At 35.8% G+C, this 72,089-nt stretch overlaps 1 long non-coding RNA gene across 1 annotated transcript; it reads right to left on the reverse strand.

Annotated features, from left to right (window-relative positions):
• Positions 1–26,338: 26,338 nt before the first annotated feature.
• On the reverse strand, positions 26,339–50,425 carry LOC309644422. Its single transcript, XR_014254417.1, has 3 exons — positions 49,133–50,425; positions 37,766–48,813; positions 26,339–32,292 (listed from the first exon to the last, which is right to left on the reverse strand). It is a non-coding gene; the product is annotated as an uncharacterized lncRNA (long non-coding RNA).
• Positions 50,426–72,089: the final 21,664 nt, after the last annotated feature.

The following is a 72,089-nucleotide window of genomic DNA, read 5'->3' on the forward strand; positions in this document are numbered from 1 at the left end:
CTTCCCAAGGTGTGGGAATATTTCCTCCTTCACAGCTCCCTGGCCAGGGTGCAGGCCTCATCCTGATTCCTTCTTTTTCTTTTTCCTTCTGTCCTAACCAGTTATGTGGAGGTTTTCTTGTCTTTTCGGACATCTGAGGTCTTCTGTTGGCACTCAGTAATTGTTCTGTGTGAATCGTTCCACCTGTAGATGTATTTTCAATGTTTCTGTGGACTGGGGTGAACTCTGCTTCTCACTCCTCTGCCATCTTGATCCCAACTCAAAAAAAAAAAAAAAAAGTTTTAAAGTTGATTTTATGGTATGTATTTTCCTTGTACAAATGAGTTAATTCAATCATTTAAAAAATAACATATACACTAATATGTATAAAATGGATAACTAATAAGAACCTGCTTATAAAAAATTAAATAAAATTCTAAAATTCAAAATAAAATAAAATAAAATAAAAACATATTTAAACTTTGTATTTCTCTGAGTCTTTAATATGGTGACAAGTTTTGTGTATCTTCCCTGGGAAAGATATCTCAAGCTTATTTGATTACAGAAAATTTTGTTTGGGGAGCATTGATTATTTCCTGAAACAAGGTAAGAAACATTGCTATTTCAGGTAAGTCTTAGCAGTATATAAGTATACAGCTACATCAAGTACTTTCCCAGAAAAGCAGTATATAAGAATAGAGATACAACAAGTACTTTCCAGGAAGTAAAAATGACTTGGAATTAGGAAATTTGTTAATATTATTTAACCCACCAATTGATAAAAATTGGTAGTAGGAGAATGTTGGTTGTCTTGATAGATGTCAGAAAGAAATTTGATATAATTCAACATCACTGCTCTCAAAATTTTCCTTAGCATAACAAAAGTATTTATCTCAAAGAGATAGCTTACTTTATAATTAGGCTAAAATAATTAGAAGACACATGAAAGTGAGAATCAAGACCACTCTAAATGGAAGAACCCATCTTCCAATTAGTGCTCCCATTCCCAGAAGAGACCTGCTTTAGAATCTGATCTAGCCCAAACTAAAGAAAATCTGTTATTTCACTCTTTTGGCAGTACTTTGCATTGCTAATAGTAGAGAAACTGGAATATGGCCCTTTAACAAAATTTACTTCTTAATGAATACACAAACTCTTTTGTACATGCAAAATTATTCTAGTAACCTAAATTATTTTTGATAAAATGAAACATGTATTTGAAGTCTCCCCATACTTGGGGAGAGTGGTGATTTATGTAAGAGTTTTGAGTGCACTTGAGTGTAGATTAAAAGGGACTATGGGAGGAACTCTCTATAGAGTAGAATAAGAGGTGCAGCAACTTGGTTACAGATAGCAATCTAGGGAGAGAGAGATGACCTAGGAGATATTGCTTGTGGGAAGTTAAAGAAAATTGACAGCTAACAGTGAATTTTAAGTTGTTTTTAGATGTGTACTTTAAACTCCCTTCTGCTCTCTGTGTCTACTGCACACTAGTGTTGTACTAGCACTACTTTAGGATATAGAAGAGGAGCAGTAGTCACAGAAGCGGAGAATACATGGTGTATTTAGACTACATCAGGTGCTGAAGTTTAGAATGAGATGAAGTCACTAGGAAAATGTAAGCCCCACAATCCTCAGAAATAGTAAAGTATGAGCTGGAATTCTCACAGAACTTGGAATGGGAGCCTTAGTTGTTTAATTTGGAAATTAAAGAAAACTGTAGCCTGGAGACATAGGGTTTCACAAAGATACCTATATAACCAATATTGTTTAACTCTGCTTTCATATTTTTGTTCAATGCAATCATACAAGGAAAAGAACTGCAACATTTGAATATTAGAAGAGAAAGGCAAAAATATCATTACTTGCCAAAGGTAGGGCAACAGGAAAACCCAAAGAACTAATGAGATAATACAATAAGATAGCTTGGTTGATATGCACAATACCAATGTTTTCTTCTACTAGCAATAACTAGTCTGGGGGTGTGATGATAGAAAGATACTATTTACTGTAGCAACCAGACTAGGATTGCTATATTTAGCAAGTAAAAATCTATAATGCCCAGTTAAATTTGAATTTCAGATAAACAATATCTTTTTAGTGAAAGTATGTCCCGAATATTACATGGGGCATACATATACTTAAAAAAAATTACTCTTTATCTGAAATTCAAGTTTAACTGGGCATTCTGAATTGTATCTCACTATTCTAGACTGTAAGTATAAAATGCCACTTGAAAAAGCAGGGTCCAGGTCATAGAGATGATTACACTCCTCCTGGGTAGGTGTATTTACTGGCTCTACCATTCAATGGTAATTTTCACTATAGTCTTGAGACAGGAGATAAATGGCCCCCAGGTTAGACATTTACAACTATGCTGAGACAAATTTCATAACAGGAAGAGGTTAAGCAGTTGGACTTTGTCTCCTGTGGACACTTCAAGATAAGGGTAATGGCAGGAGCAGAGAGAGACTAAGCCCTGCTTCGGTAAAAGATAAGGAGACCACATATTTCTCATTCTTGGGGTCAAGGAGACCTCCCAGACTACACATGCACAGAAAGGTTCCTCAGGGAAAGGGAAACTAGCCCATAATATGTCCTGTCAAGCCCCTAGAGACCCTTGTGCTAGAATCCATCTTGGCTAAAAGATGTGCTTGCACACAGGGGAGAGTCCTAAGTCAGACCAAATGTAGACCTGGAGCCAGATGATACAAGATGATTGGCCAGAGGAAACCCAGAAAACTGCCCCCCATATAAATGGTTTAAACCCTCAGAGCATGCGACTCTCTCTCTGAGTCTTCCCGTGTGACTAGCCACACGTACTTTTCTCCTAATAAACATTTTACCTGTTTCACTATTTTCTCTGTGTTGAAATTCTTTTTCCAAAGAAGACAAGTGCCAGAGCCCTGTTTCTAGCCACTAGTCCTTGGTGGTCTAGTGGTTAGGATTTGGCACTTTCACTGCCATTGCCCAGGTTCGATTCCTTGTCAGGGAATTAAGATCCTGTTTCAAGCTTCCATACACTGCAGCCACCCTAGATCAGTGTGCATTTTAAACCTTTATAGTCCTTTTTAAATTACAGCTAACTTGTGCAATATAACTCTTAGTAGGAAAGTAAGTTTTAATTCTGTGTGGAAAAATTGGTTCCCATAGCTTTGGCCCAGTGAGACCTTTTTGCATCTGGTTGGATTTCCCAGGCCTCCCATTTTAAAAGGTCAAAGTTTATCAGCATTTTCCTCCTCTTCAAATATCCACCTGCCTTGCTCACACATTTGTGGCTGCTGTGTGCCTGCTCCTCTGCAAAGCCCATCTGCTCACATAGACAGCACATCCCTCTCTCCCATATGGACTTGAAGGGCCCTGAGGGGGGAGATCAGGCCACACTTTAGAGAAATCTCTGCAGTACACTAAACGTCGGCCATGGCACAGGATGAGGAAACAGCTGTCAAGCTGGAACGTCCCAGAATGTGAGTTTGCAAAGTCTTAAAAAGAGCACATTTCCCCAAAGGGAGCCGTGTCCTTGGGAGGTGGCTATTTCAGTATTTCAAAGATTAAGTTATAACTGAGCAATATTTGAGGATGTATAAAAAGTAATTTACCATTTTATAATTACTTTTAATTAACCATTTTATAATTATTTCTTCCTCTGGGCCCTATTGTGAAAACAATTATGGGCTGGGAATTTGCATATCAGTAATAGGCCTTAACATAAATGCCATAAATGTAGCTATTTCTTGGTACTTATTTGGCATATCATGAAATCACAGCTCTAATTATATATTATTCACCCTCAGCCTTCTTCTAAATTGGATGGAAAAATAAAAAGTAGAATATAACTCTTTTAGAAACCTGCTTGAAATATTACAGATTATTTTATTCTACAGCCACTTAAACGTTCCAAGACTATCTATTTATTAAAATAAAAAACCAAATGTTCTCTCCTTGGACTTCAAGTGTTCTCCAGGCACCACCCTTACCCAGAAACATTTTGTTCTCCCCAACATCAATGCAGTGTCATCACATAGGAAATGTCTACATTTAAAAACTACAGTATGCTGTTGGCCTTCTTTTGTAACTGATGATTAATATCACAAATTGTCAATTAAATAAATTGTACTGCTTAAAACAGTAACAATACATTTTAAAATATCAAAATATAGACCAGTAGAATCATATAGGGATTCACAATAAAACCTGTTTAAAAGAGAAAAGAATAAGGAAGTGGAATACCCTTAATTGCTTTGAGTCTAGCTTTCTTTTTCTCATTAGCTTCAACATTGATTATGATCCAATATTTATTTTCTCACTTGTATTAGGAGAATTAAATGAAGAGTGTATGACCCTTGTCTGCATGTGCCAGCCATGAACTAACACGTTATTGTTTCTTGGAAGAGACTAATGAAAAACTTATTAATAACTAAGGGAAGTTTATTGTTCTCTATTAGTCAGGCACTGATGTAGTAGACCTGACCTAAAGACAAAATAAATATAATAGGAAAAGAGTCAGGGGCTTTGGTCAAGCAAGCCTGGCATACAAAGTGTCCTTCCCAATCTGGTCCCCAATGCACTTTGCTCTTACTAAGTGTGAATAAAGGAAGAGCCATTACCTACAAAATGCCTGCATTTTTAAATTGTTCTCAAGGCCATTACTCATTAAGTTACTCAATGTTCTTATGACAAATTCTTCTAGGGGTGAAGGAAAGGAAAAGGTGTTTGTCATTTTAACAGTAAAATATACCTTAACATTTGTGGTTTCCCTATTTTTCTTAGGTTCCAGGAAGCTCTGAGCTCAATTCTTTTCCGTAAACAGAACTCTTTGGGGCAGAAATTCCACCTCTTTTTCTCTTTTAAATTTGGATTTTTGTCTTTTAGTTTGTTAATAAGTGTTTGTATCTCATAATATCTGAGCAATTGAGAGTCGCTTTTGGGTTAAATAGATAAGATTGCTTAAGTATAAACTTAAATATTTTTATTTCACGTGATGATTCATATCTTTCCAACCTCTACCCAAGCCCCAGTAAGACATTGGGATAACCTGCTATACACTTGTTTGCCTTCTGATTTTGCCCATGGTAATCCCTTCACCACCATACCCTCAAATCTCATCCTGTATTTATCCTTTTTTGGTCCTTTGAAGCTCAGCACTTATTTCCTCTCAGCCTTTGAGGCTTTACTGACTGTTCCAGCAGCAAATGATTTTCTGACTACTAAAGCTCTTAGCATAGATGCTTCTAGGTTCTTTGATTTTTTTCTTTTAAGTCAGTGTTAAGTTTTGTCTCTTCAAAGAGATGATAAGGTTTATGAAACCACTATCCAAATTTTTTCATATAAGTAGAGGTTTGAGAAATTTTTGTTGTTGACAAGTTTTATTCATTAAAAAAAAACTTTCCTCAGATTAAACATTATTAATAACACATTATTGCTAGGCTAACCACACAAAACTAATTCAGCCAAATTTTATCTAGTGTTTTTAAAATTCTCTTTACCAGTTGTTTGACCAAAGCACCTGGCTCTCTCCTTATTATATTTATTTTTATTTTATGTCAGGGCTGCTGCCCGCATTCCTATTAAAGAAAACTATTGTTCCCATGTTTATTAATAATCTCCTTATTAGTCTTGAGGACTAAGAATGCCACCTGTCATATCAGTAAACAAAGGATGTTGCGGCCATCAAGCCAACAGCCACTACAGCCTCCCCCATTGATGAGCCTTGAGGGGACTCAGGATGGAAACAGGATGCCTGCCATCAAGCCATCAGCTACAGCAGTTGCCCCTAGTGGTGCACAGTGAGCGGGCTCACTATGGGAAAGAACAGGATACTGGCCCTATAGAGCTAAGGTGCATATCAAAGGAATGATTTCAATGAGCCCAGACTCTTACATCTCCCAATACATAGAAAATCACTAAATTCATAAACTTGATGTCTAGTTTTCCTTAATTAATAACAATCTTTTTGAAGTTCCGACTACTTGGTTTGTGTTACAAACACTCCTATATACCCTGGCTCCTCAGAGCTATCTGAGAGGCTGCCTCCTGGGCTTGAAGACCTCAGAAAGTCTGCTGAATAAAACATAATTCTCAACTTTTAGGTTGTGCAATTTTTTTTTGGTGGACAGTCTCTTCCAAGGACCCATAATGTGCAGGCTACTGTGCAGGATATAAAGATAAGGCTCACATACTCTTTAGATAATTTATCTGATAAAGATGTGAAAGTAACAAATGTCTCCTAAGCCATGTTGAGGCTAATGAGCAAGAGAAAGCTAAGCGCAAAGCAATTAAGGGAATGCTACTTCTTTGTTCTTTCCCCTTTTAAACTTTTTCCTTTTTAAAAAATTGTGAATCCTCTAAAGATTCTACTGGTTTGACACTTTTTAAATTCAATGTTTTTATTTCAAGTAGCACAATTGCTCTGATTGATAGTATTGTGATTTTAATCAACCGCTACAAAAGAATGCAAAATACTACATTAGAAAAATAGTATCCAAGGTTACTTATAGTAGGTACACCATAAATGCTTGTTGATTATTAAATAAAGCTGAATTCATACAGGATGTAACATAAGTGGAAGAAATTATGAAGTTCTAAGATGATCTGGTATAACAGGTTAATATCAAACAACAGAAACAATTCTATCAAAACAAAAACCGGACATCATAAAATAAGTAGTTGGGGGAAAAGGGCAATTGAGTTATCTCAAAAACAAAAAAAAGAAAACAAGAAAAAGGAAAAACCATCATGCAGTAATATGGCCTATTTAATTTGTCCCTAGGAGCTTCAAGTAAAAAAGAAAGTGAGAATTTGAAATCAGTTTTTGTTCAAGTGTAACATGCATTGGAATTACTTGTAGACTGTTGTGTGGAATATGCGAGTGAATTTCAAAAGCTATAAATCAGTTAACTGGGACCTGGAAAATATTGAATATTCATGTAAAATGACAATTTTAGAGTAGTGATCTCTCTATGAGAACTCAGTGGTTCCAATTCTCTGCAGGTTGGGACATCCTAGTCCAAGGAGATTAGTATTGGGTTTTTCATGATGCAGGGAAGTAAAGCCCCTCTGAGAAACACTTGCATTAGGGCCGCAGTAGATCTTACCAACAAATTGAAAGTAAGAAGTACTTGATTCTGTTAAGAATAAAAAGAATAAAAGAAAAACTACTAATATGTACATAGGAACAATGTCTTTGTTTTGCAAAATGTCCTGTTCTGAAATTTTTGTTGTAATTGGTCTCTGATTTACCATCATCTGCATTTAGATTTTTCCCTTTTATAAAAGTGACAAGTGTTAATGTTTAAAAATTTGGGGGTTTTAAAAATATTAAAGTAAAAATCATGCATAATTCCATCTCCCAGAAAAACTAATTGTAATATTTTGTCATAAATCCTTGGAGGATTAATAGTCTATTCATAACATGAACACAAAAATATTTAAGCTGAACCATATGTGTATGATGTTTTGCTATTTTACATTTTCCCCCAAATAATAAAATATTGTGAATATTTTAAAATACTCATTGTGGTAGGGAGTATAATGACCAGAATAATGCTCCTCCTCCCCAAGATGTTCACATCCCAATCCCTTCAAACCTCTGAATATGTTAGGTTACATGGCAAAGAGGAATTGGGGTTGCTAATCAGTTGACCTTGACATGGGGAGAGTGTTCTGGATTACCTAGATGGGCCCAATGATATCACTCAGGTCCTTGTAAGTGAAAGAAGGCAGAAAAGAGAAACCAGAGGGGTTGGTGGCATAAGGAAGACTAGACTCACTGTTGCTATATGTCTCCATTGTAACTACTCAACTCTGCCGTTGGAGTACAAAAGCAGCCAGAGACAATATGTAAACAAATGGACTTGCTTGTGTTCCAATAAAATTTATTTACAAAAAAAGGCTGCAGGGCTTCCCTGGTGGCGCAGTGGTTGGGAATCTGCCTGCCAATGCGGGGCGCACGGGTTCGGGCCCTGGTCTGGGAGGATCCTGCGTGCCGCGGAGCAGCTGGGTCCGTGAGCCACGGTTACTGGGCCTGCGCGTCTGGTGCCTGTGCTCCGCAACGGGGGAGGCCGCGATGGTGGGAGGCCCACGCACCGCGAGGAAGACTGGCCCCCGCTTGCCGCAACTGGGGGAAGCCCTCGCACAGAAACGAAGACCCAACGCAGACAAATAAATAAATAAATAAATAAATAATAATTTAAAGGTGCTAATAATTAAAAAAAAAAAAAAAAGGCTGCAATCTCCTGACCCCTGAACCAATCCCCAACTGATGGCTGTTTAGTTATTTCCAAGGAAACAGGTAGCCTTTATAATTTTCTAATTAATATATAACAAAAGAAAAACAGCATGAAGTAATATTTCTCACTCTGACATACTTTCTTAAGTATTCTCAACCTTTAAATTTAGTTTTAAAATTTAGAACAAATTAAAAGCACCTATTTACTTGTTCTCAAAAGGAAAATTTTGTATGTAAAATGTTGGATTTTTCTTAGTCAATTATATTTTTAAAGAAAAATGAATCTTTAATACAATAAATTAAATTTCTGAGCCTTAAGCAGAGATGACAAAAGTGGTATTGATCCATATAGCCACTTCCACTTAAACAGGAATTTTTAAATGTACAATATACCTGACAAGAACCATGAAAGCCAAAAGATAAGAAATAAAGGGCACAGATTCCAAAGCAAATTTCCCATGGCCCCCATCCCACACAACCTCCCAGGTCAGGTCAGATCTTAATGTAAGAAGAGGTAGAGAAAAATCTATGATTTTGACTTTTCCAATGCATGAAATCATAGTTGCTTTTGAGGATTTGGGGGGATTTATGAGGCCAAAACAGGAAAAAAAAAAAAAGCTCTAAACTTACCACGGAGATTAAGGATAAATGAAAGCTTTTGGGGGGTAATGTTGGCAAATATATAAGAAGACAAACAATCCTGTGATTACTCTCCTCATAAAACCCAAAGGAAGTTAACAAGTGCTGATGAGTGGGTTTGACAAATGTGTCTCATCTTCCTTCCAATGTAGTGTTGGCATCTGAGATTCATGCATGCTCATCTCCTAACTATGTAGTGACCCAAACTGAAGTGAAGATACAGGTGGCAGAGAGAATCAGAGCAACAGATATTTTATTGTTTGCATCCATGATTTCCAAAAGAAGAATTCAACAGACTTGCTGCATTGTGTGAAAGCACATATTTCATTGTAGTGCTGTAAATTCATCACCTTGCATTTTCATTTAATGTTTCCTGTTTCTTGGTGATGATTAAATCAGAGTGCATCATGTGCTTTCCACTAGTGACTTCCTATTTTGTGTACAGACTCTCTAATTGTGTCTTTTCCCTCTGCTTTCCTTTCCAAATAGTCTCTAAAATTTTGGTAACTGAGGTTGGAGTGGTGGGGGGAGCTATGAAGCCCTCTGGACCTTTTGGAGATCTTAGATATGAAAAGTAGGACATAGGGCAAAATGTACCAGACAAATGGTAGATGTGTTTTCAGTGTGTTTTAGTTAGCCTTAATAAATATGAGAGGTCAAAGGGAAAAGAAAATTTTGACCTCTGTGTAAATATGGGTCACTCAATGATATCCTACTCCTTCACCAAATACATAGAAATTCTGATAAAAATATGTATTTTTTAAAACAACTAATAGAAACAAGAGAAGAAACCCACAATGCTGAGAAGAATCTGAACAGGCAGGCCCATGGGGTGAGAGCAAGACCTGTTATCTACAGCCAGGGATGAAGCTGAGTCTACAGCACGGTTTTGGCTGAATACCTCACTAGGATCCTGCCTGAAGCTAAGATCTGGGAACACTCTGCTTGCAAAATGTGACTTGTGAATTTCCCCTGCTAGTCCTTGTTTCTTGACAGAAGTCAGCTCCTTGCTCCAGCTGCTGGTGGAAGCTGACTCACTTTTTGAAAATTAGAATCCATAGATGAATTCATCCTGACCATCCTGCAAGAAAACCCCAAGCTAAGGCACTCACAAACAGGTTCAGAGTTGGGAACTATATAGAAGGTTTATAGAGTTTCAATTTCTCCACATTCTTGCCAACATTTGTAATTATATACATTTTTTTTCTAGCCATCCTAGTGGGTATGAAGTGGTAACTCACTGGGGTTTAAATCTGCATTTCTCTAATGACTAATGGTGGCAATATTTTTTCATGTGCTTACTGACCATTTGGATATATTCTTTGAGGAACTATTTATTTAAATCCTATATCCATTTTAAATTATACTATTTGTCTTTAGTGTTATTAAGCTTTAAGCATTTTTTATATAGTCTAGATATAACTCCCCTATCAGACATATAACTTACAAATATTTTATCCCATTCTGTAGGTTGTCTTTCACTTTTTTGATGGTGTCCTTATTGATTGATTGATTGATTGATTTTCATTGAGTTATAGTTGATATACAATCCTATATAAGTTTCAGGTGTACAACATTGTGATTCACAACTTTTAAAGATTATACTCCATTTATAGTTATTATAAAATATTGGTTATATTCCCTGTGCTATAAGATATATCATTGTAGTGTATTTGTTTTATATATAGTAGTTTGTACCTCTTATCCCCTATCCTTATCTTGCCCCTTCCCCCTTGCCTCTCCCCACTGGTAACCAATACTTTGTTTTCCACATTTGTGAGTCTTTTTCTTTTTTGTTATATTTGCTAATATGTTTTATTTTTTATATCCTGCATATAAGTAATTACATACAGTATTTGTCTTCCTTTGTCTGACTTATTTCACTAAGCATAATACCTTCCAACTCCATTCATGTGTTTGCAAAGAGCAAAATTTCATTACTTTTTATGGCTGAGTAGTATTCCACTGTGATATCTATCTATCTATCTATCTATCTATCTATCTATCTATCTATATCTATCTATCTATATCTATCTATCTATCTATCATCTATCTATCTATCTATCTCACATCTTCTTTACCTGTTCGTCAGTTGATGAACACTTAGGTCACGTCCATATCTTGCCTACTGTAAATAATAATGCTATGAATATTGTGGTGTATGTGTCTTTTTGATTAGTATTTTCATTTTCTTTGAATATATACCCAGGAGTGGAATTGCTGTATCATATGATAGTTCTATTTTTAGCTTTTTGAGGAAACTCTATATTGTTTTCCACAGCGGTTGCATCAATTTACATTACTACCAACAGTGTACAAGGGTTCTCTTTTCTCCACATCCATAACAGCATTTGTTATTTGTGGTCTTTTGATGATATTCATTCTGACAGGTATGAAGAGATATCTCACTGTGGTTTTATTTTGCATTTATCTGATGATTAGTAATAGTGAGTATCCTTTCATGTGCCCATAGGCCATTTGTATGTCTTGTTTGGAAAAATGTCACTTCAGGTCTTCTGCCCATTTTTAAATTTGATTGTTTGTTTTCTGATATTGAGTTGTGTGCATTGTTTATATATTTTAGATATTAACCTCTTATCAGACATAATATTTGCAAATATTTTCTCCCATTCAGTAGGTAGGTTGCATTTTCATTTTGTCAATGGTTTCCTTTGCTGTGTAAAAACTTTTAAGTTTAATTAGGACCCATTTGTTTATTTTTGTTTTTATTTCATTGCCTGAAGCTAGAGGTGCAAAAATATATTGCTACAATTTATATCAAAGAGTGTTCTGCCTATGTTTTCTTTTAGGATTTTTATAGTTTCTGATCTTACATTTGAGTTTTTAATCCCTTTTGAGTTTATTTTTATATACAGTGTAAGAAAATGTTCTAATTTCATTCTTTTACATGTAGTTGATCAGTTTTCCCAATACCATGTATTGAAGAGACTCTTTTCTCTGCAATGTATATTGTTACCTCCTTTGTCATGGATTAGTTGGACAAAATGCATGGGTTTATTACTGGACTCTCTATTCTGTTCCATTGACCTATGTGTCTGTTTTGGTGCCAGTACCATACTGTTATGATTATAGTAGCTTGGTTAGTATAGTCTGAAGTCAGGGAGCATGATTCCTCCAGTTCTGTTCTTCTTTGTCAAGATTGTTTTGGCTATTCAGGTTTTGTTGTGTGTTCCCATACAAATTTTTCAATTATTTGATCTAGTTCTGTGAAAAATGCCATTGGTATTTTGATAGAGATTGCATTGATTCTGTATATTGCCTTGGGTATTATGGTCATTCTAATAGTATTAATTCTTCCAATCCATGAACACAGTACAACTTTCCATCTGTTTGTGTCATCTTCAATTTCTTTCATCACTGTCTTATAGTTTTTGGAGTACAGGTATTTTTTCTCCTTAGGTACGTTTATTCCTAGGTATTTTATTCTTTTTGATACAATGGTAAATGAGATTGTTTCCTTATTTTCTATTTCTGATAGTTTGTTGTTAGTGTATAGAAATGGAACACATTTCTGTATATCAATTGTGTACCCTGTAACTATAGTGAATTCATTGATGAGCTCTAGTAGTTTTTCAGTAGGGTATTTAGAATTTTCTATGTATAGTACCATGTTGTCTTCAAACAGTGACAGTTTTGTTCTTCATTTCTTACTTGGTCTCCTGAATAAAAGTAGCTACCTCCAGAACAGATGAGAAGAATTCCAAGTATCACTCAGAGAACCTGGACTTGGAGCTGACATCTGTGAAGGGATATTATTCTTTGTAGTAGAGGTAGTGTGTTTTCTGTAAACAAAAAAGAGTGGGGACATTTTTGATGACAAGAGGGATAGGCTGGGGTAGATTTTTGAGTGCCCCAGTACCTGGTTCTCTCTGGTAGGATTATGCATCTCTGCCCTGTGGAGCTGGAGGATGGGCATGTAACTTACTTTGATTTAGAATTTGAGCACAAGTTATATGTTGCACTTTTTAATCAGCTTGAGTAGGTATTTCTCCATGCTTCCTCTTCATTCTGCCATAATTCCACATAGCAACTGCTCTAATAACCAAGGCCAGAATATGGATAACAGTGATGCAGACTAGAGTGTCCAGTTGATTCTCAATGAATGCATTGTTTTAGTGAGAAAAACCATAGATGTTTAAAGCTACTGACTTTAAAGTTGCTTATTACCACTGCATAATTTGACTACCTTGTTTGATCAGGCACAGACATCTCTAAAAGATAAGTCACCACCAGTGTAAAAGTTGTTAATTTTTATGGAGCTTGATTAGGTTCCACATCATGCAGGCACACACGGTAAATGTGCGTGCACATACACACATTTAGAATGTAAATGAGGATATTTTTCTTAGTTACATAATGCTTGCCTCACCACAAGATATGTTCCATGTTAAAATGATTAATTTGGGAGGCTGTAGACACCCTTCATCTGGAGGCCTGTAAAAATATGATTACCCTCATCTGAATAGAATGGAATGATTGTGCTTCAACACTGCCTGAAATTCTGGGGTAAGGTTTAGAAAAAAAAAATGTGTTAGAGTCTCTTTACACCTTTCTACTGTGAAACTGTGACAGATTGGAGATACACACAGAGAGACACAAAAAGGAGGGTTTGTCAAAGGAACATCTTGAAAATTTAAATGAGCAGGTCTAACATTAAGAATATTACTACCTTCTACTTGGGAATACTACAACCAAACAACCTTGGTTATTTATACAAAGATAAGAAAAATAGCTATTTCTCAACATTAATCAGCCTATTTACTATACATTTCTAAGATTATCCAAATGGCAGCTATGGTTATCTCACCATATTCTAATAGCTGTCACGGATTGGCCCACGATGGTGTGAAATATAAGCCATCTGCTCCCAGCTGGAAAACTGATTATTCAGGAAAGGTGGTAATTTCACATCGCTTATAGGCTCACACGGTGCTTAGCTGCACAGGAACATGGATAAATGGGGTATTCTTGAGAGAGCAAGTACCACCCAGAAGGGTTTGAAAGGAGCATGAAATTGATCCAAACTTCATACTTCTGGAGCATAAGTGTGTACCATTTTTCTCCCTGTGGGAATTGGTCCATTGGTGGAAGCATGCAGAATGAAATGTCCTCTGAGAAAAGGTTCTCACAAAAAGTTAAGACACTCCTAGTTAAATGAGTGTGTACCACAAAAACAATAATTAAATTTTATCATCTTATTTAGTCAGAAATCTAAGTTAAAATTCACAGAATTCCTGTAAGTTCTTGGTCAAGTAATTTACTCTTTCTGGTCCTCAGTTTCCTCTTAAGCTTAACTAGATTATGCTATGTTTCCTTCTGGGCTTATTGTGTTTTTGTATAATTCAAATGGTATAATATTAAAATATTTCCAAAAGACGAGACATAAAATGTCAGGTGCAGTTATTATTATGAATCCTGATCAACTGCTCAAACACTTTCTCTTAGAATTTTTCTTCAGAATTTTCTGGACCGAATTCATTCCTGGCATAAACATTACAGTGAATGAAATATTTAATACTTTTGTCTTATGGGATAAAAATGACAGAGACTGCTGGTTCCCTACACAATATCAATTTTTTCCTACTTCCCTATTAAGTCCCAGTTTTGGTTGTGGTGGAATGTACCAAGCTAAAATTCATATGCCCCAGTTTCTCCTGCACAGAGCAACCTGTGGCATAGTCCTTGTCATTGAGATAGAATAAGAAGATTTATAGAAAAAGCCTTGCTAAAGAGACAAACTTCATTGGTTTTTCTTTTTTGCCTTTGCTTTTCACCCTTCCCTTCATCTACCTGGAACATGGACATATTTTATCTTGTGAAAAAAGACTCAAGATCACTGACTAAGATGGCAAAAAAGAAAACCTGGAGGTACCTGGGTCCTTGGTAACTGTGGAGTGTCTGCACCAGCCCTGGCCTAACTCTGGACTTCTTTTGTAAGAGAAAAATAGTACCAGCCAAATTTGATTCCCAAGTGATACAAGAATTTTTGCTTAGACAATACACACTGTATATTTTTAATAATATACATATTTTATATTTTGCTAAGTTGTCATATGTATTGATTTTTATATAAAACTCACTAAAAAAAGCTTACTATTAAAGAAATTACACAATATGTTTTGTTGTACTAGAAAGACACATTTATGGTTAAAGACTACACATACTGAGCCACACTTGGAACTCATTTTCCAGGAAGCATAAGTAGACAGTCCTGCTTTAAAATCTAACATAAAATACAATGAATGCTCTTTATTCTTTGAAACAACACTGGTCTGATTTTTGAATTTTGATAAATAATTTACTTTTTGCCACAGGAAGTAGATGGAGCTATGATAAGGTGGAGTTATGAATTCTGATAACAAGATGAGTCTATATTTATATCTATGGAATGCCTCCCATTGGCTCCCCTATTATCCTGTGAAATGGAAGTATGGGGTGTTTATATCTGTGTTAACTTTGGTACAAGGTTATAAAGAGGAATTTGGAGTTCAATTAGGAGACTATACCAGCAGTACACAACTAAAGCTAAAACTATGCAGATGGCCTTTCCCAATGTGCCTAAACATTTCTAGCACTTCTCTCAAATATTAACTTGTACTGGTAAAAAGTCACTGGATTTGGTAGAACATAGTCAGTGTTTGGATTTTGCTGAAAATATTAATACTGTTTATCCAAATTGGATCAACATACATATTGGATCACAGATATTAATACTGCTTAGCCAAATAATAAGGGCCTAATTGACACTGGTGACTCTCTGGTAATTAAAAGAAGAAAAGCTTCTAGGTGCACCTGGTGAAGTCTCAGAGCTAAAGCAGGTTTAGCACAGAGTCTTCTCTTTAAGACACAGAAGTGACCAAAATTGACTTGGGTCAAAGGCAAGTGTTTTTATGTAAGTCCTTTAAAATACATTATTTTATTTAAAAAAAAAATCTTAAATCAAAAGTAATGAAGTATTTTCTATGTATAGTATCATGTCATCTTCAAACAGTGACAGTTTTATGTGTGCTTTTCCAATTTGGATTTCTTTTAGTTCTTTTTCTTCCCTGATTGCCGTGGATTGGACTTCCAAAACTATGTTGAATAAAAGTGGCAAGAGTGGACATCCTTGACTTGTTTGTGATCTTAGAGGAAGTGATTTCAGGTTTTTACCATTGAGAATGATGTTTGCTATGGGTTTGTCGTATATGGCCTTTATTATGTTGAGGTAGGTTCTCTCTATGCCCACTTTCTGGAGAGTTTTTATCATGAATTGTTGCTGAAATTTGTCAAAAGTTTTTTCTGCATCTATTGAGATGATTATATGGTTTCCATTCTTTAATTTGTTAATATGGTGTATCACAATGACTGATTTGTGTATATTGAAGAATCCTTGCATCCCTGGGATAAATTCCACTTGATCATGTGCATAATCCTGATAATGTGTTGTTGGATTCTGTTTGCTAGTATTTTGTTGAGGATTTTGTGTGTATATGTTCGTCAGTGATATTGGTCTGTAGTTTTCTTTTTTTGTAGTATCTTTGTCTGGTTTTGGTATCAGGGTGATGGTGGCCTCATAGAATGAGTTTGGGAGTGTTCCTTCTTCTGCAATTTTTTGGAAGAGTTTGAGAAGGATGGGTGTTAGCTCTTCTCTAAATGTTTGGTAGAATTTACCTGTGAAGCCATCTGTTCCTGCACTTTTGTTTGTTGGAAGATTTTTAATTACAGTTTAAATTTCATAACTTGTGTTTGGTCTGTTTATATTTTCTATTTCTTCCTAGTTCAGTCTTGGAAGGTTGTATATTTCTAAGAATTTGTCCATTTCTTCAGGTTGTCCATTTTATTGTCATATAGATTCTTGTAGTAGTCTCTTATGATCCTTTTTATTTCTGCAGTGTCAGTTGCAATTTCTCCTTTTTCATTTCTAATTTTATTGATTTGAATCCTCTCCCTTTTTTCTTGATGAGTCTGTCTAAAGGTTTCTCAATTTTGTTTATCTTCTCAACGTACCAGCTTTTAGTTTCTTTGATTTTTGCTATTGTTTTCTTCATTTCTATTTCATTTTATTTCTGCTTTGATTTTTATGATTTCTTTCCTTCTACTAACTTTGGGTTTTGTTTGTCCTTCTTTCTCTAGTTGCTTTGAGATTTTTCTTGATTCTTGAGGTAGGATTAAATTGCTGTAACCTTCCCTCTTAGAACTGCTTTTGCTGCATCCCATATGTTTTGGGTCATCATGTTTTCATTGTCATTTGTTTCTTCGTATTTTTTGATTTTCTCTTTGATTTCTTCAGTGATCTTTTGGTTATTTAGTAGTGTTTTGTTTAGCCTCCATGTGTTTGTGCTTTTACAGGTTTTTTTTTCCTGTAATTGATTTCTAATCTCATAGCATTGTGGCTGGAAACGATGCTTGATAGGAGACATGGATGGACCTAGAGTCTGTCATACAGAATGAAGTAAGCCAGAAAGAGAAAAAAACAAATATCATATATTAATATATTTATGTGGAATCTAGAAAAATGGTACAGATAAATTTATTTGCAGGGCAGGAATATTGATGCAAACGTAGAGAATGGATGTGTGAACATGGGGTGGGGGAAAGGAGGGTGGGATGAATTTGGAGATTGGGATTGACATATATACACTACTATGTGTAAAATGGATAGCTAGCGGGAACCTGCAGTATAGAACAGGGAGCTCAGCTCCATGCTCTCTGGTAACCTAGATGGATGGGATGGGGGGATGGAAGGAGGATCCAAGAGGGAGGGGATATATGTATACATATAACTGCTTCACTTCATGTACAGCAGAAACTAACAAATCATTGTAAAGCAACTATACCCCAATTTTTAAAAAAAGTAATGAAGTAAGATAAATGTATCAAAATTCAAATATTTTCCAGGAGTACAGAGAAAAAGTAAAAACTGCCCATCTCCAGTGATTTCATGTCACTTCCTTGGAGTAACCAAATACTAATATTTAGTGGGTATACATCAATCCTTCCAAAGTATCGATACCTATATGCTTATATAAACATACACATACACACATATATACACACACACACATTTACCACTCATATTTTCTGGAGAGTATTTTGTTTTCTTTTGCCAATAAAAACAGGTTTATAATATACCTACTGTTCTGGAACTCAAATTGTTTTCACTTAACATTATATTACAGACATTTCTCCATGTCAATATATAACAGGGTTAACTTAGTCTTTTTAAAAAACAATTATAGAGGATTGATTGATGGTATCATAATCTATTTAGCGATCCCCCTTCCAGAAGAAAACACATTTAGGTTATATCCAATACTTTGCTATTATATTTAATGTTTGCATTTTTCTGCTTCTAGCAATAACAGGCAAGTTTTTTTAAGGCTAACTTCTTACTTAGAAACATTAGAAAACTTGGAGTTCTATCAATTGATTGATCAATTAATTGGTAGATATAGATCAAAAGATTATATATATATAAATCTAGAGGTAGATATAGATAGATAGAAAGATGTTTAAAGGTATCACAAAGGTACCAAAGCACTGAGAACTTCCAGCCAAGTTCCGGAAGTAAGGCAAGATCAGAGTGATTAGCTTGACACTTGGTATTTTCTTTTTCTATAATTGAGTAATTAAGAGACTGAGAAGCTGAGCAGAAAACAGTAGCTGAAAGTCTGAGAAGTTAAACAGAGCTTTTGAAATTTCTTAGGACAGGTGGAACCAAAATACTGAGTCCCATTCTTCCAAAGAATAGAGAATTTGACAAGTATAAGATGATTTTTGTTAGGGATTTCTGAAGAACTACACTTTAGGAATAATGGTAAGAAAGAGCATTTCACACACACACACACACACACACACACACAATTAGTTCCAGAAGGAAAGCTGAGAGACAATGTTGTAAAAGTAATACTTTAAAATACAATCACAAAGAATTTTCCAAAACAGATAAAGGATCTGATGCCACAGACTCAGGAAGCACTACAAACCCCAAGCAGAATAAATACAAAGAAAATCATTACAAGCACATCATAATAAAACTGCTGAAAAACAAACAAACAATAAAAATAAAAGTCATAAAATAGGCCAGAGGGAAAAAGAAATATTTTCTTCAAGGGAGTAATAATAGTACTGGGGCAACTTACTTCTCAACACAACTAATGAAAGCTGGAAAGAATAGAGTGATATCTTCACAGTTCTGGAAGAAAAAAACCTACTAAAGTAGATTTCTAATACAGCAAAAATATCCTTTAACAATAAAGAAAAAAATATTTCATTCAAACAAAAACTTGGATCATTAATCATTAGCAGTTGTTTACTAAAGGAAACACTAAAAACAAGAGGTTGCTTTTAAGCAAAAGGAAAACCTCAAACGATGTATACAAAGGAAGAGGGAATATTTTGGCAATATCTAAATGAATTTTGACTTCATACAACTTTATTAATAATGTTTTGTGTGGTTTAAAATATTGAGAAAATTAAAATACAAGACAACAGTAACACAAAAGACAAGAAGTTGGTAAGTGGAATTGAGGGGTCCTAAGGATTTACGCAGTGTGGGAAGAAGTGAAGTGGTATACTTTATAATAGACTCCAATAAGTCAAGAGTGGATACTGTAATCTACTGTGACACTTCTGAAAATGAGCAAATAAATGTATATTTAGCAAACAGAGAGGAGAAAATGGAGTAAAAATCATTTCTTTACTCAAGTATGCAAGAAAGGTAAAAGATAAGAACATAGAACAGGGGAGAAAATTGAAAATAAATTAGAAACTTAGCAGCATTAAACTCAAAGTATATCAGAATTTAGCCACAGCAATCAGAGAAGAAAAAAAAAATAAAAGGAATCCAAATCAGAAAAGAAGACGTAAAGCTGTCACTGTTTGCAGATGACATGATACTATACATAGAGAATCCTAAAGATGCAACCAGAAAACTACTAGAGCTAATCAATGAATTTGGTAAAGTAGCAGGATACAAAATTAATGCACAGAAATCTCTTGCATTCCTATACACTAATGATGAAAAATCTGAAAGTGAAATTAAGAAAACACTCCTATTTTCCACTGCAACAAAAATAATAAAATATCTAGGAATAAACCTACCTAAGGAGACAAAAGACCTCTATGCAGAAAATTATAAGACACTGATGAAAGAAATTAAAGATGATACAAATAGATGGAGAGATATACCGTGTTCTTGGATTGGAAGAATCAACATTGTGAAAATGACTTTACTACCCAAAGCAATCTACAGATTCAATGCAATCCCTATCAAACTACCACTGGCATTTTTCACAGAACTAGAACAAAAAATTTCACAGTTTGTATGGAAACACAAAAGACACCGAATAGTCAAAACAATCTTGCGAACGAAAAATGGAACTGGAGGAATCAGGCTCCCTGACTTCAGACTATACTACAAAGCTACAGTAATCAAGAGAGTATGGTACTGGCACAAAAACAGAAATATAGATCAATGGAACAGGATAGAAAGCCCAGAGATAAACCCACACACATATGGTCATATTATCTTGGAGGCAAGCATATACAGTGGAGAAAAGACAGCCTCTTCAATAAGTGGTGCTGGGAAAACTGGACAGGTACATGTAAAAGTATGAAATTAGAACACTCCCTAACACCATACACACAAATAAACTGAAAATGGATTAAAGAACTAAATGTAAGGCCAGACACTATCAAACTCTTAGGGAAAAACATAGGCAGAACACTCTATGACATAAATCACAGCAAGATCCTTTTTGACCCAGCTCCTAAAGAAATGGAAATAAAAACACAAATAAACAAATGGGACCTAATGAAACTTAAAAGCTTTTGCACAGCAAAGGAAACCATAAACAAGACTGAAGGACACCCTCAGAATGGCAGAAAATATTTGCAAATGAAGCAACTGACAAAGGATTAATCTCCAAAATTTACAAGCAACTCATGCAGCTCAATAACAAAAAAACAAAAAACCCAATCCAAAAATGGGCAGAAGACCCCAATAGACATTTCTCCAAAGAAGATATACACATTCCCAACAGACACATGAAAGAATGCTCAACATCATTAATCATTAGAGAAATGCAGATCAAAACTACAATGAGATATCATCTCACACCGGTCAGTATGGCCATCATCAAAAATCTAGAAACAATAAATGCTGGAGAGGGTGTGGAGAAAAGGTAACACTCTTGCACTGTTGGTGGGAATGTAAATTGATACAGCCACTATGGAGAACAGTATGGAGATTCCTTAAAAAACTAAAAATAGAACTACCATATGACCCAGCAATCCCACTACTGGGCATATACCCTGAGAAAACCATAATTCAAAAAGAGTCATGTACCAAAATGTTCATTGCAGCTCTATTTACAATAGCTAGGACATGGAAGCAACCTAAGTGTCCATCATCGGATGAATGGATAAAGAAGATGTGGCACCTACATACAATGGAATATTACTCAGCCATAAAAAGAAACGAAATTGAGTTTTTTGTAGTGAGGTGGATGGAGTTAGAGTCTGTCATACAGAGTGAGGTAAGTCAGAAAGAGAAAAACAAATACAGTATGCTAACACATATATACGGAATCCAAGGAAAAAGAAAAAAAAAAGTTCATGAAGAACCTAGTGGTAAGACGTGAATAAAGACACAGACCTACTAGAGAATGGACTTGAGGATATGGGGAGGGGAAGGGTAAGCTGTGACAAAGTGAGAGAGTGGCATGGACATATATACACTACCAAACGTAAAAGAGATAGCAAGTGGGAAGCAACCGCATAGCACAGGGAGATCAGCTCTGTGCTTTGTGACCACCTAGAGGGGTGGAAGAGGGAGGGTGGGAGGGAGGGAGATGCAAGAGGGAAGAGATATGGGAACATATGTATATGTATAACTGATTCACTTTGTTATAAAGCAGAAAGTAACACACCATTGTAAAGCAATTATACTCCATAAAGATGTAAAAAAATTAAAAAAATAAATAATCCAGGAAGAAATTAACATTCTCCAGCAGAAGATATACATAGATAGATAGATAGGTAGGTAAATAGATAGATGATAGATAGATAGAGATCAATAGATAGATAGATAGATAGATAGATAGATAGATAGATAGATCGATGATAGATAGATAGATAGATAGATATACACATGAATTAGTTTTCCCTTAATGAATAACAAATTATTACAAACTTTGTGGCTTAAAATAACAGCAATTTATTAGCCCACAGTCCTGCATGTCAGAAGTTTATGCAGGTTAGACAGAATTCTTTGTTTAGGTCTCATGAGGCTGAAAAGTGTCAACCCCAAGCAGTCCACCAATCTGCATTCTCACCTGAGAGATCTGGGAAATACTTTGCTTCCAAGCTAATCAATATTGTTGGTAGGAACCGGTGTCCTGCCGCTGCAGAACTGAAGTCCCCATTTCTTACTAAATGTCTCCTGTGGGCTTCTCTCCGCTCCTAGAGATTATGCTCAAATCCTTTTCTGATGGTCCCCTTTGTCTTTAGAGACACTGATCCTTCTCATGCTTTCCCTCGATCCTTCTCATGCTTTGAGAGTAAACTCCTTACTTTTAAAGGGATCTTGTGATAGATTAGGCCCATCGTACTCTTAGTTAACCCAAAGTCAACTGATAATTAACTCTACTTACGTCTGCAAAATCCGTATTGCCATATAGCATAACATAAGTAGGAGAGTGATATCTCATTATACATAAACTTTCATTCTCACTCAAAAGGAGGAGATTGTACAAAGGCAAGGGCCAGGTCATCTTAGAATTCTGCCTACCATGTTGCCAACAAGACAAAAACTTGGAATACAATACATAAATAAATAAAAGTTGAAAGTAAAAGAAAGGGAAAAATATACCATGCAAACACCAACCCAGAAAAAAACTTGTGTATGCATACAAATATCAAATGAAACTGCTTAGTTAAGGGGTTAAATAAAAATGAGAGAAGAAGAATAAAAAGTCAACCCACCAACAAATCATAACAATGCCAAATTTATAGGCACTAAAAATTTAGCTATAAAGTAAAAATGGAACTAAAAGGAGAAATCAAGAAATCCACAAACATGTTGGGATATTTTAACACACCTCTCTCAATAAACAATAGAAAAAAATAGGGAAAAATTCAGTAAATGTATAGAAAATTTGAACAACATCATTAATAAAATTGATCTAATTTATTTATCTAGAATATTGAACTCAAAAACTACACACATTCTTTTCAAGTGCATATGAAACACTGACAAAAATTGACCATATGCTAGATCTTAAAACAAGTTTCAACAAATTTCAAAGGATTAAAATAGCAAAAGAACAATTTATTACCACAAAGGAATTAAGCTAGAAATTGATGATTATGATGGTGACGATGATGGTATTGAATATAAGACTTCCACACATAAAGCTATAATGCATTATTGGGAGAAATTAAGAGACACCTAAATAAATAGAAGGGTTTAACAAAAAATATTATGGATTAGAAGACTTAAAATTGTAAAGATATCTATTTCTCCAAACTGATTTGTAGATACCTTGTGATCCTAATGAAATAAAAAATCATTTCATTATTTTGTGGAAATTGAAAAGATAATTTAAAATCTACATGGAGATACAAAGGACCTCCTATTGCCAATAAAATCTTGGAAGAAAAACAAGGTTGGGAGACTTAAATCACCAGATATCAAGACATATCATAAAAATATTTATTAAGATAAACTCACCTCATTGGCTCTGGATTTTTCTACTCTAAATGCTTAATATTTGATCACTTAATGCTTGTGTACTTGAATTAATATGGAAGAAATATTTTACGTCTTTCCAGTCAACTATACACTACTTTATCTGACATTTATTAGTTCAACACACACACACACACACACACACACTATCAATCTATCTGTTCAATTATATATATATGTACACACACAGAGAATGTCAGGCACTATGAAGTAAAGTGGTGAGGACAAATAAATAGACCAAAAGTGCAGAATAGTGAGTTGTGAAGTAGACTATTCATATATAGTCATGAAATTTGTAACAAAGTGACACTGTAGACAGTGAAAATAAGACAATCTTTTTTTTTTTTAACTAATTAATTACTTTATTTTTGGCTGTGTTGGGTCTTCGTTTCTGTGCGTGGGCTTTCTCTAGTTGTGGTGAGCGGGGACTACTCTTCATCGCGGTGTACGGGCTTCTCATTGTCGTGGCTTCTCTTATTGTGGAGCAAAGGCTCTAGACGTGCAGGCTCAGAAGTTGTGCCTCACGGGCTTAGTTGCTCCGCGGCATGTGGGATCTTCCCAGACCAGGGCACGAACCCGTGTCTCCTTCATTGGCAGGCAGACTCTTAACCACTGCACCACCAGGGAAGCCCAGGACAATCTTTTTATTAAATTGTGCTGCATTTACTGAATATTTGGATACTGGATAGAAAAGAAAAAGAAAAAGCTTTACCCCTCTCTCAGACCATAAATATACAGCTCCATTTTAGACTAATTGAGATGAAATTTCAGAAGTAAAACAATAAGTTTCCATAAGACAACAGGAAAATAAATTTTAAATTTTTGGGTAAGCAAAGATGTGCTAACATAAGGAAAAGATTGACCAACTGGAATACATTAAAAATGAAGAACACATTAAGAAGGTCAAAAGACAAAACATCAAGTAGAAGAAGATACTTGCAATAAATATAGTTGACAAAAGCCTCAAAGTTTATATTGTTTATAAAGAATTCTTAAAAATCAGGACGAAAAAGAATACAATAGGGAAAAAATGTTCAGAGAGACTTGTTTTCAGTTACGTATCAAGAGAAGAGATTCAAAAACTATTAAAATAAAAAGGGTGCTCAACCTTATTAGTCATTATGGAAATGTAATATAAAAATGATCTTGATATATCACTATAACTTTAAAACTACAATTAATAAAAGAATAATGTCATAATACTGGAGCTCTCATAAATGCTGATGGGAATGTTTAATGGTAAAAGCACTGTGGAAAACTGGCAGTATCCACTTAAGTAGAACATATGCATAATCTACAACCATGCAATTCTGCTTGTATAAGCTTTGAAAGCATATTTTTGAAGCATTATCGTTTATAATAGCCAAACTCCCCAAAAAAAGCCAATTGTCTGTCAGTAGTATAATGGATACATTTTTCTCCATTCATTCAATGGAACACTCTACAACTGGAAACTGAATAAGATATTTCTACACACAGCATAGCAGCATCTCACAACATAAAAACTTGTCACATGAATCTTTTTTTTTTTTTTTTAACATCTTTATTGAAGTATAATTGCCTTACAATGGTGTGTTAGCTTCTGCTTTATAACAAAGTGAATCAGTTATACATATACAATATGTTCCCATTTCTCTTCCCTCTTGCATCTCCCTCCCTCCCACCCTCCCCATCCCATCCCTCTAGGTGGTCACAAAGCACCGAGCTGATCTCCCTGTGTCACATGAATCTTAAACACAGTGCTAAATGAAAGAAACCAGACACAAAGAAATACAGATTATATGATTCCCATATAAAGTTCAAAAATAGGCAAAAATAACTGATGGTATTAGTAACAGGTTAAGGGCCATATTTGGAAAAGAGTGTAAGGTTAGTGACTGTAAGGTTAGTGTCAGGAGAGGGGTTTCTAGGGTACTGATAATATTCAATTTTTAAAATCTGCATAGTGGTAAAATATGTTTACTTTGTAATAATTTAACTAGCTAAACATTTATTAGTTGTTGCACTGTTTTGTGTGCATAGTACACTTCATTAAAATGTTTATTAGACATAAAAAAGGGATAAAAATAGTGTTTGAAGAGTAATATTTTTACATGTATATTGAATAATTTTATTAGTATTCTGGTGCAGTTCCTGAATGAAAACTTTCTGGCCCAACAGTGTGTTATACTCTTGAAAGCTCAAGTATTTTTCCATTGTGTTGAAAATGAATATAATCTTCAAGGAAAGAAAGTGTATTTTGTTCAATGCCTACTATTACATACTGCATGTAATCCTCACCCAATTCTGTGGCATAAGTAGGTTGCTCTTATTACATTTTAATGATGAGAAAAATAAATTGCTGAAATTTACTTTGCTGAAGATATAGTATATGTGAAAGTAGGAAATCAATGTAAGCTCAGTCTAAGTCCAAACTCCATTTATTTCTCCTTGATCAAAATATACACAATGCCATACTTTAAAAAATGGAATTAGCATAAGACTATATTATTTCATGTGTGGTAAATTTACATATGTAAAATCCAGAGCCCCAGATCCAGGATTTGGATCATTTCTATGCATCAACTTTGTAACAGCACTAAGAACAGAACACTCTTATATAAATTGAGGAGACCAATAGAACTATTGGCAGGGTGGAAGAATTTTTTAAATTATTCCGAAAACTGACAGAGGATGGACAGACTTACCCAAATATTTTTATTAATTCTGACTCCTAAGGGTTTTCAGAATTTATAAGGTTCCAATTATAAAGTCACCTCATTGGCTCTGAATTTTATTTTCACCCTAAATATCTGACATTTGCGCCTAATGTTTAATTAAAATAATTCAGCCAAAAATTCCATTTCTTTCCAGGCAGCTATGCTTTGCTGCAGCTGACATGTATTTATTACTTTGTTCAACACAAAACATTTGAATGCCTACCAGGCAGGTACTATGCTAAGCAACAGATGGTGGACAAAACATAGACTCTGCCTTCAAAAAGCGTTATGATAAGGGAGAGATGAAATGTTCACCAGGCATTTATAAACGACTCTGGAAATTCTAAGAGTTTCTTCACTGCTGAGAACTCCTATGAAAGCAGTAAGTATAGTATCCAGTGCAGGACAAAAGGGAGTCAGAGAAGATTAGAAAAGAACTATGAGTGTACCGGAAACGTCTCTGAGTGGCACCAGGTAAAGGCAGTTGAGGAAAGCTCACAGAAAGCAATCCCTGGCAGAGAAAGAAGCATGGGTGTGAAAAGATAGGATGTATTCACAAAACAAAACCTAGTTTAGTAGAATTTGAGTACAAAGAAGGTGTGTGTCAAGAAATAAGGTAGTTAGCATAGATCAGAAGAAGGCATAATAAAAATGTTTTTGAAGGTCATTTTAAGAAATTTGGACTCCACATGAGGGCAATGTAAAGCCATTAAAGAATTCTGAGAAGATTAGATTTTGGTTTTAATAAGATCAGTTTGAGTACAATGTGGAGTATGGATAGGAACTAGACAAAATTGGAGTCAAGGAAATGTGCTACAAACATTTTAAAGGTAATCGGAGATGAAAGTGGCTTGAATTAGGAAAAAGTCAACATAATGGGGAATGAAAACAATAGAGATATTAAGAAGGGACAGTGGACAGAATCTGGTTTAGGGTTGACAGAAATAGAGGAATCAAGTATGACACCCAGCTTTCTGACTTGAGCAACTAGATATGTGGTAGCAATCTCCAATGGCATAGGGAGTAAAGAAGGAGAAGCACATTTAGAAGAAAGATGTTAGGTTAACTTTTGTAAAAATTAAATTTAAGGGGTCAGTGAGGCAGCCATGCATATATTCTAGTAGAAAATTGAATACATAGGCCTAGAGCTCAGAAGAGATAGCTGGCTTGGAGATGGAATGTCCGGGTTATCAAGACATAGTTGATTGTCAGTGTGAGGACAATATTACAGAAGATGAGAGTGACTGTTAAAAGGCCAATTGGCATAATAGGTAATCAGGACTTTAGAGAATAAGAAGCTCTCTCTCCTATCTCTTCCCCCTTTTATCTTCCCTCACATGCTGACACCTGTGTCAGATCAGCCACCAAACAATTTTAAAAGTGAGTTAAGAAATGCAGAAGACCCACTTCAGAGAACAAAGCAAGACACATTTTGCTGACACCTGGATCCCACTACTGTAATGAATGCTGTCATGAGAGTTTAACAATCATCTCCATCTTCTACCTTAATCTAGGAAGCATAATATTTGAACTTAGCCTTCTTCTGGAATCAGTTTAGATGGAATTAGTTATGTCAACCAAGATTCTTTTCTCACATTTTGCTATTGAAAGATTTGTCTATTTAATAATGTCTTATATTTTACAAAGTACTTTACAGTTTTCAAAACACTTTCACAGGTTTCATTTACATCTCACAGCTCCATAAAGTCCACCACGGCCCCCATTTCACTGACAAGAAAAGGAGAGAGGTGGACACTTACAATTCATTATTTATTTATGTCCATCATTCATCTTTCTGATGCCAGTTCTTTAAAGTGAATGTTAAATATCCTGGCTAAACTGATATAAACTCCTAAAATTTGCCACTTCTTACAATTCCTTGTCTGTTTTGCCTGAGTTCTAATTCTGTTAGGAGAAGAGAGGCAGCAATTTTTGTGATCAAAAGCATGCTCAAGTCTGTGCCAGAACACCTGGATTCCAGCTTAAACCCTGTCCAGTCAACTCATAAGAATACCAGGGCCTGTCTCACAGACTTGTGCTGCCATGGGATAAAGAGGATGGTGAACAAGGACAATGCAATGTCACATATAATGGGCCATGCACAGTGGAAAGCAGTGACTCTCACACTTCCGTGTGCCCGTGTGCATGTTGCCCATGTACGAGCCCCGCCCCAGATTATTTGAATCACAATTTTTGAGAGTAGTTTAATTATATCTATATATTTTAAAATATAGCTGAAAAACACTAGTTTAGGTACCATTAATTTTACAATTCTGAGGAGGCAGCAGAGCAAGACTACTGAGTGTGGGCTTATAATACAGACATGCCTGAGCAAAACCACAGCTCTGCCACTCATGGGCTGTGCCATCTGAGCAAATAGTTTCACTTCTGTGATTCTTAGTTGCCTCATATTTAAAATGAAAGTTGCTAGGCATTGTACTAACTAAAAGAATATAAAACCTTTACCATAGCAGCTTGCACAGAAAAACCTTCAAAATGATAGCTGTTGTATTAATGCAGGTTTTTGTGTTTCATGGACTGGGTGGATCATTGAAGCCTTGATCATGCATCATGGTCCTGGCTCCTGTCTTCAAGGTTCTTCTTCCAGCTGGTCAAGTTGATGCTTTCTCACAGTGGAGACTGGGAGAAGCAGGACAACTGGACTTCTGATAACACAGATTCTGAAACCTCCTTCTTTCTGCAAACCTTTCTAGGTTCCCAGAAAAGTGCAAAAATAGTTTGACTAAGCAGGTTAGAGAATTACTTTAGACAGATTTGCTGAAAAACATGAGACAACTTTGAAAAATTTTGTTCTGAAAAGTTCTGCTGGGAAATGTCCTCTTGACTTTTGTTTGCTCCCCACTCCTTGTCCCTTCGTGAGACATGGATCAACCAGTTGCATTGCCTTCATTTCCCATCTGAGATGGAGCTGTTAGATAGGACATGTTCAGCCATGATATTGCCAATCCATTCATGGGGCTTTCCTGTGGATGTCCTCACTGACTCCTCATTCATAGCCCACCAGTAAGGTAGGGTCCTCACTTAAAGAAGAGGAAATTGAGCCTGGAGAGTTACAGACACTGAGCCAAGCAACATATTTTAAGAAATTTCTCACTTTAATGGCAGGATGATTGAATGTTTCCTAGTGTTCCTTCTTTCATACATGGCAACAAGCTCCATAGTCTAGTTCCTTACTATTCAAAGTGTTCTTAGATATCAGACACATTGCCATCACCTAGGCATGTGTTAGTAATGCAGAATCTCAGGCCCTGTTCCAGACAGGATGAATAAGAATCTGCATGTTAGTGAGATCCCCAGGTACCTTGAATGCACATTAGTGTTTGAGAACCACTGGTGTGGTGGTTCAACATGGAGATTTGACTCAGGACCCAGACTGGTTGTGTTTACATCCCTACTGTGTCCTTCTTAATCTATCCAGTCCTCAATTTTCTCACCTGGTCATGAGAAATGTACTTATCTCAAAAGCTTGTATGTAAAATGCTTAGTCTGTGGCAAGCATGATGTGAGAGACCTCTTTTTATCATTATTATGTTACCACAGCACTAATCAAGAGGGCAAATCATTTACTGCAGATCTCTCAGTTCAGAAGTTCTATGTCTGGGGCATTGAATTCTCTGTCCAGTCAAGTTCTTACAGTAATATCAATTTCACATTACTTGTATTTCTTCTTCTTCATAACCACATTCAAGGAAAGGTTCCAGGCAAAGACACTGATTTTTTAGTGTTTCCAAAGGAAAAAAAAAAAAACCCAATCCAACCCAGCAAGAGTGCTCACATCAGTACAGTGATTACACAGATAACACTAGGTAATCAACCTGGGAAGTTTATTGCCCAACCACTTGAGAGTTTAGTGTTATTAGCTAATTAAAAAGAGGACCTATCCTCTTTTATATATTGCACTTAATGAATTAGATAATCCCAGCATAGTCACCATGGTATACTATTTATAAAGACCTGCCATTTGGTTGTAATTTTTCAACTTAGATTAGAGCTTAATTTCTCTTGTAAGTTGCCTATAAGTAACAAATATACCATAGCAGATGTCTAGGTTTATGGCAAAGTAAAATTTATCTGTTTGGGCTTCCTTGCTTCTGAAGCACCAGGGCTTGCATTGCCTTCATTTCCTGATCCATTTGAGCAATAAAGACAAATCAATTGACTGTAATAGAAAGTAGAATACACAACTATAATGAAAGAGAAATAGTGTTTTTTTCATTTAAATATGTTATGTTCTCTTGTTGCTTGTATGTGTCTTTCTGGAATGACAAGACATTTGTATAAAAATAAAGAGGAGACCTTCCATCTGAACATATTTGAGTGATTTATTTTTCATCCAAAGTTTTTAAATAAACCAGATCATATTATATTTTTCTTCTCTCTCCCTCTGCCTCTACCGCCCTCTGCTTCAAATGTATATACGTCATTACAACATCACTCATTTTTAGACTCCAATTTGCCACCATCCCACACAGACCTGCTGTTCCATCTCTCCATATTAATTCCCGTAAATAACTGATAGCAAAATGCAGTCTTGGAGATACACTTGAAAAAACTTCATGTGTCTAGAGACCAGAATCTAGAAAGCTATTCAAGGTATTGGAAGTTGTTACAGGTCTGTTTAATCCTTCTTTGAGGTTTCAGTGACACATTAATGGCAGAAGATTAGCACTGTCTATCATAAAATTGCAGTAATATATAAAGTATAGCAAATGTAGATTAAAAATCACAGCACAATTTCTAAGTAACCCATATGTTCACAGGCTGCCTATATAAATGCAGGGTAATTTATGTACCAAATACATATGTGATTCCAAAGACATATTTAGGTGTGTACATTTTTAAAAATTTTTATTGAGATCTGCATCTATTTGTATGCATGACTTGATGATAAGTATCTACATCGTGCAATTAAGTCATCTCATCCTCTAAAAGGAATATACCACAGCTTAGGATTACCAAAATGTTCTTGAGACTTGATACTTAACTTCTAAAACCCATGAAACATGAATTTAGGAACAACCAGTATATATATATTTTCCTTTAGGAGGTGTCTTTCAGAAGAATTTAAAATTTGGTACATAGAAAAAACCAAGACTCAGAGAGTGAAATTACCTGTCCAAGGTGAAGCCAGGAATGGGAACAGTCAGGAGTATTTGCCTGCCTACCGTCCTATGGAATTGATAACTATCCAAAAGATACTGGATTTTCACAACTATATTTCCAGTGTAACTGAAAAAATGGAAGTATATTCTTATATGAGAATTTTAATTTATTTCTCTAGAGCTTTTCTGTAATGCAGCACATGACAGCCCTGTCTTGGCATCTCCTTCTGGCGATTGCCTTTGGATGCTCTAAATGTTATCAATGGTGTTTGAGGGGAACAAATTTAGTTTGAATTATTTTCTTGTAATTGAATAGTTTTTGAATTGTGCTCCTTAGAATCCTGGAGACTTCACAGAGGTGGATCAAAGACCACTAAGAAGAGGAGAAGAATAAGCTGAACATTTGGGGTTCCTGCCAATGGTCCTTTCCACAACCAGATCATCTCCATCTCATGAGCTTTATGTAATAGGTTTCTATATCAGACCTCATTTCAAGAACGGGCTTTACAAATATTAATAATAACTCTGAAGACTGCGATTCTAATATATTAGAGTAATCAAAGGTGGCTAAGGAACTAAATAATTCTAAGAGAGATATAATATCACATCTAGTTCTGGTGATCAAATATCCCACTTTATAAATTACTGAAGCAACAAGTGTATAAGGGAAAGATATCTAACTGGATTTCTGTCAACTATCTATTCCAGATGTCAGCAAACTATCTTAGTTTATATCAGTCATTTCAGTCATACTTTGCAAAAATGTCCCAGTTAAAATTATAAATTATATAGTTGACCTATCTGAGACATATATAACACTAGTATATTATTAATGAATTTCCTCTTTAATAGTCAACTTTAAAGAATGACCTCGGGGATTAACCAAGATGGCGGAGTAGAAGGACGTGCTCTCACTCCCTCTTGCGAGAGCACCAGAATCAAAACTGGCTGCTGGACAATCATTGACAGGAAGACCCTGGACTTCACCAAGGAGGATACCCCACGTCCAAGGACAGAGGAGAAGCCACAGTGAGACGGTAGGAGGGGAGCAATCAGAGTAAAATCAAATCCCATAACTGCTGGGTGGGTGACTCACAGACTGGCGAATACTTATACCACAGAAGTCCACCCACTGGAGTGAAGGTTCTGAGCCCCACGTCAGGCTTCCCAACCTGGGGGTCCGGCTACGGGAGGAGGAATTCCTAGAGAATCAGACTTTGAAGCCTAGTGGGAATTGATTGCAGGACTTTGACAGGACTGGGGAAAACAGAGACCCCACTCTTGGAGGGCACACACAAAGTAATGTGTGCATCGGGACCCAGGGGAAGGAGCAGTGACCCTGGGGGAGACTGAACCAGACCTACCTGCTGGTGTTGGGGGGTCTCCTGCAGAGGCAAGTGGTGGCTCTGTTTCACCGTGGGGATAAGGACACTGGCAGCTGAGGTTCTGGGAAGTTCTCCTTGGCGTGAGCCCTCCCAGAGTCTGCCATTAAACCCACCAAAGAGCACGGGTAGGCTCCAGTGTTGGGTTGCCTCAGGCAAAACAACCAACAGGGAGGGAACCCAGCCCCACCCATCAACAGTCAAGTGGATTAAGGTTTTACTGAGCTCTGATCACTACAGCAACAGGGAGGGAACCCAGCCCCACCCATCAACAGTCAAGTGGATTAAGGTTTTCCTGAGCTCTGACCGCCACAGCAACAGTCAGCTCTACCCACCACCAGAGCCTCCCATCAAGCCTCTTAGATAGCCTCAACCACCAGAGGGCAGACAACAGAAGCAAGAAAAACTACAATCCTGCAGCCTGTGGACCAAAAACCACAGTTACAGAAACATAGAGAAGATGAAAAGGCAGAGGGCTATGTACCAGATGAAGGAACAAGAAAAAACCCCAGAAAAACAACTAAATGAAGTGGAGATAGGCAACCTTCCAGAAAAAGAATTCAGAATAATGATAGTGAAGATGATCCAGGACCTCGGAATAAGAATGGAGGCAAAGATTGAGAAGATGCAAGAAATGATTAACAAAGACCTAGAAGAATTAAAGAACAAACAAACAGAGATGACCAATACAATAACTGAAATGAAAACTACACTAGAAGGAATCAATAGCAGAATAACTGAGGCAGAAGAACGGATAAGTGACCTGGAAGACAGAATGGTGGAATTCACTGCTGTGGAACAGACTAAAGAAAAAAGAATGAAAAGAAATGAAGACAGCCTAAGAGACCTCTGGGACAACATTAAACGCAACAACATTCGCATTATAGGGGTCCCAGAAGGAGAAGAGAGAGAGAAAGGACCAGAGAAAATATTTGAAGAGATTATAGTCGAAAACTTCCCTAACATGGGAAAGGAAATAGCCACCCAAGTCCAGGAAGTGCAGAGAGTCCCATACAGAATAAACCCAAGGAGAAACACGCCAAGACACATAGTAATCAAAGTGGCAAAAATTAAAGACAAAGAAAAATTATTGAAATCAGCAAGGGAAAAACGACAAATAACATACAAGGGAACTCCCATAAGGTTAACAGCTGATTTCTCAGCAGAAACTCTGCAAGCCAGAAGGGAGTGGCATGATATACTTAGAGTGATGAAAGGGAAGAACCTACAACCAAGATTACTCTACCTGGCAAGGATCACATTTAGATTTGATGGAGAAATCAAAAGCTTTACAGACAAGCAAAAGCTAAGAGAATTCAGCACCACCAAACCAGCTCTACAACAAATGCTAAAGGAACTTCTCTAAGTGGGAAACACAAAAGAAGAAAAGGACCTACAAAAACAAACCCAAAACAATTAAGAAAATGGTCATAGGAACATACATATCGATAATTACCTTAAACGTGAATGGATTAAACGCCCCAACCAAAAGACATAGACTGGCTGAATGGATACAAAAACAAGACCCATATATATGCTGTCTACAAGAGACCCACTTTAGACCTAGGGACACATACAGACTGAAAGTGAAGGGATGGAAAAAGATATTCCATGCAAATGGAAATCAAAAGAAAGCTGGAGTAGCTATACTCATATCAGATAAAATAGACTTTAAAATAAAGAATGTTACAAGAGACAAGGAAGGACACTACATAATGATCCAGGGATCAATCCAAGAAGAAGATATAACAATTATAAATATATATGCACCCAACATAGGAGCACCTCAATACATAAGGCAACTGCTAACAGCTATAAAAGAGGAAATCGACAGTAACACAATAATAGTGGGGGACTTTAACACTTCACTTACACCAATGGACAGATCATCCAAAATGAAAATAAATAAGGAAACAGAAGCTTTAAATGACACAATAGACCAGATAGATTTAATTGATATTTATAGGACATTCCATCCAAAAACAGCAGATTACACGTTCTTCTCAAGTGCGCACGGGACATTCTCCAGGATAGATCACATCTTGCGTCACAAATCAAGCCTCAGTAAATTTAAGAAAATTGAAATCATACCAAGCATCTTTTCTGAGATTAGAAATGAATTACAGGGAAAAAAACGTAAAAAAGACAAACACATGGAGGCTAAACAATACGTTACTAAATAACCAAGAGATCACTGAAGAAATCAAAGAGGAAATAAAAAAATACCTAGAGACAAATGACAATGAAAACACGATGACCCAAAACCTATGGGATGCAGCAAAAGTGGTTCTAAGAGGGAAGTTTATGGCTATACAAGCCTACCTAAAGAAACAAGAAAAATCTCAAGTAAACAATCTAACCTTACACCTAAAGAAACTAGAGAAAGAAGAACAAACAAAACCCAAAGTTAGCAGAAGGAAAGAAATCATAAAGACCAGAGCAGAAATAAATGAAATAGAAACAAAGAAAACAATAGCAAAGATCAATAAAACTAAAAGTTGGTTCTTTGAGAAGATAAACAAAATTGATAAGCCATTAGCCAGACTCATCAAGAAAAAGAGGGAGAGGACTCAAATCAATAAAATCAGAAATGAAAAAGGAGAAGTTACAACAGACACCGCAGAAATACAAAACATCCTAAGAGACTACTATAAGCAACTTTATGCCAATAAAATGGACAACCTGGAAGAAATGGACAAATTCTTAGAAAGGTATAACCTTCCAAGACTGAATCAGGAAGAAACAGAAAATATGAACAGACCAATCACAAGTAATGAAATTGAAACTGTGATTAAAAATCTTCCAACAAACAAAAGTCCAGGACCAGATGGCTTCACGGGTGAATTCTATCAAACATTTAGAGAAGAGCTAACACCCATCCTTCTCAAACTCTTCCAAAAAATTGCAGAGGAAGGAACACTCCCAAACTCATTCTATGAGGCCACCATCACCCTGATACCAAAACCAGACAAAGACACTACAAAAAAAGAAAATTACAGACCAATATCACTGATGAATACAGATGCAAAAGTCCTCAACAAAATACTAGCAAATAGAATCCAACAACACATTAAAAGGATCATACACCACGATCAAGTGGGATTTATCCCAGGGATGCAAGGATTCTTCAATATACGCAAATCAATCAATGTGATACACCATATTAACAAATTGAAGAATAAAAACCATATGATCATCTCAATAGATGCAGAAAAAGCTTTTGACAAAATTCAACACCCATTTCTGATAAAAACTCTCCAGAAAGTGGGCATAGAGGGAACCTACCTCAACATAATAAAGGCCATATATGACAAACCCACAGCAAACATCATTCTCAATGGTGAAAAACTGAAAGCATTTCCTCTAAGATCAGGAACGAGACAAGGATGTCCACTCTCACCACTATTATTCAACATAGTTCTGGAAGTCCTAGCCACGGCAATCAGAGAAGAAAAAGAAATAAAAGGAATACAAATTGGAAAAGAGGAAGTAAAACTGTCACTGTTTGCGGATGACATGATACTATACATAGAGAATCCTAAAACTGCCACCAGAAAACTGCTAGAGCTAGAATTACCATATGACCCAGCAATCCCACTACTGGGCATATACCCAGAGAAAACCGTAATTCAAAAAGACACATGCACCCGAATGTTCATTGCAGCACTATTTACAATAGCCAGGTCATGGAAGCAACCTAAATGCCCATCAACAGATGAATGGATAAAGAAGATGTGGTACATATATACAATGGAATATTACTCAGCCATAAAAGGAACGAAATTGAGTCATTTGTTGAGACGTGGATGGATCTAGAGACTGTCATACAGAGTGAAGTAAGTCAGAAAGAGAAAAACAAATATCGTATATTAATGCATGTATGTGGAACCTAGAAAAATGGTACAGATGAGCCAGTTTGCAGGGCAGAAGTTGAGACACAGATATAGAGAATGGACATATGGACACCAAGGGGGGAAAACTGCGGTGAGGTGGGGATGGTGGTGTGCTGAATTGGGCGACTGGGATTGGCATGTATACACTGATGTGTATAAAATTGATGCCTAATAAGAACCTGCAGTATAAAAAAGCAAACTAAACAACTAATACTAAACTTTCATTGGGTTATTTGTATGGAAATATGTTAATATAAATGTTTCAGACATTACATGAAATTTCTAAAAATCTTATATTTGTATTTGTATGGAAATATGTATGGAAATATGTTAATATAAATGTTTCAGACATTACATGAAATTTCTAAAAATCTTATATGTTCTGGTATAATGTTATAAGTAACAATCCTAGTTATTACTTTAAAATGTATATCTCAGAAATAACTAATTTTCTTGTGAACTGCATTATTATGAACTTTCATCAAATCTTTTACCGTGGTCATTTTTAAGTCTTTTGTCACTTACAGACAGTTCTGGGTGTACTCTGATGGTTTTGCAAATATGTGCCTATAAAAGGGTTTCATCTTCAAGAAATTCATGGAAAAGACTCTGACATGTACAGGTTTCTGGTAACTGACTGTACTGCTGAACTGAATGAATAAGCATTTTCAGAACTCTGATGAAAAACTGATGAACTCATAAAAGTGCTAACAAAAGATCAAGATGAAAAAAAACAATTAATTACATGGGACTGAGTGAACTGATGAGGATGAGTATAATTTTTGTGACTTTCTGTCTGAATTTAAAAAAAAAAAAATCCCACAAGGTCTCAGAGGCAAAGAATATACAAATCAATTTTCACTGCAAAGTAAAGGAGCTGTTACAGTGGAGGATTACTGGACTGAATGTCAGTATTATGACATAGTATGAGTGTGTTTCATGTTTGGTAATTGCAATCATTGTTGCTTTTGTTGTGGTCATCCATGTACAATGCTTGGTGTCAGTCTATTTATCTCTTGTAAAAATAAAATACAGTGTGTGTGTGTGAAAAAAAAAAAAAAGAATGACCTCAATGTTTAAAAGAAGAAAGAATCAATAGCATAATACACAATGTAATTCTGCACAAAAAATTCTGAGTCTTAGTTTAATGATTGCTCTTCATAAAGAGAAAGACAATATTCCTTCCAACAAAATTCAGTCTATGAGCATGTCATGAATGATGATGTGGTCTCCCAAATAAACTTTAATTTTGCCTGACCAATTGGAAATGTTCATTTAACACCTTCCTATAATAGTCTATTAAATAGAATAGAACTTTATCTTTTCTGTAAAATGCTAGGTAACATTTTAGTTTGCAGGTCATGTGGTCTTTGCCAAAACAACTCAACTCCGCCTTTGTAACAGAAAAGCAGCCACAGACAGTACATAAATGAATGAGTGTGGCAGTGTTCCAATAAAACTTTATTTACAAACATAAGCAGTTTTGACCTGTGGGCTTACTGCCATGTGGTCTGCATGTTCTGCCATTTCTTGGCTCCTAGAATATAGTAGACAGAAGTCCAGTTAAATGTCTCTCCCCACACAATTGATGTTTCAGTCATTTATCAAATAAGAATATGAAATATAACAATATTAACTTACAAAATTCATAGATAAATGAGAGATTATGAACACCACCAACAAATTCCTCCATGTAAAGTGTAAAGTATTGTCAAGATCTTCTGCTGAGTTTTAATTAAGATGACTTATTAGATGTATATTAAAAAGAACCTGAGTATTCCAATTTTTTATTATGGCTGTATGAATTACCTGTCCACACATATTTTGTCTTGAGTACTGAAAACCTTGACAAAGTAAATAGTCCAACCAAGACTCTAATCAACCTAATTAAGCAGTAACAGCATAGAAACACACAGTCATAGTTAAATTAACTTTTCTTTCATAAAGAGCCATGAAAAGAATATGAATTTAAAAAAACTTTTGAACCATAAAAAATATGTTTATTTACTTCCTGAATGGGAGATGATCACTTACTCTTCCACCAAATGAAATACTTTAATCACTAGCTACAGGACATACTCACAAATAAGCATCCTGAATGCTTCCTAGAGACATGTTTGATCAGGATCACACAGATACATGAAAACAATAACTATGAAAATTAATGTCCTTTCTAAGGACACAATGTGAAAGCAGACCTCCAATATTTGAAAGGGTTACAGAGTTCATAGTCATGAGATCTGAATGCCAATCCTGACTAACCCTTCACTTTGAAAAAGTCACTTCACCCTCTGAGTCTTAGTTTTCTTATTTGCAAAGTGACAGATTTGAATTAGACAACATGTCAAGCTTCACACTACACAGGAGGCAATACAAACAGAGAAAAAAATTGCCTAGGTTCAATCCTTGCTCCACTTAACTTCTCAAAGTTTATAAAATAGACCTTATGATAATAAAACATATTCTGTAGGGATACTGTAGGTAGTGATAAGCTCATGTGCATAAAACACTTGGCTTTGTAAGTCTGGTATATGGTAACTATTGCTTTTGATATTTACTAGGCAGAAGTTCCAGTAAAGAGGTTGAAAGCACCAACCCTCTAAACTCTGCAAAACCAAAAGCTGGATACATAAAACTAGAGCCCTGAATAACATTTTCTTGAAAAGATAGAAAGATAATGGATAGATGATAGAATATAGAGAGGTAGATAGATAGATGATAGATAGATAAATGATAGACAGACAGAAAGTAATTATGCTGTACTACCCTCTTTGTGGATCTATAAATAAAATTTATCAAGTAAATTTAATTTTTTAAAAATCTTTTAGAGGGATAGTAAGAAAATCCAGAAATAATCCACCTACTCTAATAGCGTAGAAACATAGGACCTGGTTAGATGGGAGTCTTCTTATTTATCTTAAAGATAATTAGATTTCTCAAAGAAGAGATTTTAAAAGTCAAATAAATAATATATGAAAAATTACTTAATAAATGTGAAAGTCTTCAAATCAAAGTGGTTAATGAATAACAACCGTCTAATATAGAGGGTTGCTTCTTGCCAGAAGCAAGAAGAAGAGGAACAAAGAAGGAAGGTCAAGGGTGAGGAAAGACAATCTGCTGATGGCCAATCTGAAAGAGTGACCTAGATCAACCAGAAAGAACCTCCAGAATCCACATGACAGAAGTTGGCCTAGATCAGGGATTCACAAACTTTTTCTGTAAAGGTCCAGATAGGAAATATTTTAGGCTTTTTACACCAGACAACTTCTATCACAAATAATCAACTGTGACATTTTTAGTATGAAAGCAACCATAGATGACACATAAACTAATAAGTGTGTCTATATTTGAATAAAACTTTATCTACAAAAACTGACAGAACCCCACTGTATGTAATTTGTCAACCCGGTTTTGTATCATGTCTACCCATATCTGGTTTCTTTACTAATTTCTTAGATGGAAAATATCTTTCAGTAATAGCTTCAAGAAGGACTTGTTAATTATTTCTTGAGTTTTTTGCCCGTCTTATATTTCTGTGACCTTCACACAAAGATCACAGCTTGGCTAAGTATAGAGTTATGAGAAGTGAGTTGGATTCTGTCACATTGCTCCAACTGCCTGTTGTAGTATGTAGAATAGCTACAGAGCCATTTCTGATTTTTCTTCTTCTGAATTGCCTCAAGACCATGAGATTCCCCACATTAGATTTTAACTAGCAAGTAGTTTATTAGCAAATGACTTTTAAAAGTTGTGTCAAAGTTAATGATAATATAAAAGTAGAATAGCAATTAAGACAAGACTGGAAATTCCTGGACTGCACAAATCAAAAAGTCATATAACTTTGAGTAGATGGACAGTAGTGTGTCCCAACATTTCCTTTGTTCTTCTAGTTTTTGATAGATATATAAAGAGAAAATACGAAAGCAGAATGAGAAACAGAGAGACTTTAGATATATCCGTTTCTTTCATATATTTACATTAGTTGTATTAGCTTCTTGGATCTGTGAGAATTTAAAAAATAAATTCTCTAGAACCTTGTACTGTTTCTTATAACTAGTTTGTCTCACATTTCATTAATCAGCCACTTATTTGAACTATTGAAACATTTCACATATTTGGTGCTTTTTCTCTATTTGCTCACATGACAGAGAACATTCTGATGGATTCTGATAGAGATGGATTATAATAGAGGTGGATTCTGGCCACCACAGTGGGAAGGGGAAATTTTTTATATTTTCTGCAGTTCATTTTGCCAGATTAGTGTCCAGTTATTCATGAGTGATTGACAGCTTCATCCAGACACAGGGATATATCAGAGAATTTCCTTGCTGTGCCAGAATTTTTTTTTTTGAATTTTGTAGAAACCCCCAAACAACTGGAGATTTACCTCTGCCTGATCAACAATTACTTTTATTATGAGTCCACTGTGAAATATCCCCTCGTTATGGGCACAATCTTTCCACCAAACATAATCTGAGATTTAAAACTACAATTCCATGCCCTGTGTGTTAATATAAATTCTACTTCAGGTACTGTTTTTGGAGCGGTGGAGAAACTGCTGCAAACCTTGATCCAATTTTCTATAATACACAAGAGACATCATGAAGTCAGTCCTTTTCTTGACCCAGCTTATCTGCAGCACAACATATATAAACCCCTTTTCAATGTTAATTAGGAGTCTCATTTAATAAATTTATTTTTTACTTAAATCATTTAATAGGAATAGTGACTCAATTTTATGGACATGAAAAATCATTTACATATACTGGAAGATTAAGTCCTATGTCAATTATATTTAGATCCCTTTCATCATGGAAGGAACAGTGATCTGTCCTCATGGGATATGAATTTGCCTTTCTTGCTGACAATGTTTCTGACAACACTAACTCCTATGGTTTACTAGAAAGTCAGCTTTACCCCAGAGATTTCCATTAGTGTTGTCTCTAACCAAGGAACTCATTTTATGACAAAAGACGTGCTACAATGGCCTTACCTCCACAGAATTCACTAGTCTTACCATGCACTACAACATTTAGAAGTAACGGGCCTGATAGAAGAGTGGATTGGCTTACTGAAGGTCAATTTCTATATCAATAATCTGCTGCTACATAAAAAAAAAAAAAAACACCCTAAAACTTTGAATTAAAACAACAATAATTTATTATTTCCCACAATTCTGGGTTGTAAAATGTTCAATATGGGATGAATGGACAGTTCTTTTACTGGATCTGCTTGGACTCACTTGGTTGGCTTCAGTCAGATGGATGCTTAATTATGACTAGGTAGTCCAATTTGACACCTCACCTTGAAAATGTCCAGCACCAACTGAGATGCGATGAAATGACTGAGACAGTTAGAACTTCTTTTATCCCAGCCTACTTGACACAGTGGTGGAAATATTCTGAGAGCAAGGTGTGAAGTACAAGCACTTGTCAAGATTCTGCTTGCATTAATGTGTGCTGATGTCCAATCAGCTAAAGCAGTCACAAGACTAAACACCAGTGTGGGAAAGGGGCATTGATATGACAATCTACCACAATTTACCACACTGAGCTTTTTTGAGCAAAGGGCTCCAAAACAAAAGATTTTGACACTCGGTTCCGGGGTCCTAGCCCAGGCCTGGTACAGGAGGCTGGGGTTACATGAGGTCACAATCTCTAAGGACAAGCCTGTTTCAGTTCCTGTGTCTTTCACCACAAGAAGCTTGCGGGCGGAAGTTAGGACTTTGGAGCCAGCCAAACGTAGGGCTGCAGTCCAGGCTTGTGGCAAGAAGAGCACTCACATCACCCTTGACTGAGTGGAGTTTTTCTCTCCCAGTGTAGTTTCACTCACAACTCCATCAGATCTTCATAAACACCAGCCGAGACAACATGGTGTAGTAGAAGGACATGAGCTCACATCTTCTTATGGAAACACCAAAATGACAACTAACTTCTGAACAACCATTGACAGAAAAAAAAACAACAACAAAAAAACAGAAAAAAACCCAGGAACCTACCAAAAGATTTATCCTACATCCAAAGACAAAGAAGAAGGCACATCAAGATAGTAGTATGGGCACAGTGGCGATAAACTCAAATCCCATGCCCACAGGGTGGGAAACCCACAAACTGAAAAATAATTATACCAGAGAAGTTCTCCCACAGGAATGAAAGTTCTGAGCCCCACGTCAGACTCCCCAGCCTGGGGGTCTGGCAATGGGAGGAGGGGTCCCCAGAAAATCTGGCTTTGAAGTCCAGTGAGTTTTGTTTGCAGGAATTCCATGGAACTGGGGGAAATGGAAACTCCATATTTAGAGGGCACACAGAGGGTCTCATGCAAACCAGGACCCAGGGAAAAATATGGTGACCTCATAACAGACTGGGCCAGACTTAGCTGCTAGCTTTGGAGACTCTCCTGTGGAGGAAGGGCATAGCTGTGGCTCACTGAGTGATAAGGACACTGGTGTCATTAGTTCTGGGGAGTACTCATTGCCGTGAGCCCTCTTGGAGACCATCATTTTCTCATGAAGACCTGGCCCCACCAAACAGCCTGTAGAATCCAGTGTTGGGGCTCATCAGGCCAAACAACAAATGGGGTAGGAACTCAGCCCCACCCATCTGCAGTCAGTCTGCTTAAAGTTTTCCTGAGCACACAGATGCTTGATAAACACACCTCCTGAAATGGCCCTGCCCACCAGATGGACAGGATCCAGCTCCACCAATCAGTGGGCAGGACCAAATCTCTCCCACCAGGAAGCCTGCATAAGCCTCTTAGACAGACTCAACCACTAGGGAGCAGACAGCAGAAGCAAGAACTACAACCCTGCAGCCTGAAGAACAGAAACCACATCACAGAGAGTTAGATAAAATGAGATGGCAGAGGAATATGTCCCAGATGAAGAAACAAGATAAAACCCCAGAAGAACAACTAAGTGAAGTGGAGATAGGCAATCTATCTGAAAAAGAATTCAGAGTAATGATAGTAAAGATGACCCAAGAGCTCAGAAAAAGAATGGAGGCACAGATTGAGAAGATACAAGAAATGTTTAACAAAGACTTTAAAAAAGACCTAGAAGAACTAAAGAACAAATGGAGATGAACAATAAAATAACTGAAATGAAAAATACACTAGAAAGAATCAATAACAGAATAACTGAAGCAGAAGAATGGATAAGTACCTGGAAGACAGAATAGTGGAAATCTCTGCCACAGAACAGAATAAAGAGAAAGGAATGAAAAGAAATGAGGGCATATAAGAGACCTCTGGCACAACATTATATGTACCAACATTCACATTGTATGGATCTCAGAATAAGAGAGAGAGAAAGGAGCAGAGAAATTATTTGAGATAATAGCTGAAAACTTCCCCAACTTGGGGAAATAGCAGTAACCCAAGTCCAGGAAGCACAGAGAGTCCTAGGCAAGATAAACCCAAGGCAGACATGCTGAGACACATAGTAATAGATTTGAAAAAAATTAAAGTCAAAGAAAAAATATTAAAAACAACAAGGGAAAAGCAACAAATAACACACAAGGGAATTCCATAAAGTTAACAGCTGATTTATCAGCAGAAACTCTGAGGCCAGAAGAGAGAGGCAAATTATATTTAAAGTGATGAAAGGAAAGAATCTACAACCAACCAAGAATCTACCCAGCAAGGCTAACATTCAGATTCCACAGAGAAACCAAAAGCTTTACAGAGGAGGAAAAGTTAAGAGAATTCAGCACCACCAGCCTAGCTTTGCAACAAATGCTAAAGGAACGTCTCTAAGTGGAAAAGAAAAAGCCACAACTAGAAACAAGAAAATTACAAATGGAAAAGCTTACCAGTAAAGGCAAACATACAGTAAAAGTAGGAAATCATCTGCAACCAAATATGATATCAAAACCAGCAAATGTGAGAAGAGGAGAGCACAAATTCAGGATATTGGAAATGCATTTAAACCAGCAACATAAAACAACCTTGTTTATATACAGACTGCTATATCAAAACTGCATGGTAATGACAAACTGAAAATCTACAATAGATATGCACACACACACACACACGAAGGAATCCAAACACAACACTAATGTTAGTCATCAAATCACAAAAGAATAGAACAAAAGAGGAAGGGAAGAAAAAAAGACCTACAAAAACAAATCCAAAACAATTAACAAAATGGCAATAAGAACATACATATCAATAATTACCTTAAATGGAAATGGATTAAACGCACCAACCAAAAGGTACAGACTGGCTGAATGTATACAAAAACAAGACCCAGCTATATGCTGTCTACAAGAGACCCATTTCAGATCTAGGGGAACAAACAGACTAAAAGTGAGATGGAAAAAGGTATTTCATGTAAATGGAAATCAAAAGAAAGCTGGAGTAGCAATACTCATATCAGACAAAATAGATTTTAAAAATAAAGACTGTTACAAGAGAAAAACAAGGACACTACATTATGATCAAAGGATCAATCCAAGAATATATAACAATTGTAAATATATATGAATGCAACATAGGAGCACCTCAAAATATAAGGGAAATGCTAACAGCCATAAAAGGAGAAATTGACAGTAACACAATAATAGTGGGAGACTTTAATACCCCACTTTCATCAATGGACAGATCATCCAGACAGAAAATCAACAATGAAACACAGGCCTTAAATGACACATTAGACCAATAGACTTAATTGATATTTATAGAACCTTCCATCCAAAAGCTGCAGAATACACATTCTTCTCAAGTGCATAGAACATTTTCCAGGATTGTTCACATGCTGTGCCACAAAGCAAGTCTAGGTAAATTTAAGAAAATTGATATCATATCAAGCATCTTTTCCAACCACAATGCTATGAGATTAGAAATCAACTACAAGAAAAGAATTTGTAAAAATCCCAAACATGTGGTGGCTAAACAATATGCTACTGAACAAGCAATGGATCACTGAAGAAATCAAAGAGGAAATCAAAAATACCTAGAGACAAATGAAAATGAAAGCATGACAATTCAAAACCTATGTGATGCAGCAAAAGAAGTTCTAAGAGGGAAGTTTAAAGCATTAGAATCTTACTTCAGGAAACAAGAAAAATCTGAAATAAATAACCTAACCTTACACCTAGAGCAACTAGAGAAAGAAAAACGAACAAAACACAAAGTTGGTAGAAGGAAATAAATCATAAAGATCACAGCAAAAATAAATGAAATGAGACAAAGAAAACAAGAAAAAAGATCAATGAAACTAAAAGCTGGTTATTTTAAAAGGTAAACAAAATAGATTAACCTTTCCCAGACTCATCAAAAAAAAGAGGCAGAAAGCTCAAATCAATAACATTAGAAATGAAAAAGGAGAAGTTACAACAGACACCACAGACACACAAAAGATCGTAAGAGACTACTGCAAGCAATTGTATGCCAATAAAATGGACAACCTAGAAGAAATGGAAAAATTCCTAGAAAGGTACAATCTCCCAGGACAGAACCAGGAAGAAATAGAAAATATGAACAGACTAATCACAAGTACTAAAATTGAAACTGTGATTTAAAAAACTCCCAACAAATAAAAGTCCAGGACCAGATGGTTTCACAGGCTAATTCTATCAAAAATTTAGACAAGAGTTAACACCTATCCTTGTGAAACTATCCCAAAAAATTGCAGAGGAAGGAACACTCCCAAACTCATTCTCTGGGGTCATCACCACACTGATACAAAAACCAGACAAAGATACCACAAAAAAAGAAAATTACAGGCCAATATCACTGGTGAACATAGAAGCAAAAATCTTCAACAAAATACTAGCAAACAGAATCCAACAACACATTACAAGGATCATACATCATAATCAAATGGGATTTATCCCAGGGATACAAGGATTTTCCAATATCTGCAAATCAATCAGTGTAGTAAACCACATCAACAAATTGAAGAATTAAAACTATATGATCATCTCAATAGATGCAGGAAAAGCTTTTGAAAAAATTCAACACACATTTGTGATAAAAACTCTCCAGACAGTGGGCATAAATGGAAAATGCCTCAACATAATAAAGGCCATATATGACGAACCTACAACTAACATCATAATCAATGGTGAAAAGCTGAAAACATTTCCCCAAAGATCAGGAACAAGACAAGGATGTCCACTCTCGCCACTTTTATTCAACATAGTTTTGGAAGTCCTAGCAACAGTAATCAGAGAAGAAGAAGAAGAAATAAAAGAAATACAAACTGGAAACAAGAAGGTAAAACTGTCACTGTTTGCAGGTGACATCACACTATACATAGAAAATCCTAAAGATGCTACCAGAAAATGACTATAGCTCATCAATGAATTCTGTAAAGTTGCAGGATGCAAAATTAATATGCAGAAATCTCTTGCATTCCTATACAATAACAATGAAAGATCAGAAAGAGAAATTAAAGAAACAATCCCTTTTGCCATCACATCAACAAGAATAGAATACCTAGGAATAAAGCTACCTAAGGAGACAAAAGACCTGTACTCTGAAAACTATAAGAGACTGATGAAAGAAACCAAAGATGACAAAAATAGATGGAAAGATATACCATGTTCTTGGATTGGAAGAATCAATATTGTCAAAATTACTATACTGCCCAAAACAATGTACATATTCAAGGCAATCTCTATCAAATTACCAATGGCATTTTTCACAGAAATAGAACAAAAAATCTTAAAATTTATTTGGAGATGCAAAATACCCCAAAAAGCCAAAGTAATCTTGAGAAAGAAAAACGGAGCTAGAAGAATCAGGCTCCCTGACCTCAGACTATACTACAAAGCTACACTCATCAAACTATTATGGTACTGGCATAAGTAGAAATGTATTATACAAAACTGGAACAGGATAGAAAGCCCAGAAATAAACCCATACAACTATGGTCAATTAATCTATGACAAAGGAGGCAAGAGTATACAAAGGAGAAAAGACAGTCTCTTCAATAAGTGATGCTGGGAAAACTGGACAGATACATGTAGAAAAATAATGAAATTACAATGTTCTTTAACACCATACACAAAAATAAACTCAAAATGGATTAAAGACCTAAATTTAAGACCACATACTATAAAACTCTTAGAGGAAAACATAGGCAGAACACTCTTTGACATAAATCACAGCAATAACTTTTTTGATCTGTCTCTTCCAGTAATGGAAGTAAAAACAAAAATGAACAAATGAGACCTAATTAAACTCAAAAACCTTTGCACAACAAAGGAAACCATAAACAAAATGAAAAGACAAACCACAGAATGGAAGAAAATATTTGCAAATGATGTGATTGACAAGGGATTCATCTCCAAAATTTACAAACAGCACATGCAGCTCAATATCAAAAACACAAACAACCCAATAAAAAAATGGGCAGAAGACTTAAACAGACATTTCACCAAAGAAGACATACAGATAGCGAAGTGGTACATGAAAAGATGCTCAATATTGCTAATTATTAGAGAAATGTAAATTAAAACTACAATGAGATACCACCTTGCATCAGTCAGAATGGCCATCATCAACGAGTCTACAAATAATAAAAGCTGGAGAGGGTGTGGAGAAAAGGGAACCCTCCTACATTGTTGGTGGGAATGTAAATTTGTACAGCCACTATGGAGGTTTTTAAGAAACCAAAAATAGAGCTACCATATAATCCAGCAATCCCACTCCTGGAAATATATCTGGGGAAAAACATGCTTCAAAAGGATACATGCACCCCATTGCAGCGCTGTTTACAATAGCCAAGACTTGGAAACCACCTAAACGTCCGTCAACAGATGAATGGATAAAGAAGATGTGGTACACATATACAATGGAGTAGTACTCAGCCATTAAAAAGAATGAAAAATTGCCATTTGCAGCAACACGGATGGATCTGGAGATTATCAAACTAAGTGAAGTAAGTCAGACAGAGAAAGACAAATATCATATGATATCACTTATATGCGGGATCTAAAAAAAAATTTATACAAATGAACTTATTCACAAAACAGAAACAGACTCAGAACTTATGGTTAGAGAATGAACATATGGTTACCAGAGGGGAAGGTGGGGGTGGGGGATGGACAGACTGGGAGTTTGGGATTGACATGTACACAATACTATATTTAAAATTGATAACCAGGGCTTCCCTGGTGGCGCAGTGGTTGAGAATCTGCCTGCTAATGCAGGGGACACGGGTTCGGGCCCTGGTCTGGGAAGATCCCACATGCCGTGGAGCAACTAAGCCCGTGAGCCACAACTACTGAGCCTGCGCGTCTGGAGCCTGTGCTCCGCAGCAAGAGAGGCCGCGATAGTGAGAGGCCCGCGCACCGCGATGAAGACTGGCCCCCGCTTGCTGCAACTGGAGAAAGCCCTAGCACAGAAACGAAGACCCAACATAGCAATCAATCAATCAATAAAAATAAATAAATCTTAAAAAAAAAAAAAAAGTTGATAACCAAAAAGGACCTACTGTATAGCACAGGGAACTCTCAATATTATGGAACAACTTAAATGGGAAGAGTGAAAAAGTATAGATACATGTATATGTATAACTGAATTGCTTTGCTATACCCCTAAAACTAACACAACATTGTTAATCAACTATACTCCAATATAAAATAATAATTTAACAGAAGATTGTTTTCATGCCAAATTTTATTAGGCATGAAAATCATGTGATAGATATTTTTAAGTGGCTAAGCAGATGTCCTCCAAAATACAATAGGGAAATGGTGGAAGAGTACATATTGTTAAATATGGGCTTTGTCTTACAGAAAAAAAATTATCTTGCAAATGTGTGTTATACAACAGATAACGTTATCTTTACCATCATTTGAAATGGGATTTCAGGTTTTATTGATCGACCTAAGAGTAAGAGTTTATGATAAATCTGTAATTAATGGGTTTTAAAAATACCTTTATTGGAGTATAATTGCTTTACATTGTTGTGTTTGTTGCTGCTGTATAACAAAGTGAATCAGCTATACGTATACATATAACCCCATATCCCCTCCTTCTTACATCTCCCTCCCACTCTCCATATCACACCCTTCTAGGTGGACACAAAGCACGGAGCTGATCTCCCTGTGCAAAGGGGCTCCTTCCCACTAGCTATCTATTTTACATTTGGTAGTGTATATATGTCAATGCCGCTCTCTCACTTCGTCTCAGCTTACTCGTCCTCCTCCCCATGTCCTCAAGTCCATTCTCTACATCTGCATCTTTACACCCGTCCTGCCCCTAGGTTCTTCAGAACAATTTTTTTTTTTTTTAGATTCCATATATATGTGTTAGCATATGGTATTTGTTTTTCTCTTTCTGATTTACTTCACTCTGTATGACAGACTCTAACTCCATCCACCTCACTACAAATACCTCCATTTCATTTCTTTTTATGGCTGAGTAATATTCCATTGTATATATGTACCACATCTTCATTATCCATTCATCTGTCGATGGACACTTGGGTTGTTTCCATGTCCTGGCTATTGTAAATAGTGCTGAACATTGTGGTACAAGACTGTTTTTGAATTATAGTTTTCTAAGGGTATATGCCCAATAGTGAGATTGCTGGGTCATATGGTAGTTCTACTTTTAGTTTTTTAAGGAACCTCCATACTGTTCTCCATAGTGACTGTATCATTTTACATTCCCACCAAGAGTGCAAGAAGGTTCCCTTTTCCCCACACCCTCTTCAGCATTTGCTGTTTGTAGATTTTTTGATGACAGCTATTCTGACCAGTGTGAGGTGATACCTCATTATAGTTTTCTTTTTTTTTTTTTAATTAATTATTTATTTATTTATGGCTGTGTTGTGTCTTCGTTTCTGTGTGAGGGCTTTCTCTAGTTGCTGCGAGCAGGGGCCATTCTTCATCGCAGTGCGCAGGCCTCTCACCACCGCGGCCTCTCTTGTTGCGGAGCACAGGCTCCGGACGCGCAGGCTCAGTAATTGTGGCTCGCGGGCCTAGTTGCTCCGCGGCATGTGGGATCTTCCCAGACCAGGGCTCAAACCCGTGTCCCCCACATTGGCGGGCAGATTCTCAACCACTGCGCCACCAGGGAAGACCCTCGTTGTAGTTTTGATTTGCATTTCTTTAATGATTAGTGATATTGAGCATCCTTTCATATGTTTGTTAGCAATCTGCATATCTTCTTTGGAGAAATGTCTATTTGGGTCTTCTGCCCATTTTTGCATTGGGTTTTTTTGTTTTTTGATATTGAGCTGCATGAGCTACTTGTATATTTTGGAGATTAATCCTTTGTCAGTTGCTTCTTTTGCAAATATTTTCTCCCATTCTGAGGGTTGCCTTTTTGTCTTGTTTATGGTTTCCTTTGCTGTGCAAAAGCTTTTAAGTTTCATTACGTCCCATTTGTTTATTTTTGTTTTTATGTTCATTACTCTAGGAGGGGATCAAAAAAGATCTGGCTGTCATTTATGTCAGAGAGTGTTCTTCCTATGTTTTCCTCTAAGAGTTTTACAGTGTCTGTACTTACATTAAGTCATTAATCCAATTTGAGTTTATTTTTGTGTATGGTGTTAGGGAGTGCTCGAATTTCATTCTTTTACATGTATCTGTCCAGTTTTCCCAGCACCACTTATTGAAGAGGCTGTCTTTTATCCATTGTATATTCTTGCCTCCTTTATCAAAGATAAGGTGACCATACGTTCATGGGTTAATCTCTGGGCTTTCTATCCTCTTCCACTGATCTATGTTTCTGCTTTTGTGCCAGTACCATACGGTCTTGATTACCATAGCTTTGTAGTATAGTCTAAAGTTAGGGAGCCTGATTCCTCCAGCTCTATTTTTCTTTCTCCAGATTGCATTGACAATTCAGGGTCTTTTGTGTTTCCATACAAATTGTGAAATTTTTTGTTCTAGTTCTATGAAAAATGCCATTGGTAGTTTGATAGGGATTGCATTGAATCTGTAGATTGCTTTGGGTAGTATAGTCATTTTCACAATGTTGATTCTTGCAATTCAAGTACTTGGTATATCTCTCCATGTGTTTGTATCATCTTTAATTTCTTTCATCAGTGTCTTATAGTTTTCTGCATACAGGTCTTTTGTTTCCCTAGGTATCTTTACTCCTAGATATTTTACTCTTTTTGTTGCAATGGTAAATGGGAGTGTTTCCTTAATTTCTCTTTCAGATTTTTCATCATTAGTGTATAGGCATGCAAGAGATTTCTGTGCATTAATTTTGTATCCTGCTACCTTACCAAATTCATTGTTTAGTTCTAGTAGTTTTCTGGTAGCATCTTTAGGATTCTCTATGTGTAGTGTCATGTCATCTGCAAACTGTGATGGTTTTACTTCTTCTTTTCTGATTTGGATTCCTTTATTTCTTTTTCATCTCTGATTTCTGTGGTGAAAACTTTCAAATCTATGTGGAATAATAGTGTTGAGCATGGGCAACCTTGTCTTGTTCCTGATCTTAGTGGAAATGGTTTCAGATTTTCACCATTGAGAACGATGTTGGCTGTGGGTTTCTCATAAATGACCTTTATTTTGTAGAGGTAAGTCCCCTCTATGCTTACTGTCTGGAGAGTTTTTTATCATAAATGGTGTTGAATTTTGTCAAAAGATTTTTCTGCATCTATTGAGATTATCATATGGTTTTTCTCCTTCAATTTGTTAATTTCGTGTATCACATTGATTGTGTATATTGAAGGATCCTTGCATTCCTGGGATAAACCCCACTTAATCATGGTGTATGATCTTTCTAATGTGCTGCTGAATTCTGTTTGCTAGTATTTCGTTAAGGATTTTTGCATCTATGTTCATCAGTGATATTGGGCTGTAGTTTTCTTTCTTTGTGACATCTTTGTCTGGTTTTGGTATCAGGGTTATGGTGGCCTGGTAGAATGAGTTTGGGAGTGTTCCACCCTCTGCTATATTTTAGAAGAGTTTGAGAAGGATAGGTGTTAGCTGTTCTCTAAATGTTTGATAGAATTTGCCTGTGAAGCCATCTGGTCCTGGGCTTTTGTTTGTTGGAAGATTTTTAATCTCAATTTCAGTGCTTTTGATTGGTCTGTTTATATTTTCTATTTCGTCCTGGCTAAGTCTCAGAAGGTTGTGCTTTTCTAAGAATTTGTCCATTTCTTCCACGTTGTCCATTTTATTGGCATATAGTGGCTTATAGTAATCTCTCATGATCCTTTGTATTTCTGCAGTGTCAGTTGTTACTGTTCCTTTTTCATTTTTAATTCTGTTGATTTTAGTCTCCTCCCTTTTTTTCTTGATGAGTCTGGCTAATGGTTTATCGGTTTTGCTTATCTTCTCAAAGAACCAGCTTTTAGTTTTATTGAACTTTGCTATCATTTCCTTCATTTCTTTTTCTTTTATTTCTGATCTGATCTTTATGGTTTCTTTCCTTCTGATAATTTTGGGGTTTTTTTGTTCTTCTTTCTCTAATTGCTTTAGGTGTAAGTTTAGGTTGTTTATTTGTGATTTTTCTTATTTCTTGAGGTAGGATTGTATTGCTATAAACTTCCCTCTTAGAACTGCTTTTGCTGCATCCCATAGGTTTTGGGCTGTCATATTTTCATTGTCATTTGTTTCTAGGTATTTTGTTGATTTCCCCTTTGATTTCTTCAGTGATCTCTTGTTTATTTAGTAGTGTAATGTTTAGCCTCCTTGTGTTTTATTTTTTACAGTTTTCTTTTTCCTATAATTGATATCTAGTCTTATAGAATTGTGGTCAGAGAAGATACTTGATATGATTTCAATTTTCTTAATTAACCATGGCTTGATTTGTTACCCAAGATATGATCTATCCTGGAGAATGTTCCATGGGCACTTAAGAAGAAATTGCATTGTGTTGTTTTGGGGTGGAATGTCCTATAAATATCAATTAAGTCCATCTTGTTCAATGTATCATTTAAAGCTTGTATTTCCTTATTTATTTTCATTTTGTTTGACCTGTCCATTGGTGAAGTGAGGTGCTATTAAAGTCCCTGACTATTATTGTGTTACTGATGATTTCCCCTTTTATGGCTGTTAGTATTTGCCTTATATATTGAGGTGCTCCTATGTTGGGTGCATAAATATTTACAATTGTTATATCTTCTTGTTGGATTGGTCATTATGTAGTGTCCTTCTTTGTCTCTTGTAATAGTCTTTATTTTAAAGTCTATTTTGTCTGATATGAGAATTGCTACTCCAGCTTTCTTTTGATTTCCATTTGCATGGAATATCTCTTTCCATCCCCTCACTTTCGGTCTGTATGTGTCCCTAGGCCTGAAGTGGGTGCCTTGTAGACAGAATATATATAGTCTTGTTTTTGTATCCATTCAGCCAGTATATGTCTTCTGGTTGGAGAATTTAATCCATTTATATTTAAAGTTATTATCAATATGTATGTTCCAATTACCATTTTCTTTATTTTTCTGGGTTTGTTGTTGTAGGTCTTTTCCTTCTCTTGTGTTTCCTGCCTAGAGAAGTTCCTTTAGCATTTGTTGTAAAGGTGGTTTGGTGGTGTTGAATTCTCTTAGGTTTTGCTTGTCTGTAAAAGTTTTAATTTCTCCATTGAATCTAAATGAGATCCTTGCTGGGTAGCGTAATTTTGGTTGTAGGTTTTTCCCTTTCAACACTTTAAATATATCCTGCCATTCCCTTTTGGTTTGCAGAGTTTCTGCTGAAAAATTAGCTGTTGTTAACCTTATGGGGATTTCCTTGTATGTTATTTGTTGCTCTTCTCTGGCTGCTTTTAATATTTTTTCTTTGTATTTAAATTTTGGTAGTTTGATTAATATGTGTTTTGGCATGTTTCTCCTTGGATTTATCCTGTATGGGACCCTCTGTGCTTCCTGGACTTGATTGACTATTTCCTTTCCCATATTAGGGAAGTTTTCAACTATAATCTCTTCAAATATTTTCTCACTCCCTTTCTGTCTTCTTCCTTTGCGGCCCCTATAATTCAAATGTTGGTGTATTTAATGTTGTCTCAGAGGTCTATGAGATTGTCCTTAATTGTTTTCATTCTTTTTTCTTTATTCTGCTCTGTGTTAATTATTTCCACTATTTTATCTTCCAGGTCACTTATCCGTTTTTCTGCCTCAGTTATTCTGCTATTGATTCCTTCTAGAGAATTTTTGATTTTATTTATTGTGTTGTTCATCAGTGTTTGTTTGCTCTTTAGTTCTTCTAGGTCCTTGTTAAACGTTTCTTGTATTTTCTCCATTCTATTTCCAAGATTTTGAATCAGCTTTACTATCAGTACTCTGAATTCTTTTTCAGGTAGGCTGCCTAATTCCTCTTCATTTGTTTGCTCTGGTGGGTTTTTACTTTGCTCCTTCATCTGCTGCATATTTCTTTGTCTTCTCATTTTGCTTAACATCCTGTGTTTGGGGTCTCCTTTTTGCAGGCTGCAGATTCGTAGTTCTCATTGTTTTTGGTGTCTGCCCCCAAGGGTAAGTTTTGTTCAGTGGGTTGTGTAGGTTTCCTGGTGGAGGGGACTTGTGCCTGTGTTCTGGTGGATGAGTGTGGATCTTGTCTTTCTGGTGGGCAAGACCGTGTCCAGTGGTGTGTTTTGGGGTGTCTGTGAACTTAGTATGATTTTAGGCAGCCTCTCTGCTAATGAGTGGGGTTGTGTTCCTGTCTTGCTAGTTGTTTGGCATGGAGTGTCGAGCACAGGAGCTTGCTCGTCATTGAGTGAATCTGGGTCTTAGCGTTGAGATGGAGATCTCTGGGAGAGCTCTCCCCAACTGATATTATGTGGGGCTGGGAGGTCTCTGGTGGTCCAATGTCCTGAACTCAGCTTTCCCATCTCATAGGCTGAGTCCTGACACCCAGCCAGAGGACCAAGACCCTGTCAGCCACATGACCAGGCACTTGGGGAGTTTCTTGTGTTTTTGGAAGTCTGAAGTTTTCTGCCAGCATTCAGTAGGTGTCCTGTAGGAGTTTTTCCACATGTAGTTGTATTTTTGATGTATTTGTTGGGAGGAAAGTGTCTCCACGTCTTACTCCTCCACCATCTTGAAGGTCCTCCCAATAGCTTTTTTGATGTTCCTGAAATAAAAAAAAACAAAACTTACATAAAGGGTTCCTTTGAATGATGTGAATTTCTTCTTTTTGTCCTCATTTTGAAGCTATTTTAGATGATTTTGTAAATTACTCATATTTCCTGCATGATAGTGATTTATAGCAAATATTACCTGAAAAGTTATCAAGAGATTTATTATGAATTTTTTATAGTGTATCTTTAGAATAAGATGAAAATAATGCTGCATGAGCTTTGATAAATGTAATAATTTCTCCTGATGATAATAATTTTAGCTATAATTCACCATTTTTTACCTATCACCATTGAGCAAATAGCAAAGGAGGAATTAACCTTTGAACACAATTAAATGAACATGAAAGAGCTAAATGCTATAGGAGAGAAAATATTTATACAAATGCTATGTAAATATTTGGCATTTAAATTAAATGGAAAAAATAATGTGTTCCTTAGGCAAGGATGGAAAAAAATACCATGAAATCCATACTTATAATCTTTATGTAGGCTAAACATTAAAGGGCCCAAATTTGGAAAAGATTTTTTTTACTAAGACTGAGGCTATGGATGAAGTTCATGTCTCAGTACTTTGCAGTTATATGTGACCATATACAGAAACTCATTTCACAATATTGGCTGTCAAAGATACTCTATGATATGTTCCACCAAAATATTCAAATTATTACTCCTGAGTTGTTTTTGAATAATACCAGAAAAACTCTGACTCATTCTTTCAAAATCCAATATAATCTTTTTAAATTAAAAAAGAAAAACTCAGTTAATAATTTTTTTTCAATCATATGTGTATGATTCTATAGAAACAGCTAAGCCATAAATTGTTCATATGACTGATTAAAAATACAAAAAATTGTTAAAATCCACTCATAAGCAAAGTAATATCAGTTCAGCTTCTGAAACCCTTTTGGTGTAGGTAATTGGTTTACATATAAATACATCTCTCCCATAAGATTTTAAGCTTTTGGAAGGAAGGCTGAGAGTGGGTATCAGTTAGAGTTAGGCTTAGCTGCAAGTAACAGAGATCAAATTATTTGGCTACATAAAATAAGGTCCTTTTTCTTCCAAGGCCAAGTCCAAGTATAGGCAGTCCAGAATCTCAGAGGAGTAAAGAGCTGTCAAATTGTAACCAGAATCCTGTTCTCCCTCCTTGGTTTCCCACAGCCTCATCTCCCTCTAGGCTCAGCCTCATCTTAGTTGTCAACCATCTCTACACTAGAGCAGAAGATACCTACATACTTCAGACCAACATCCAAACTAAAAATATCTCAGTTCTTGAAGCCTACATGCTTCCCACTTATACCACATCACTACTTAACAAAGTTTCCAAAGACCAATTATCAGAACATATCCTTGATCTGGTCAAAGTAGAATATGCGTCACGCTAAAATACTGATTTTAAACATCATACTGACTGAGGACAAATTCTTATTACTAGCACTTTCTTGCTAATTACACTCATTGCCATAATTCTTTGACCTCAGAATCCTAAAATGTCTGTTTACACCCTCAATGGATGATTTCACATTAAAAAAAATCAATGTTTTATCGATTAAATAAGAAGACAGAAGCCCTCACCTTCCCATACCTATCTTTACATCTATCTTCACCTTAATCTCTATTACAGTGGAGAAAGTGTTACTCCTCCTAACAGGAAGAACTACTTGTGCTCTGCCTCCCTTCTCCTCTTGCCTTCTAAAGATTTAAATTCTGTCATTCCTTTCTCTCTCATATATCTACTTTTGGCTCTCTTCTACTGATCTTTCCCAAGGGCACACAAACATGCTCCAATATCTTCCTTCCACATTTAAATATATATCTTCCATATATAGATCTTGTGAATGATGGGGTCCTTATATATAAGTACCCTCATATTCATCATTTCCTCCTCCAGCCACCCTTCCAAGTCCACATTCTCTTTCAGAGCCAAAGTCCTTGGCAGAGTTTCCACACACACTATTTCCATTTTTTTAAATCTTCACTATAGTATGACTTCTATCTCCATTACACTGACCATGTTCTAGTGATCATCCTGTTGAAAATCCATTCTTTATCTTATTGACACACGATATATAAGAAGCATTCAAAACAATTGACCATTTTCTTTCTCAAAATGCTCTTTCCTCTCAGTTCTGTTAACCAGAATTTCATAAATGGAGGCCAGATTGAAATAAAAAGGTGTTTATTTGGGGTTTGTTAGGACAACAGCCTGAGAGACACAGATTCAAGAAGCACTTGAATTGTATTTTACCAGACTACAAAATGGGGTAGGCTTATAAAAGCAAAAACCTGCAAAGTTACAGTTAGTTACATGAGTTGTTTATCAAGAATTATAATTGGAGCTGGCAAGAAGTAAGGATACTTATTAAGTAAAGCTTGGTTGGGGTCCAAATGGTTGACCTTGAGATCATAATGTTGCAGCTGACAGTGTTCTGAATATAGCTAGTGGTGTCCTTGGGTCTGGCACAGTTCAAAGAAAGTTAAAGTTCTCAGTGGTGCAGAGATGTGTGTGAGACAAATCTTCAATTGCTGCCTGACTGCAATTTTATATGCCTGAACTGTGATTACTCCATTAAAATTCCTCTTTGGCATCAGTTTCTGGAATAGCCCTACCCCCACCCAAGTGGTTTTTCCTCCTTATTTGCTGCACCTTTTAAGTCTCATTTGCTCTTTTTTCTCCTCTATTGTACCTCTAAATGTTAGCATTTTTCAGGACTCCCTTCTTGTCCATTTTTCTCTTTACATTCTCTTCTTGAGTGATCACGTTTATTCTAATGGATTTACATTTCACCCTAGGGCTAATATTTCTCAAATATATTTGTACTGTTCTTAACTGCATTCTCCTTAGAGAAGTAGTGTAGCTCCTTATAAAATTGCCTAGTTTTGAACCTTAGTGCCATCATTTTCTTGACTTGCTCACATTGATTAACTTTTTAGTGACTTACTTTCTCCAATTATAAAATTGAAATAATAAAATTACCTACCCATAAAATTATTGTGAAATTAAATGAGTTATTATGTGTGATGTTATTAGAACTATGACTTGTACAAAGTACGCTGTCAAAAAAGACTAGCTATTTTTAGAGTATGATTATCATTATTATTGGCACTGGATAAATATAAGTGAAATTAATACGTTAAAATAGGGAATTAGACACACTTTAGCTGAGTAAATGTTAGACTCAGACAGAAGTTATGCTATAGGCAGAAGCTGAAGCAGTTAAAAGGAGAGCAATGGATGTGAACTTCTGAAAGTCAGGCTACTAGGACTGTCCTGGGTCACTAGAGGTTTGGTTGAGATTAGTGACAAAGCTCTGAATGCTTCCCAGTTCTGAGAGGGTCTTCTGGGCTTCTTTGTTTCCACATCTTAACAACAGCCCCCATCAACTTAGATACCTGAGTATGTCTCTTTTTTGCAATCTAAAAGAGCCTGAGATTGTCTATAGCATTTCCATCTGTTAAATTATTTAGTTAGGACACATTCCTGGGGTATGATTATTGGGTAAATAATAAATACTTTTTAGATTTATGTATGTTTTCCATAAGTAATAATCCAATTCACTTTGCTTCCCAGAGTGTATGCATCTACAACTTTACTCACATTGGATATTAACGAAGATCAAATATTTATTGTATGTTTATTGTGTTTTAGTAGGAGGCTATAAACTGTGGTTACTATTGTGATGACTGAGTAAAGGGAAGTACTCTGTCTCAGGCCTTAGGCTTGTTCTGCCAGGACCCTTTGTAGAATTCACATAACCTTTCATAGGAATAATTTAGAAAATCAATTTAATTCAAAGGTCCTGAGGTTTAACAGTGTGAATAAACATACATGATTAAATGATTATGTGTGCTAACCTTTAGTTGTATGAATATTTTACAAATGTGGCAACATTTTTCTGAATTTATAAACTTACCCTGAAATGATGTAAGGGGTTTTATTTTAGATATATTTTTAAAATAGAACTGATTCACTAATACTTTAATAGAAAGAAAAGGGTCTTTGTTTCAAACAAACTCCAAATAAAGATTCATCATTTTCCAGCAGTTTGAATGAAAACTATTTTCTAAAAATATTCTACTTAAAGTAGAATAATAATGCCTATTCCTACACTGTAATGTGATAATTAAATACAATAATATACATGCAAATATTTGATACATTCTTGCTCACCGATGCTTTTGGGGATTTTCTCTCTTGGTGCATTATCTTTTCTCTAAACTTCTGCTAGTCATTTTCTCAATATGCATATCCTGCTTTTGCCTCTCGACAGGGGAGAAAAAAAGATCATATAATTTTCTTATTTCAAATTGGCAAAGCAAAACACTGTCCTACTACTTGCATATAGAAGGTTGTTGCCTCTGCAATTTGTCAGCAAACTTCCTGTGATACAGTATCTTTGGTTAAATGTATTTATTCAACTGAAACAGATTTATAGACCATGAAACATCCATCAATGATAATATTTTTTCAGAAAGAGAAAAATGAGAACATACATGTCTTAGGAATAATAACTCCAAAAAACTCTTAGGTTAAAAGTAAGAAAAGAAACTAGAAAATAATTAAATATGTCTTCTTCCTCACTCCATTTGTTACTGGAGAGTAGGTTCTTATCTCATTGCAGAAAGAATTCAGGGACAAAACATGGAGGCCAAGAAAGCAAAGCAAGGATTTATTATTAAGCGATAGTACACTCTCAGGAGGGAAAGTGAGCAGGCTCAGGTGAGCAGCTGCCCTGAGTTCCTTTGACAAGCTGGTTATATGAGGTATAAAAATTATTTGGTGGAATATTCATTGAGGAGAGAGGGAGTCTGGGTTGTATTTTCTAATTTTCATTCCAGCTTCACCTTCCTGAGGGGAGGAGGGATTTCTGTCATTATTTGGTCTTGATTGAGAGTGTCATGGTGTCAGTGCATAATGGGAACTTCTTATTTGCAAGGCTACTTTTTTTGTAATGAGGGCATAATGAGCAAAAGGTTACATTTGGACACAAGAGATTCCTGCCTTTTCCCACCTTTCTTTGTCAGCATATAGAACCCCTACAGCCACAAGATATATGGTTTCCTGTCAGCCCAGAGGTTCCTGCTTTTCTTTGTCTGCTCAAAGACCCCATCATTCACAAGATCTATGGTTTCCTGCCACCTGGCCTTTGCTCCCCTTTCCCTGCTCATATCTAGCTAACTGCCTGCTCTAACATATTCATTAAAATCCAATCTATCTCAGATCCTCTTGTCTTTGTAGTTTTACTGCCCTTCTAATGACTAGTCCCATTCTTATTATATGTACCATTCATGAAGTTCTGATGAAAAGCTGGTCTATACTATTTTTCTAATCTAGGTTTCATTTCTCCAAATATAATGTCTGGAGGACAAGTATACCTTTATATATTTTGTATCACTTGCAGCAACTAAGCAGTGACCTGTGCTCATAGTAGATATGCAAGTTTAATTGATCATCATGACTATGACTCAAACTTAACATTTTATGAATATTTCTTACAATGGGAGAATGTTGTTTCTATAACTTTAATAAACTTTGTACTACAAGCAAAAACCTCAGTATTGAATAAATAGTTCATTCACAGATATTCATATAATGCAATACAATTCAGGTATTAAAATTATGTTTATGAAATTTGTAGTGATGTAAGAAAGGCGTGTGACATAATGTTGAAAATAGGCAGAATATCAAAATTTATATTCAATACATACTTCAATTAGTTTCAGGAAAAATCCTATCAATAACATAAGGACTTCCAATACTGGCTATGACAAACTAGCTTATAGAAGACCTTCTACCAAAAACAATTAAAAATCTGGTTAAAAAAATAAGCTATGTGAAGGAAATTCACCAAGGTAGCCAGAATTTGAGGAACATTTGGGCTTCCTTTTCCCACAAAGTATGCGCTTATTCTTAAAAATAACAAGGCCAAGTGTCCAAAAAGCTGAGCAAAAAGGAGTAGCTAAGAGACAGAGAAACAAACCAAAACTGTTAGCAATTTCACAGAGCTGGAAGGACATAAAAAGGAGTGTGGAGCTACTATGACAGCCAGAACTTTAAGGGCCAAGATCCCAGAAAGAAAGGAAAAAACTGTGATATAACATTTTGTACCTTTTTACAGCTTGAAGCATTTGTGAATTGTAAGCTGCATAAATCGCAAAAACTAAGCCAACAGAAAGTGGCAACTAAAAAGCTAAAAATCAAAGAAGAGCTTTGGGAAGACTCAGTGCTATTGACAGAAATTGGAGATCAGGGTCTGCCAATGAGAAAGAAATCTTGTCAGGACGCCAAGGTCTCAGTTGAAACTATGAATGTATAAACTGAGTTTGAAAACAGTTCAATCCCAGAATGGATTAAAGTGATCTATCCTCACTACATAAACTGCCTGAAAAAAGCAAAAGTAAGTGACGTGTGGAGGAGGTGTCTTCTAGAGCCTCAATATTTTTTTATAATAAAGTCCAATATTGAATTAAACACACACACACACTAGCAAACCAAGATAAAGGGGGGAAAAGATAACAGAAATATGAATAGGATATCCAGATATTAGAGTTATATCAGAAATATAACTTAAAATGTTTTATTATTAATTTTGAAATGTGATAACTATGTTTCATTATCTATATTCAAAAACATAGAAGGAGAAAATGGCAAATTTCTCCCATAGAAATAGTATCCATCAAAAAAGAACATTTTGAAAAAAGAAAAATCTCTACAAGTTAAGAACTGAATAATTATATTTAACCACAGATAAGAAAGAAGAAAAGAGGGTTAGGAAACTAGAATCCAGGCTAGAAAAACTTATGCAGGCTGAAAAATGTAAGTTAAAATATAATGGGTAATATCTTAAAAATAAGAGATATATGAGGTATAGAAAAGGCCTAACATATGTATAATTAGAGTTCCAGAAGAAAATAAGAGAGAAAGAGAAAGTAAAAATATTACTTTCAAACATTTAATGTATCCAAATTTATACGGCCACCAGCAGAGTAGTAGAGTTCCAGTTGCTCCATATTCTTGCCAATACCTGATATTTGTCAGTGTTTTACATGTAACTATTGGTGTACATTGCTATCTTATTCTGGCTCTCATTTTAATGTCCAGTACTACTGAACATTAATTGATATAATTTAATGCCACTCCTGTCAAGAAATCTCTTAACATAACATAAAAGAGTTTATCTCAAAGTAACAGTCTATATTATAACTAATGGTTAACAATTAACTAATAAACACATGAAAGTCAGCCCCTGAAAAATGTCAGCATTTAGAGGTATAACAGAGGAGAAACTAAAGTAAAAGAGACTTCTAAGTAATAGCATATGAGATAGAAGAAACCCTTGGGTGGGTGTTCAATATCTGAGATAAAAGAGCATTTCAAGAAGCAGAAAGTGGCCAACTGTTTTAAATGTTTCTGAGAGATCAAATAAGATAAAGAAAGAAGTATATCCATTAGATTTCTCAACAGGGTGATCTCTGGTGTCTAGAGTATGGTCAGTGTAATGAAGACAGAAGAAGTCATACTAGAATGATCTGGATATAAGGAAATGGAAATAGTTTATTCCTCTTCCAAGGAATTTGACTATAAAAGAGAGTATGGGCTTGAAATGATAGCTGGATGAAGCAGCATCAAAGAAGGTCATATACTGTTCATAGAAGCATAAGAGACAAAATTAGTTGCTATAATCTTAATGAAGAAAAATAAAGATACTAGATAATAAGACATAAAACTACAATAATTAATAGAATATGAAATTGGCACAAAACAGCAAAAAAGTCCAATGTAATAGAATAGAGAATATATTTCTTATGGAAAGAAATGGAAACTTGACCTTTTTTATCATACTGTACACAAAATTCTTTTGCATGTGGATTTAAAATCTAAACTCGAAAGAAAATAAAGTTTCTAGAAGATATCATAAAAGAATGTCTATTTTATTCTAGGGTATTTCTTAACACCAAAGATAATATCCATAAAAAAAAAGAAAATGATGGATTGAACTTTGTTAAAATCAAGAACTACTATGTATCAATAGGTACCATTAAGAAGTTAAAAGAGCAAACCACATAATGGGAAAAGATATTTGCTATACATAAAGCCTACAAAAGATTTTATCCAGAATACATAAAGAATTCAGAGAAATCAATGACAAAGCAATAGGCAGTACAATATAAAGGTGAGCAAAACCTTGAATGGTCACTTTACCAAAAGAAAACATCCAAATGGACAATATATATATAAAAGTGTGTTCAACAGTAGTAGACATTCAAACTAAAGCCACAGTAAATTACCCCTACCTATCCTCCAGAAAGGCTAAAATGTAAAACACTGACATATACTACATGTTCTCAATGATGTAGACCAACTAAAACATTACTACACTGTTGGTGGAAGTGTAAATGAGTACACCACTTTAAAAAACTGGTTGGAAGCATCTACTAAACTTGAATATATGCATATAGTCTGGCCCAGAAATTTCACTCTTGAAATTTACCTAAATACACACACACACACACACACACACACACACACACACACACACACGTATTAGAAGAAATGCGTAAGATGATTTATAACAATCTTATTCATAATAGTTAAAAAAAATAAAGTTTTAAGAGCTTATTAGCCTTAGAAGGGATAAAAACATTGTGGTATATTACTGCAATAGAATATCATACTGCATTAAAAGTTATCAAACTACTGCTATGCACAGTAATGTGGATAAACCTCACAAATACTATGTTGAGTGAAAGATGTTGGACACCAAAGGTTAAATTTATATAAAGATTACATTTATATAACATTCAAAAATAGGAAAACTATTCTATGTAATTAAAAGGCAGGACAATGGTCACTGTGGTAGAAAAACCCCCCTCTAAAGATACCCATGTCCTAATCCTTAGAACTGTGAATATGTTTCCCTACATAGCAAAAGGAACTTTGCACATATGATTAAGTTAAGAACTTTGAGATGGGGAGATAATTGTGTATTATCTGGATGGGCCCAATGTAATCATGAGGCTCCTTATCAGAGGGAAACAGGAGGAGTCAAATTTAGAAGAAGGAGATGTGATAATAGAATCAGAGTTTGGGATGATGTGTTTTGAAGATGGAAGAAGGGGTCACAATCCAAGGAAAGCAGAAGCTAGACTCCAGAAGCTAGAAAAAGTAAGAAAACGGTTTCTCCCATGAAGCCTCTAGATGGTATACAACCCTGCCAAATTACTGATTTTAGAATTCTACACTATATAAATGTAAGAAAAAAAAATTGTATCATTTTCAGCCACTAATTTTGCGGTAATTTGTTACAATAGCAATAAGAAAGTAATGCAGTTATTTTTGAGGAGGAGAGTGAAGTAGAGATTGGGAGAAGAAATAAAGGGATTTCTCTGTTGTTCAATCTCTTGATTTGAGAGATTGTTACACAAAGGTGCACCCTTTGTGGAAATTTATCAAGATGTGCTTTGTGAAAATGATATTTAATGTATACATATAAGGTGTGTGCTTTTGATTGGTACACTTCTCTTCAGTAAAAATTTTTTAAAATATTTTATCAAAATGATTAATATAATAACTCTGGTTGATTTTCTCCAGTTTATACTTTCCTTTTCCTCAAAATTGTGTGATAATCATCTATTTTCTTGACAAGCTAATAAAAAGTAAAAAGCTTTAAAGTAAATAAACTTCAGTGTGAGATACTTACATGGGGGCTGTCACAGGTGGGGTGGGAGATTTACACAGATGGAAATACATCTCGCATTCTCAAAACCATATGCTTTACCAGGAAAGAAGATATATGTGTAAACAAATTTGATCTTTAAAAATTAAATGTGGTGGTGCAGAATGGCAAAGGAACAAGGAAAAGGCAAAGTTTAAATAGAGATATTAGAAAATAATACTTGAGATGCAATATTGATAAAGAAGATGAGACGTGCTCACATGAAACCCAGTGTGTGTTTTACCTGTGCTTGTCATTTAACCTTTATAAAACCCTATGAAAGAGGTACTGTATTGCAGATGAGTAAACTGAGCCTCAGAGATGTTAAGGACACATTCTTGTTTACACTCAAAGTCATGGAGAAGAAGCTATGTGTAACTGACCTCAGGATCTGAGCTCTATGTGCAATGTGTTAACATGCAGGCCTAGGGCTACATGAATGAATAAATATGAAATTACAAGGAAAAGTTTCTAAGAAAAGGAAAGCAGAAAACTACAAACATCAATGTAACAAACTAATGTTTTGAAATATTCATTTTTCCCTTTGTTTTCCTTTGCTTTCTTGTACATGGTCTTTCCCCTGGTCAATCAAAGAAACACATGAGGCTTCAAAAAGAATTGAGGTTGTAAATAGGAGGAAAGCAAACGTTTAATCATCAATATTCAAGATGATTACTTTTGTTTGGATGATTTATTGACATCCACAATAGAGGTATTTTTTTCTTTTTATTTTTTATACAGCAGATTCTTACTAGTCATCAATTTTTTTTTGTTTATTTGTTTTTTAAATTTAAATTCTATTTCTTTTTTTTAATGTCTGAAACATTTATATTAACATATTTCCATACATATTTCCATACAAATACAAATATAAGATTTTTAGAAATTTCATGTAATGTCTGAAACATTTATATTAACATATTTCCATACAAATAACCCAATGAAAGTTTAGTATTACTTGTTTTGTTTGTTTGTTTTTTTATACTGCAGGTTCTTATTAGGCATCAGTTTTATACACATCAGTGTATACATGTCAATCCCAATCGCCCAATTCAGCACACCACCATCCCCACCCCACCGCAGTTTTCCCCCCTTGGTGTCCATATGTCCATTCTCTACATCTGTGTCTCAACTTCTGCCGCAGACCGGCTGCAGAAAGCTAGAAGTTCCTGGCGGTGAGGGGTAAGGAACTGAAAAGCACCAGTATGGGGTCAGAAGGGCCAAGACAACTGATGGTTGCAAGGCAAGTTTATTCAAAGAGCATGAATGTATATATAGGTTTAGTACGGAACGAATACTAAACAACAAATCAGTAAACCTTGTATTTCCACATAGTTCTGTCGCCACTATCTATGCACCACTATCTATGCACCACTATCTATGCACCACTATCTATGCACCACTATCTATGCGTCAGCATGCCTTATGGGCCATTCTTTGGAGATGCAGACTTCCCCCTCAGGGCAGCACGTCCTTCTTCTGGGGAACAACCAGGGGCTCTTAGATTCAGAGCAGGCACCTGGAACGAAACTGGCTGCAAGCCATTTTCCTTTTTTACGCTCAATACCGCAGCGTCAGGAGTGCATACCAAGAAAGAGACAAGCAGTTCTCCGGAAAGCAGAAAGCTGAATAAGCTTACAGCTTGGGGGCCACCACAAACTTCTGCCCTGCAAACCGGCTAATCTGTACCATTTTTCTAGGTTCCACATACATGCGTTAATATACAATATTTGTTTTTCTCTTTCTGACTTACTTCACTCTGTATGACAGTCTCTAGATCCATCCACGTCTCAACAAATGACTCAATTTCGTTCCTTTTTATGGTTGAGTAATATTCCATTGTATATATGTACCACACTTCTTTATCCATTCGTTTGTTGATGGGCATTTAGGTTGCTTCCATGACCTGGCTATTGTAAGTAGTGCTGCAATGAATATTCAGGTGCACGTGTCTTTTTGAATTACAGTTTTCTCTGGGTATATGCCCAGTAGTGGGATTGCTGGGTCATATGGTAATTCTATTTTTAGTTTTTTAAGGAACCTCCATATTGTTCTCCATAGTGGCTGTATCAATTTACATTCCCACCAACAGTGCAAGAGGGTTCCCTTTTCTCCACACCCTCTCCAGCATTTGTTGTTTGTAGATTTTCGGATGATGCCCATTCTAACAGGAGTGAGGTGATACCTCACTGTAGTTTTGATTTGCATTTCTCTAATAATTAGTGATGTTGAGCAGCTTTTCATGTGCTTTATGGCCGTCTGTATGTCTTCTTTGGAGAAATGTCTATTTAGGTCTTCTGCCCATTTTTGGATTGGGGTGTTTGTTCCTTTAATATTGAGCTGAATGAGCTGTTTATATATTTTGGAGATTAATCCTTTGTCCGTTGATTCATTGGCAAATATTTTCTCCCATTCTGAGGGTTGTCTTTTCGTCTTGTTTATGGTTTCCTTTGCTGTGCAAAAGCTTTGAAGTTTCATTAGGTCCCATTCGTTTATTTTTGTTTTTATTTCCATTACTCTAGGAGGTGGATCAAAAAAGATCTTGCTGTGATTTATGTCAAAGAGTGTTCTTCCTATGTTTTCCTCTAAGAGTTTTATAGTGTCTAGTCTTATATTTAGGTCTCTAATCCATTTTGAATTTATTTTTGTGTATGGTGTTAGAGAGTATTCCAATTTCATTCTTTTACATATAGCTGTCCAGTTTTCCCAGCACCACTTACTGAAGAGACTGTCTTTTCTCCATTGTATATCTTTGCCTCCTTTGTCATAGATTAGTTGACCATAGGTGCGTGGGTTAATCTCTGGGCTTTCTATCTTGTTCCATTGATCTATGTTTCTGTTTTTGTGCCAGTACCATATTGTCTTGATTACTGTAGCTTTGTAGTAGAGTCTGAAGTCAGGGAGTCTGATTCCTCCAGCTCCATTTTTTTCCCTCAAGACTGCTTTGGCTATTCGGGGTCCTTTGTGTCTCCATACAAATTTTAAGATGATTTGTTGTAGCTCTGTAAAAAATGCCATTGGTAATTTGATAGGGATTGCATTGAATCTGTAGATTTCTTTGGGTAGTATAGTCATTTTCACAATGTTGATTCTTCCAATCCAAGAACATGGTATATCTCTCCATCCGTTGGTATCATCTTTAATTTCTTTCATCAGTCAGTGTCTTATAGTTTTCTGCATACAGGTCTTTTGTCTCCCTAGGTAGGTTTATTCCTAGGCATTTTATTCCTTTTGTTGCAATGGTAAACGGGAGTGTTCCCATAATTTCTCTTTCAGATTTTTCATCATTAGTGTATAGGAATGCAAGAGATTTCTGTGCATTAATTTTGTATCCTGCAACTTTACTATATTCATTAATTAGCTCTAACAGTTTTCTGGTGGCAGTTTTAGGATTCTCTATGTATAGTATCATGTCATCTGCAAACAGTGACAGTTTTACTTCTTCTTTTCCAATTTGTATTCCTTTTATTTCTTTTTCTTCTCTGATTGCTGTGGCTAGGACTTGCAGAACTATGTTGAATAATAGTGGTGAGAGTGGACATCCTTGTCTCATTCCTGATCTTAGAGGAAATGCTTTCAGTTTTTCACCATTGAGAATGATGTTTGCTGTGGGTTTGTCATATATGGCCTTTATTATGTTGAGGTAGATTCCCTCTATGCCCACTTTCTGGAGAGTTTTTATCATAAATGGGTGTTGAATTTTGTCAAAAGCTTTTTCTGCATCTATTGAGATGATCATATGGTTTTTATTCTTCAATTTGTTAATATGGTGTATCACATTGATTGATCTGCATATATTGAAGAATCCTTGCATCCCTGGGATAAATCCCACTTGATCGTGGTGTATGATCCTTTTAATGTGTTGTTGGATTCTGTTTGCTAGTATTTTGTTAAGGATTTTTGCATCTATATTCATCAGTGATATTGGTCTTTAATTTTCTTTTTTTGTAGTGTCTTTGTCTGGTTTTGGTATCAGGGTGATGGTGGCCTCATAGAATGAGTTTGGGAGTGTTCCTTCCTCTGCAATTTTTTGGAAGCGTTTGAGAAGGATAGGTGTTAGCTCTTCTCTAAATGTTTGATAGAATTCACCTGTGAAGCCATCTGGTCCTGGACTTTTGTTTGTTGGAAGATTTTTAATCACAGTTTCAATTTCATTACTTGTGATTGGTCTGTTCATATTTTCTGTTTCTTCCTGGTTCAGTCTTGGAAGGTTATACCTTTCTAAAAATTTGTCCATTTCTTCCAGGTTGTCCATTTTTTTGGCATAGAGTTTCTTGTAGTAGTCTCTTAAGATGATGCTTTGTATTTCTCTGGTGTCCATTGTAACTTCTCCTTTTCATTTCTACCTTTATTGATTTGAGTCCTCTCCGTCTTTTTCTTGATGAGTCTGGCTAATGGCTTATCAATTTTATTTATCTTCTCAAAGTACCAGCTTTTAGTTTTATTGAGGTTTGTTATTTTTTTCTTTGTTTCTATTTCATTTATTTCTTGTCTGATCTTTATGATTTCTTTCCTTTGTCTAACTTTCGGTTTTGTTTGTTCTTCTTTCTCTAGTTCCTTTAGGTGTAACATTAGATTGTTTATTTGAGATTTTTCTTGTTTCTTGAGGTAGGATTGTATTGTTATAAACTTTCTTCTTAGAACTACTTTGGCTGCATCCCATTGGTTTTGAATTGTCATGTTTTCATTGTCATTTGTCTCTAGGTATTTTTTGTTTTCCTCTTTGATTTCTTCAGTGATCTCTTCGTTATTTAGTAGTGTATTGTTTAGCCTACATGAGTTTGTGTTTTTTACATTTTTTTCCCTGTAATTTATTGCTAATCTCATAGCATTGTGGTCAGAAAAGATGCTTGATATGATTTCAATTTTCCTAAATTTACTGAAGCTTGATTTGTGACTCAAGATGTGATCAATCCTGGAGAATGTTCTGTGTACACTTTAGAAGAAAGTGTAATCTACCGTTTTCAGATGGAATGTTCTAGAGATATCAATTAAGTCTATCTGGTTTAATGCATCATTTAAGGCTTGTGTTTCTTTATTAATTTTCTGTCTGAAAGATCTGGCCATTGGTGTAAGTGAGGTGTTAAAGTTCCCCACTATTTTTGTGTTCCTGTCGATTTCCTCTTTTATAGCTGTTAGCAGTTGCCTTATGTATTGTGATGCTCCTATGTTGGGTGCATATATATTTATAATTGTTTTATCTTTTCCTTGGGTTGATCCCTTGATCATTATGTAGTGTCCTTCCTTGTCTCTTGTAACATTCTTTAATTTAAAGTCTATTTTATCTGATATGAGTATTGCTACTCCAGCTTTATTTGATTTCCATTTGCATGGAATATCTTTTTCCATCCCCTGACTTTCAGTCTGTATGTGTCCCTAGGTCTGAAGTGGGTCTCTTGTAGACAGCATATATATGGGTCTTGTTTTTGTAGCCATTCAGTGAGCCTGTGTCTTTTGGGAGGAGCTTTTAATTCATTCACATTAAAGTAATTAGAGATATATATATATTCCTATTAACATTTTCTCAATTGTTTTGGGTTTGTTTTTGTAGGTCCTTTTATTCTCTTGTGGTTTCCCACTTAGAGAAGTTCCTTCAGCATTTGTAATATAGCTGGTTTGGTGTTGCTGAATTCTCTTAACTTTTGCTTGTCTGTAAAGCTTTTGATTTCTCTGTTGAATCTGAATGAGATCCTTGCTGGGTAGAGTGATTTTGGTTGTAGGTTCTTCTCTTTCATCATTTTAAATATATCATGCCACTCCCTTCTGGCTTGTAGAGTTTCTGCTGAGAAATCAGCTGTTAACCTTATGGGAGTACCCTTTTATGTTTTTTGTCGTTTTTCCCTTTTTGGTTTTAATTTTTCTGTGTCTTTAATTTTTGCCAATTTGATTACTATGTGTCTTGATGTGTTTCTCCTTGGGTTTATTCTGCCTGGGACTCTGTGTGATTCCTGGACTTGGGTGGCTATTTCCTTTCCCATGTTAGGGAAGTTTTCAACTATAATCTCTTCAAATATTTTCTCGGGTCCTTTCTCTCTCTCTTCTCCTTCTGGGACCCCTATAAGGTGAATGCTGGTGCATTTAATGTTGTCCCAGATGTCTCTTAGGCTGTCTTCATTTCTTTTCATTCTTTTTTCTTTATTCTGTTCCTAGGCAGTGTATTCCACCATTCTGTCTTCCAGGTCACTTATCCATTCTTCTGCCTCAGTTTTTCTGCTATTTATTCCTTCTAATGTATTTTTCATTTCAGTTATTGTATTGTTCATCTTTGTTTATTTGTTGGTTAATTCTTCTAGGTTTTTGTTAAACATTTCTTTCATCTTCTCGATCTTTGCCTCCATTGTTTTTCCAAGGTCATGGATCATCTTCACTATCATTGTTCTGAACCCTTTTTCTGGAATGTTGCCTATCTCCAGTTCTTTTAGTTGTTTTTCTAGGGTTTTATCTTGTTCCTTCATCTGGTATATAGTCCTATGCCTTTTAATTTTGTCTATCTTTCTGTGAATGTGGTTTTCATTCCACAGACTGCAGGATTGTATTTCTTCTTGCTTCTGCTGTCTGCCCTTTGCTGGATGAGGCTATTTAAGAGGCTTGTGCAAGCTCCCTGATGGGAGGGAGTGGTGGTGGGTAAAGCTGGGTGTTGCTCTGGTGGGCAGAGCTCAGTAAACCTTTAATCTGCTTGTCTGCTGATG

The sequence above is a fragment of the Balaenoptera physalus genome (genome assembly GCF_965194825.1).
Source record: "Balaenoptera physalus genome assembly, chromosome: 15".
NCBI lineage: Eukaryota > Metazoa > Chordata > Mammalia > Artiodactyla > Balaenopteridae > Balaenoptera > Balaenoptera physalus.